Source organism: Rutilus rutilus, assembly GCF_951802725.1.
Source record: "Rutilus rutilus genome assembly, chromosome: 19".
NCBI lineage: Eukaryota > Metazoa > Chordata > Actinopteri > Cypriniformes > Leuciscidae > Rutilus > Rutilus rutilus.
Genome location: NC_140232.1, coordinates 31,956,824 through 32,017,771, shown reverse-complemented (window position 1 = coordinate 32,017,771; position 60,948 = coordinate 31,956,824). Strand labels below are relative to the sequence as shown.

The 60,948-nt window shown below is 36.5% G+C and overlaps 1 long non-coding RNA gene across 1 annotated transcript; it reads left to right on the top strand.

Moving 5' to 3' along the window:
• The first annotated feature begins 9,603 nt into the window (after positions 1 to 9,603).
• LOC311278108 lies at positions 9,604 to 42,704 on the top strand. Its single transcript, XR_014625386.1, has 4 exons — positions 9,604 to 9,670; positions 11,982 to 12,058; positions 27,566 to 27,687; positions 42,533 to 42,704. It is a non-coding gene; the product is annotated as an uncharacterized lncRNA (long non-coding RNA).
• The last annotated feature ends 18,244 nt before the right edge of the window (positions 42,705 to 60,948 follow it).

The following is a 60,948-nucleotide window of genomic DNA, read 5'->3' as shown; positions in this document are numbered from 1 at the left end:
TTTCATGATCTCCGTGAACTGGAGCGCATCTAAAAAAATAACTGAAACAAAATAAAGCTTGAAATGTCCAATTTTAAACGAACAAATTTGAATCGAAAGCAAATACTGTCTGATAATCCGCATGAACGGTGGATTTCTATCTAAAGGCGCACCCGCTTTACAGCGGAGATGGAGATATGTTTGCAGCCGACTGATTAGAAAATACTAGTTTATTAATAAAAACAATTAAAATGCCTCGTTATTTTTTCAGACACATTTATTATCATTAGCCTAGGCTATAAACCACCTATAGCCTAAATCAGCTCTCTGTATGTTTCCAGAGATGGCTCTTCTCATTCAGCCCTGCGGGAAAATAATTTGGCCTTAGAAAACCAGTAAAATCTAAAAAGAAAATCCATATTAATTTGTGAATATTTTAAATGTTTAATAAAGGGGCAAAACGTCATAAACAAAAAGTCAAATAATAGTTTACAAACTATTTAAAAAAAAAGTTTACAGTCGTTTTTATTTTTCACCACAGGTGACTTATATATAAAAAATATAGCCTATTTTTCAATTCTATTCTTCTATTTAAAGGATCTACAGAAACAGTGTTTGCACGATCGAGTTGTCTGTTTTCTAGTTTACCAAAGTGCTGTAGCCTAGGCCTTTTAAAACTATAAAAAATTAAAAACACAATAACAACCCTAACAATAAGCTATAAAAATGCAATAGCCTATATCAAGTTTGTTTCTTCATATTTCTATCTTTGTGGGGGCATTTGGCCCTCAAAATGTGGGTTAAACAACACACACACACAATATCCAATATATAAATCACAGACGCAGACGTCACGTTATAAGACAGACGCAAGTGTCATGTTCATTGAGACGAGTGCATGTTGCACAGTCATATTAAAGAACCGATCGCATCCGCTGGCACACTGCACTGAGCTGTGTTGAGTGGAGTGTTAAATACGTGTTAAATACGTGTTAGAGAAAAAAAAATTTTTTTTACTTCACTGCCACACGTGAATGACGCGTGACGTCTGACTGGACGCTTCACTGCCACGCGTGATTTACGTGACGTCAGCGTGACGTCTGCGTGACGTCTGCGTCACGTCTGCGTCTTAAAATGAATGGAATAAATAGCAGAAAGAAAAAAAAAATAAGACGTTGAGTGAGACGTTCATTGAGACGAGTGCATGTAGCAAAGTCATAATAAAGAGCCGATCGGAACGCCATACGCTGCCAGTGCAAGCACAAAAGTAGTCCCGGCCCGCGCGTGTAGCCTGTCAGATACACCGCCGCCAATCAAATTACGGCGTTTCTTGTACTGTCGTTGTTTTGGCCGTTGGAATCGATCCAAATAGCAGCGCAAAGATCCAAATAGCAGTTCAAAGGAGCTTGCTAAATATTGGTGGGGACAAATTTGTCATCTCAAAATATTGATTGGGACTAGTACCTAGCGTCCCCCCCTAAACCTACGCCCATGAAACCAAGGACTCAAACCATATCTAAAGAGGTTGGAGTTAATTATTCTGACTTAGACCAGGGAGTAACCCCCTAGCAACGAGCCAGAGAACCCTAGCAACGCCCTAGCAACCATTCAAAACATTTTGCGGGTCTTTTGCACTCTTTTTTCCCCCTGAAAATGTGAAAATCTAGGTTCTTTCGTGTGTTAAATGTTCAAGTATTTCTTGAGCCGCTATCATTTTTCATCCTGCTGGCTTTTCCTTCATTGTCTCTTCCTTTACTCTTACTATGATGTCTAGCAGCCGCAGGGACTTTGAAATCTGTGGTACAGCTGTGCTTTAATTAGAAACCTCATCATTTATTAGTCAAAGAGAAGCACTGTGGAATTTTCTGACATTTGTTAAAGCCAGCCTAGATTGCTATCGATGTTTCTAGGTTTAATTATATATGCTGCTCTTTCTAGTTTCGATTAGCCTACTTTACCTATCTTGAAATAAACCCTTGAAAGACGTGCTATAGCATTGCAGGTGTCTCTCATTGCTCATCTTGCATTATTATAAAATGCCTTGCGGTGCGCAGCAAATGCATTAAAACACCCATTACCAATGTTTTATTTACAAGGCAAACAGTGGCATGCATTTAAGCCATTGTGAGGTCAGAGGTGCATTCTGGATAATGCTGAATGAGGTTGACATGTAGCTGCCATGGCCTGATGACTAATTCACATTACAGCACACAAGCCTGAGCCCGACCCAAACGGGTATCAATCCTGACCTTTAATTATTTCAATTAAGCCATGGTTTGTTAACCGACCCACCCTGCACCTATAGACTTTAGAGACAGAGGCCAGAAACATTTACTCTGTGCAAATGCACAAATGCAGAAGCCAGACATGCTGTGCTATTGTACTTAACATGCATGTTGGCATTACTTTAGAGTTAAAACCTCAGTAATGATATTTATATAAAAAGTTCCAACTTTATCCACATAAACACAATATACACATATTTGGGCGATATAAACTATATAACAAATCTCAACTGCTTGATTGCTTATATCATTACAAAATGTAAACTGGGGAAAATCATATTATCATATCTGCTAAATGCGACTATAAGGCATGAAGATATTATAAACATTAACATCATGATTTTCTGTAAAGCTGCTTTGAAAAATGTATTGTGAGAAACGCTATACAAATAAATTTGACTTGACTTGAATATCATTTTTGTTATTTTATCCTTTTTTATATATTTTTTAAATTCATGTGCAATCATTTTTTTAAATGATTTTATGATTTTACAAAACTGTTTTAATATGACCTTCACAATAATAATAATTATTATTATGTATTCATATATATTTTTAAGTTATTAACTATTGAGGCATCAAAGTGCACATAGTTTAAGAAAAAAATCCACTTGAGTTGCATTATGAATTGCAATTGCAATACGTTTCGTATAATACATATATGAGATCAACCTTGTGTAGAAAGGTTGGCCTTTCAGTTTTTAGTTATGATGGAGGTAATTTGCAGTAATATTACCCTTGATGGCTTAATGTATTGTATGACAGTCTTGAATGAATTAGAGAAGGTGCAAAGACATGTATGTGATATTATGGGATATATATTGTATGACTTGTAACCTGCAGACCAACCACTGTTGTACGTTGTGTATGGTTGACCTACAGACCTCCACGCCTCTGCAGATTAGCAGCATTTGGAGAACATGAGATTTTTGCCCCTCTGGGAAATAGGATTCATGTAGACACAGCAGACCTGAAAGCCTGTTGTTGTTTGATGAATGAGTTACCCAGCAAAATAACCACTCCAGCAGCTAAAATTAATGAGAAATATGTTCCACTACTAGCACAGAGTTGAGCTGGAGACAGGCTTCTTTAGCAGCATTAAACACGCTCGGCGCACAACTATAATATATGTAATATGAATCTCTCAGTGCCTTGTCTAAATGTGATATTGCATCATTGTGATGAGACTGCATTTAGTGACCAGAATAGATTAAATTAGTGCTTACAAACAAATGCTCAGCGGCGACACTTCTGGGTGCTTCAGGCTGTCTTAGATTAGGGCTTTATTCAAACTGAGCTCTAAATGACTGAAAAATGACTTGGGGAACATGGGTTGAAGATAAGAGTCAAGGTTTTGTTGGTTAGCCCCTGCTGGTAGATGCGGGAACTAGGGTTGTAACGGTATACCGGTATGGCGATTTATCACGATATTGGCAAGGAACTACATCATTGTGGGGGGGAAATCATTATAGGCCATTTAAAAGTAGTTGAATTAGTATGATTAACTTTTATTTTTTTGGAAGCAGCATATACCGTTCAAAAGTTTGGTGTCGGTGAGATTTTTAAAAATATTTTTATATTTTATTTATTTTTATATATATATATCAAAAAATACAATAAAAATAATTTTGGGAAATATTATTACCATTACTGTTTTCTATTTGAATATATGTATTAAAATATTATTTATTCCTGTGATCAAAGCTGAATTTTCAGCATCATTACTCCAGTCTTCAGTGTCACATGATTCTTCAGAAATCATTCTAATAATATGCTGATTTGCTGCTCAAACAACATTTCCTCTTATCATCAATGTTGGAAGAGGTTTTTTTTTTTAATGATAATTATTTTCAAGATTCTTTGATGAATAGAAAGTTCAAAAGAACAGCATTTATTTGAAATAGAACTGTTGCATAACATTATAACTGTCTTTACTGTAATTTTGATCAATTTAATGCATTATTGCTGAATAAAAGTATTAATTTCTTTAAAAAAAATCTCACTGACAACTACTTTTTTTAACGGTAGTGTATAAATCGCAGATATTTCATCATATAGTAAATATTTAGTCTTTTTTTGAAGAATCCTAAAATGCATGAAATAGTCTTTTGTTCCACACAAATTGTGAGAATCAAGAATTCATGAATGCATGAAAATATGTGCATGTTTTTTTTGGTTATTAGTGGTGGTGATGGTTGAAGGGGAGGCTATACTGATCAAATCGAATTTTGCATTTCACAAAATTCAACTTGTAGGCCTACTATAAACTTGTCAGTATAAACTTACACCATATTTCCTCTCTTTGAACAATAGGTTAACTTTGAAATGAACAAATATTATCACTTTACATAACGCTTAACAGATCATTAGACTGCAGTGCTGCTCAAGAGTCATTACTATAATTTGTCCTATTTATAGTTTGTTTGATGCCGAGTCTTTGTGGGGTTCTGTAGCAGACAAAAAAAAATCCATTTAAGTACACTAGCTTTTTCTCTGAGAAATATTTCATTACAGTAAAAAGACCATTGAAAAAAATGTGTGGCAAACCCCAGGCATGCAGAGAGCGAGATGACACACATCATAACAATTACGCCCAAGAGCAAAGAGAGGGGAAGCATCTTCTCTGTTAAAGCTTCAGCACAGAACTCACCGCTGGAGGGAAGATCTCTGCTCGGTCAGTAACACAGAGGCTATAAGGAGACACAAAAAGTAAATAATTGCAAGCTCAGGTAACCCCATTTATTCTGAAAGCAGGTGAAATAGGACGGTTGCCATGAGACAACATTATGGTTTGTTTCAGCTTGAGGTATCGCCATCCTTTATAAAAATGGTACAAGAACATGGCCATAGTCCCCATGTTAGTTTTTTATAACAGTCACCACATATTTAAAAAGCCATCAGGAATTAAAATCCTTGATTTTTGCATATTCTGAAGAAAATGTGATGCTAGGGTATTGTGGGTGGTTGCCAAGGTGTTGCTATGCGGACACTAAGGTATTTTGACTGGTCTTTAACATGTTGCTTTATAATTGGTGTGGTGTTTGGGGTGGTTGCTAGGTCGTTAGGTTGCTTACTGGTCCAATTCTAAAAAGTGTTTTCTAGGGTATTCTGAGTGGTTGCTAGGGTGTTGCTAAGGTGTTCTGAGTGGCCTTAAGCATGTTGCTATGTCATTGGTGTGTTGCTGTGGGTGATTGCTAGCAGATAAGTTTGCTTACTGGTCCATATTTTTTCAATAGCACTCACACTTTGTGGGTTCTAGGGTATTCTGAGTGGTTGCTAGGGTGTTGCTAAGGTGCTTTGAGTGGCCTTAAGCATCTTGCTATATCATGGTATGTTGTTCTGGGTGGTTGCTAGGAGATAAGTTTGCTTACTGGTCCAATTTTAAATAGCACTCACACTTTGTGGGGTCTAGGGTATTCTGAGTGGTTGCTAGGGTGTTGCTAAGGTGTTTTGAGGGGCCTTAAGCATGTTGGTATATCATTGGTATGGTGTTCTGGGTGGTTGCTATGAGATAAGTTTGCTTACTGGTCCAATTTTAAATAGTACTCAAACAATGTTGTTTCTAGGGTTTTCTGAGTGGTTGCTAGGCTGTTGCTAAGGTGTTTTGCGTGGCCTTAATCATGTTGCTATATCATTGGTGTGGTGTTTGGGGTGGTTGCTATAGGTCATTGGGTTGCTTACAGGTCCAATTTTAAATAGTACTTAAACTTTGTGGTTACTAGGGTATTCTGAGTGGTTGGTAGGGTGTTGCTACGCACTTGCTAAGTGGCCTTTAAGCGTGTTGCTATATCATTGGTAGAGGTTTTTTGGGTGGTTGCTATGTGATAAGTGTGCTTACTGGTCAAATATTACTCAAACTTTGTGATTTCTAGGCTATTATGAGTGATTTCTAACCTCATATTGGTTACTAGATATGACTTGGACAACTCCTTTAAAATTGCCATCTATGAGACTTTGTTGTTTTATCATCTTCCATGCAAAAATGAATATATTAACTAACTGTAAACAGCAGTAAGTAATAGTAAACAGCACTAAAAACATCAACAGCTTTACATTCAGAGTTCTGTAGCACTCATCGCCCAGCAGGAGACTTCAGATAATTATCACACTGCTTACGCCATGACCACAGATAATCCCGCTTTCTCCTGCATCTCCTCCATTTCTCTTTCCATGACGTCAAAGGGCCTGTAGGGAACTTTAAAATATGCGGCGCAGCTAAGCCTTAATTAGAAAACCTCATAATTTAATCGTCAAAGAGAAGTTATTGTGCCTGGTTTAACTTCTGTGCAGGGATGCTCTGTCTTGTTTGTTTTGCTAAAGCAGATCTTTTGGAATAGCTGCGAGCATCGAAGATTGGCTGGGTTCAACTGGACGGGCAAAATGTATAGAGCCCAACCTCTGCGCTCCTAACTCGCCGCTAAATGAGGGACTTGATCTTCTCAGACAAGGAAATGACCGCGGCTCAGCTGGCAGTTCTCAAAAACTGCTTAGAGAAGGCAACCGGGCACAAATCGTCCGAGAAATGTTTTCTGAATTTTAATGAGGTGGCATAGGCTATCTTGGCTCGGGGCTCATGCGAATCCCGTGTTCTCTATCTGTGCTTTGCAGTTGTGCGGTAGATGATGGTGCGCTGCGTTGGATTGTCAGACTCTTTAATGTTGAATCCTTATCCAGTTGACTGTGGGCCATCTCTGGGATTTGATTTCTTCGGGGGCTTTGATGCAGTTTTTATTGCTAGTATAGAATACCTCCCTCTAGCCTACAAAGAGCCATAGAGCTTCGTAATGAAGATGTTAGCGTCTGAAATTTGCATGGAAGCACGCCGAGATCAATGCAGCGTTGCCTGTAGCACATTGAAATTCAACTGCTGAGTTTGCCTGTGTTAAACTTCCTGGAAATATCTCTGAGGGATGGAGGTTTCCGCTTAAAACTAACAAACATCACACAACTGTCTAAACTCATTCATATACGCTTTTAGATATGTTTGGAATAACATTCTTACACACTACTCTTACTAATTTATGCATGTAGTGTTTAGGCTATATTGTGGACAGCATGAAAATGATCTGTAAGACCCGCATTAACATGTATGTGTGTATTTAAATATTTATAATACATTTATAAATGCATTTTATTTCAAAACCCTCTAGGACACCATACAAACTTAAGAACAATCATAAAAATACAAGACGGACAATACATAATAAGGATTAAAATTAATCAGCAAAAACCAATGAAAAAGTTTATATGGGTCATTGACGAATAAGGTTTTTAAAAGTGTAAAAAAATAGAATGGAGAGATAACTATATTTGAAACCATTTTTTAGTTTACCTAGGTGTTAACAATAAGATTTTGTGGTTTGTACAATCAATTAACACTGTTTTTTGTCATTTTTTACAAGATGGAAAAAATGTGTCACCAAAAAAGTCATTTGGTTTAACCACTGATTTGAAAGATAAAAACTGATTTGACATTGATGTTGAGATAGTATATAGTGTGAGAAATATGAAATAAAATTATCACTGATCTCATAAATGTAATCATTTATTGGACTACTCTAATTAAAGTAAGTAAAACATTGCACAGGGAAAGGAGAAAAGGGGAAATGTAAAAAAAAAGAGCCTTATCTGCTTTATATTTGTATTATTGTTGTTCCTTTGGTTATTAAAAACAATATTATTCCATTTAAATATTTACTATATATGTTTTACTGAATGACCTTTTGACACTTCAAAATCTTTAAAATACCTTTATATGTAGTAAAATATAATTAAAACCTTTTGGATTCAATAAAAGAGATAAAGTTGTACTACCTTACATACTTTGGATGTTATATATTTGTTTTTTAAATTATTTTTTTTATACCTTGCTTTTATATTTTTCGTTTTATAGTTGTTTTCCCCTAAAATTCCATCCATCCATCCATCCATCCATCCATCCATCCATCCATCCATCCATCCATCCATCCATCCATCCATCCATCCATCCATCCATCCATCCATCCATCCATCCATCCATCCATCCATACATCCATACATCCATACATCCATCCATACATCCATCCATACATCCATACATCCATCCATACAAAACTGCTGAAAAGCCGTAGAAAGTCCGCGCCAAATACTGGAAAAAGTATCTTTTTGCATTGGGACTCTTAATAAAGTATTTTTTTGTAAGATATCTTCAACTGTTATGTATTCGAGCTCCTCTCCTTGTTGAACTTAAAAATGTAGATGTCAATGTAACTACTAACTACTACAGGCTGCAACTTTTACTTGAAACTCCCATGTGTGTGAACTGTTGGGCATGTTGCATTTTTCCATTAAATTACTTAAGGATGAACTTGTGTTTTCAGAGCTGTGAGCATGTTGTAGGATATTATGCACTCTGCTCATAAACTCATTTTTGGGTAAATGGTTTACTCTTTAAAGGTCAGAATTGCTGCGTGTCATTGGGTTCTTTTGGAACTATTGAAGAATGTACTGAATGCAAGCAAACAACCTTTACAAACTTCATTAATATATTCTCCATCGGCCACAAGTTTTCAGGGAAGCATTGAAGGGGAACAAAATGACATTTTTTTTGTGACTAATTGTTATGACATGTCTCCCCAAAATGTCATAGTGTCATAGTTTTGTTTTTTGTACTTTTAATGGTGATTCTCATTACTTTAATCCAAAGATTATGCAACTAATTCTACCATGGTGTATACTTACTTTTCATGTATATAATATAAAATATATGTTGTAAATAAACTTAATTATTATTCAAATAATGTCACAATGCAAACACTCATAAAAGTCTAAAAATAGACTTAATTTTCTGTAAGCAAAAAACATTTCTTATTTCCCCCCTTATGAATTGGGTGTGAAATATGACTTAGACATGTTCTTGACAGGTTTTGTAAGTTTCATCCTCGTTCTAACCAATTAATTTCATTTTTTTGACTGGTGGGAGTCAAAATCAGTGAGCCACTTTGCTTAAAAATTCATCATTCTCCCTGAAGCATCCTCATGTCGTTCTCATTCAAGACTCGGACAGATTGGACAGACATTTCAATTGCTGTTGAAACTGTAACTCTCTCAGCGGGGAGTGTGTTCTTCTGTGGAGGAACGCGGGTCTTGGAGAAAAGGTCGACAAAAGGCAGTGTGTGTAAGAGAAACGACGCCTGCGGACTCTAAATGTCGCTTTGTGTGTGCTTCATTGTTCCATTGAGCAGCATTGTAATAAATCAATGTCGAATGTGGCCTCCTGAGCGCTCCATATTATGGAAGATGTCTGACATAGTGTGTGTGTGTGTGTGTGTGTGTGTGACTTACTGTACAGGGGAAAAAACTACAGGCTGGAGATTCAGGATGCTTCTGCGCTGGAATCTGCCAGGGTTTTGGACTACACAATGTAGGTAACACTAGCCTTTTGACAATATTCTGTATGTCTCAATATTTATGTACTCGGAAATCATGTTTTCTCATGTTCTGGTAGAGAAAATATATTCTCAGTAAGATTTATTGTTTATTTTTCTATTCTATTTCTAGAAAATATTCTACTTTTAGCTCAACTGTTTTCAACTTTTATGATAATCAGAAATGTTTCTTGAGCAGCAAGTCAGCATATCATAATGATTTCTGAAGGATCATGTGACACTGAAGACTGGAGTAATGATGCTGAAAATTCATTTTTGATCAGAAAAGTTATTTTTAATTTAAACAATATTTCACAATATGAATTTTTACTGTATTTTTGATCAAATAAATTTACCTTGGTGAGCATCAGAGCATAAGCACATCTTTCAAAAACATTATAAAATCTTACTGACCCCAAACTTTTGAATGATAGTGTATGTATAAAACAAACAATAATTCAGCACGTTTACATTTTGATGGAGGATGTCAACTTCCCAAAATAATTTATTGTCCCAATGTAATCATTTTCATTTATATGCACCCATATAACAATCCATAACAATATATTTTTTTAAATGCATAGAAATGCCTGCACAATATACAAAAATGCTGTAGACATGGTGACAGATAAACAGTTGAATCCAGAGTTCTGAATCAAATCAGTTTGAACTGATTCACAAAATGAGTTGATACATTCACATGTATTCAATGTGTTGACGTAATTTCCAGTGAAACAGGGCGGGGCATATCGAACAGCTCCTCCCCTTTTTTAAAACAGCCAATAGCGTTTAGTTTATATCACAGCTCAGCCAGAGCTGTTGAGCTCAGTAAAGCTGCAGTTTCTTCCTAATCTCTAACCATTTCTCCTCCTGATCTCCTCCATATTGCTTCTGTCCAGAATTCTAACGGGTCCGATACGTTTTCTTGTCTGCGCCGACTCGCGCACATGATCCGCTTTGTGTATCGTGTCTCTGGACCGGAGCTGCGGCGGTTAGCGTGACACTAACGTGACACCAGACTTCATTCGCCCCAGTGGAAAGCATATTTACACTGCCTGAATGTTCCCTGTCCCCCATATAGTGCACTATGCGCCATTCACGATGTGGAAAATAGTGAATGTGTGAACAAGATTTCTGCCACAGCTTCAGCGTCTATTTATAATGTAGGGGGCGGGGCTTCAGATTCTAGATAGCATTTGATTGGACAGAAAAAGCTGAAGTGCAGAGTGATGTCATCAAAATCGTCAATCCATATTGGTGGAAGGGGAGACTGTAAATTTTGAACGCTTATATCTTCTAAATGCAATTTCTTTTTGGAGCAGACTAGCTTATAGATAACATATTCATACTAAAAGCTTCATTGTTCATTTCATAGGGACTTCAACACCATTTTTGTTAAAGTAGGATTGCAAAACTAGTCAGATTGCAAGCGATATTCATGATGTTGCATCCTATCAAAGATATCATAATCAGCACAAATACATTGCGAAGCTGTTTTCTCTGTATGTTTGGCCCACAAACACAATCATTCTGGCATAATGTCTTTAGCTAAAGCTACAGGGGACTGTGAAAGCAGGTGAGCACTTTGTGGATCTGCTGTATTCACAACATGTTCTTTAGAAGAGAATAGGACACACGACAGCATTCTGTACAACAGTTCTGTTCTTTTCTGTGCCAAGAGGATTTTTCTCTCATTAGCACATCAATCCACATAATCTGCAGCTCTATACGGGTGCTAGTGCGCTGTCAGACTCGACAATACGAGGGAATCTCTGCTTTCCTAACATAGATTCCTATTTTGAAACAAATGGCAACAAGCTGAATGAGAAAGACGTTGCCATTTTAAGCCGCAACAACAGGCTTCAAACATGATCCATCCGTCAGCGCCACGCATTTGTTCACGTCTCTCTCCTGAACGCCTCTCAAACTTCTGTCAGCGTGCCGCAACTGTCAGTTACCTGTGGGGAAACGTAGAGACAAAGACGACGGGGACGAGTCAACTGGAATTCACCGGTCAATCAATCACGCGTGGGAGTTTGGGAACGGCAGAGTTGATCTGGAGCGACTCGTTTAAAAAACCATTAGTGTACAGTGGTGGGTTGTCTGTCAGATGGGAGTGTAATTGATGTGAATGAGCAGGTGATTAGTGCAATGCTCATATATCATCCCATCTGGCTCCCGTCGCAGCACCCCACCAGTCAGCACGCGGGACACTGGGACATCGAGATTGTGGACTGGGTCATTAAGGTCTGCTGAGATAAGAGGACACACACATATACACACCCTAATAGCACTTTGATTCTTTCCACAGCTGGAAACTGCAGATCTCGCTCGGAACTGGTCGGACTTATCAGAGGGCTGAATGATGACGTATCTAAAGGAGTTTGAGTAAGTAAAGTAATCTAATTTAGCAGACAGAAGTTATTTAAATATATAATCATAATACTGTATACACTACTGTTCAAAAGTTTTTGAAAGAAGTTTCTTTTTCTCACCAAGGCTGCATTTATTTGATCGGAAATACATTTAAACAGTAAAAAATGTCAATTTAATACTATTACATTTCCCATTTTTCAGCATCATTACTTCAGTCTTCTGTGTCACATCTTCAGAAATCATTATAATATGCTGATTTTCTGCTCAAGAAAAATTTCTGATCTTTATCAATGTTAAAAACAGTTGTGCTGCTTTTTTGTGTTAATAACTGTGATATTTTTGATCAGGATCCTTTGATGAATAGAAAGTTCAAAAGAAAAGTTTTTTACTTTAGTACAGTCTTTGTCACTTTAGATCAATTTAATGCATCCTTGCTGAATAAAAGTTTCAATTTCTTAAAAAAAAAGACTTACTGACCCTAAACTTTTGAATGGTAATGTATATGTATATATATTTTTTAATAAAAAACGTCTCGGTTACGTATGGTAACCCTCGTTCCCTGAGTAGGGAACGGAGACGTCTCGTCCCAATTCGTTGGAAACTCCTCCGACGAGACGTAGGAGTTCCCGAACGAGAGGGAACTTACTTTATTAGTTAAATTTCATATTCATGACTATGAAATTTACCAATAAGAAGCCTTTTTTTTTTTTTTTTTCTTAAAAGAGATTGATGAATATGATGAATTGGACCAATAAGCAATTCAAATATGTGAAGTTCTGCTCTGTTTTTCAGAGTTTTGTGAAATTAGGCCTTGTATGCAAATGCTCAGCACAGGCATTGTAGATGAGGGATTCTGTGATCAGATATTTTGGATATGTTCCCCAAAAATATCACATAGATTTCTTGTTTTGAGTCGTGTTCAGCTCCATTTGGTCAGCAAGTCCTTCTGAACAACATCCAGTGTTGACAAAATCATGTTTTTGAGTCATTGGTTTGATTTCCCTTCTAACAAAACACTGCATTACCAATTGGCTACTTGCAATTAACATCATTTTAATCATTTATGGTCTTCAGTCACATTTTTACACATTTGTAAATTGCACTCTTTTATTGAAGTGCCTTTGTTCTTTTTTTCTTATTGTTGAATGAGGAAACCTCATATTCTGTTCCTTCAGCTCTTTTACTCTTTTACTATCACCAATTTGATCACAGATTCCTAAAGGCATAGTTCACTCACCCTCATATCGTTCCAAACCCGTAATAATTTCGTCCATCTTCGGAAACACAAATTAAGATCTTTTTAACTCTTTCCCCGCCAGTGTTTTTGAAAAAAGTTGCCAGCCACCGCCAGCATTTTTTAAATCATTTTAACAAAAGTTTCATGGCCTCCAGAATATTTTGTTGTATGAATATCTGAATATGCAATATATCAAAAGAAAGAACAGACCCTCTGCTTTTAAACAACAACATCCAATCTTTTTTTTAATCAACACTTGAATATGGGTAAGTTTCATTAAAAAAAGCAACATTTTGAGCAAAAAACTGAGAAAATCGTGTTTTTGTCAATAAACGTATTCAGAACGATGATCAAAACACAGATGGAGTAGATCGAGTCCATCGACACCCCCAAAGCTTCACAGTCCTGTAGCTCGTCCTGGGTCGACATTTCATTCAGTAACATTAGACAGTTTTGATATATATGCTGTTTAATGTTGATGATCTCATTATTTTACATGTGTTTGCATATGATATCGCATGTTTCTGCTTCTTCTTCGACCTATGTTTTGATCAGGAGATCCCTACCATATAACAGTGAAAACACGGAAAGCCGGAAATTTCCATCAATGGTGGGAAAGTTGATAAAATCTGAGAGATTTCTGTTCCTCCATTGACACTTTCAAGCCCCAGAAAGATAAAAACATCCTAAAAGTAATCCATGTGACTCCAGTGGTTAAACCTCCAACGTCTCCTCTCGCATCAATACAACACGCATACGCCGTGATGCTCTCATTTCATTTCATTTTTTATGTATTTGCATGGGACAGTGCATATTAATGAACGTAGAGTAGAAGTTGACGTAAATACGCCGGATTTAGCACAATGCTAATTTCCATCCGTAGTCCCAGACATAGAAAACAACAAACAAAATAACATAAACAAAAAACATACCTAACAACTAATAGTCATATAAAGCTAAAAAAACATTAAAAGTACCCATATAAAATACTTATTATAATAATTATTCAAGGTGCGTAAATGCCTGTGCATAGAGGCATTGGGGTATATAAATCTACCCATCTGTCTACCTATCGAAATCTACCTTCTTACCTAATGTTCACATTTTTGATTATTATTCAGCCATCTTTTAAGCTGTTTCTTAAATGAAACAAAAGTGGGGCTACCTCTAATTTCCGTTGGCATTCTGTTCCAATTTGTGCAGCCTTTAATAGAGAGGACGTTTTGACGTTTTGTGCAAAAGTAGGCTTTCTAAATTGTAGTTCACAATCCCCCCCGAGTAATTGACCTAGTACTAGTCTCGCTATTTCTCTTTTTGATAAAATCCCCCAGGGTTGGTGGGGCCATTCATTGGTCTATATATAAGACAGCTACTTTTAAAAACTTTAAGATTTTCAAAACTTAGGAGGTGATACTTCTCTAGAATTGAACAAATGTGAAACGACTGTGGTTTCCTATCATGTAGAGTTGACCAAAGGGTTTTAGTGCAGTAACACCAGCAAATGACCAGACTGTGAAGCAGTATTCAAAGTGAGAAAAAATCATACAATGGAGATAGGATTTTTGCAGCCTCTGTTGTAATGAAAGATTTGTTTGTCATTTTTTAAATTAAATTTTATAGCATTGGTTACCTTTTTTATGTGTTTTGTGAAAGTGAGGTTCGAATCTAGTATAACCCCAAGGTACTTAAACTGGGCTACCAACTTCAATTCCTCAAAACACAGAAGATGTAATTCTTGTTGGTGTTTTTTCAGTGGGTGTCTTGCAGTCAAATAATATAGTATTTGGCTTCACAGGTTTTTTTTTTTTTTTTTTGTAAACATTGTAAGAAATTGTAGTCTGCCTCGACCCAGATTCCACTCCAAAATATATTTTAGAATGAGCTCATCCCCAAAATGGCTTAATTATCATAGAGATGAAGGAAGTCAAGTTATATCGGGTTGATCACATCCTGAGCAAATGGTCATCATCAATTGTAGAATGGGAATGGGTGCGGGACACAGAGAACCTTCTCAGACAATGGGATGTCACAACTTCATTAACATACAGACCACAGTTGTTGCAACAAGAGCAACTTCATTTACATTAAGAGTGGTAAAACTGTAACAGGATAAAAGGTTTGAGATTTGGATGTTCTGGGTTCATTCTGACGCCGGTGAACCCAAGGTGATTCATGTACCTTGCCACTGCTATGCTGTAATAAACTTCATTTTTGAGATCTTCGACGTCCACATACATTTTTCTTACAGCATCATAACAACGGTCTTTTTGGTATTAAGAGTGAGACTAATTTGATTTAACCAGTTTTGAACTTTGGTTAGTGCATTTGTAAGGTTTGTAGCTCTCGTGAACGTGTATTGGAGATTCACAGTTTGTAACCAAAGTGGAAAATTAGTTTTTTTTCCGCAAACAAAGCACTCGCGTCACTTCATGAAATTGAGGTTAAACCACTGGAGGCACATGGATTACTTTAATGATGTCTTTCTGGAGCTTGAAAGTGGTAGTTGCATAGGCTATCAATGGAGGGACAGAAAGCTCTCAGATTTCACTAAAAAGATCTTAATTTGTGTTTAAAAGATGAAAGAAAGTCTTACAGCTTTGGAACGACATGAGGGTGAGTAACAAATGACAGAATTTTCATTTTTGGGTGAACTAACCCTTTAAAGGGATACTCCACTTTTTTGGGAAATAGGCTCATTTTACAACTCCCCCAGAGTTAAACAGTTGAGTTTTACCTTTTTCGAATCCTTTCAGCCGATCTCCGGGTCTGGCGGTCCCACTTTTAGCATAGCTTAGCATAATGAATTGAACCGGACAAGACCATTAGCATCTCCCTCAAAAAAATGAACAAAGAGTTTCGATATTTTTCCTATTTAAAACTTGACTCTTCTGTAGTTACATTGTGTACTAAGATCGACGGAAAATGAAAAGTTGCGATTTTCTAGGCTGATATGGCTAGGAACTATACTCTCATTCCAGCGTAATAATCAAGAAACTTTGCTGCCGTACCATGGGTGAAGCAGGCGTAATGATATGACGCAGCGCATGCCACATGATAATAGGCTACTGAGCTGGGGACTATTATCAGGTGCTGCGTCATATCATTGCGCCTGCTTCACCCATGGTACTGGGTTAGTACTGGGCTAGTTCCTAGCCATATCAGCCTAGAAAATCGCAACTTTTCATTTTCCGTCGGTCTTAGTACACGATGTAACTACAGAAGAGTCAAGTTTTAAATAGGAAAAATATCAAAACTCTTTGTTCATTTTTTTGAGAGAGATGCTAATGGTCCTGTCCGATTCAATTCATTATGCTAAGCTATGCTAAAAGTGGGACCCCCAGACCCGGAGATCGGCTGAATGGATTCGAAAACGGTAAAACTCAACTGTTTAACTCTGGGGGAGTTGTAAAATGAGCCTATTTCCAAAAAAAGTGGAGTATCCCTTTAAGCCACCTCGGGTCACAGTTAGTGTTAATGTTCCTTTAGGCTATTTGCTTATGGTACAGTTTGTCTTAAATGTTGAAAAGGCAGATGCTCGCTCACCAGTCTATTGTCAGTGATTTGTTTGGTCGGCTTCTCAAATGCCATCGTTGTTTAGCCTGTTAGTTAATTCAGCATTATTTTGCCTCATTAGAGGTTGAGCACTGATGTTTGGTGTAATAGCACTGAAGCGTCTCTCTCCTCAGCACCAACATGAGTGTTTGCGAGTCGGATCATTTCTGCAGTGCAAGCACTCTCCTCCTCATTCGACAACACGAGCCACACGAAATATTATCTAGCCCTCTCTTGATTAATTAATAGCAGCAAGTATGAATAATAATTAAAATGCAATGTCCAAAGGGTCATTACAAACCCAAGGATGGGCTTTAATTTACTGTGCAAACAACGTGAATTGCAAATGGCCTCTGATATAACGAAGTGTATGCGTGGTGTATAAAGTTATGTTTACTAATTACAAGCTGGATGCTTTTAGGATTCATGTCTGCTGAGACTCGGATGACTTTTTAAAAAATATGTTTCTGGTTTTATTGCGAACAATTCAGTGCTCATTATTCTAAAGAAAAACGTTTGTCTTCATAATTATTTACAAGATTTCTAAATGTGCAGAAAAGGAAAGTTGTAGCCGAGGCGAAAAAGTAGTCGTGATAACTAATCTAATCACCTCGGCAACAACTTTTATTTTATGCGTCACTCAATTTCTGATGTGTAAAATCAAGTTCAAGAAGTAAAATGGCGTGTAAATGCGGTTTAATGTTGATTTTAAGCTGTAGGAGGAATGGTACGGTTTAGTTTTGTATTGATGAAGAAGAAAATAGTTTGAAATTGCCTGAAATGTCCGTTTTGTTCTGACCATTTTGTTCTACGTCATATGACTTTCAAACTAATAGGAACTTTCCGGGATGGTAAATGCATAATACAAATGCAATACATACAAATGGGTATTTTCATGTAGGATGGTCTGACTTTAATATTTCTCAAGGTCAGAAACACAATCCAGACTCTGTGTACTATATTATTTTTCCTCTCTAATTTATGAGCTAATTTCTACAGGGGCTGAATAATGAAATATTTCTGCATGTATTACCCTCTTCTGCTGAGGCTTCAAGTCAAAATGAAAATGTTCTGTAATTTCTTATTCAGCAGACTTGAGGGTATATATTTAGAGGGATTCAGTCTTGGCTAGCCGCTCTCATTAAACAGAAGTGAGACAACCACACACACACACAAACACACACACATACACACACACACACAATTACGATGAAATACAAGATAGTACATTGAGAACTGCCTTACATTTCATGTGGTGTGCTTAAATGTTGTTCATACATTCATCCATTTATCATTAATACATTTCTGTATATTCTTTTCTCTTACTAATGCTGTTTGCTAGATTAAAACATTACTATTGTTGTGCATACTTAGGTTAGTTCAAATCACTAACACAAAGTAATAAACTTTAGCATGTACTGTAACTGATGTGAATGAAACCTGCTGTTATTTTACTGTGAAACTCCCTGATTCCAGGCCTTCATTACAAATGAGGATTTTTAAAAATCATGTTATAGTTATCACGAAGAGCAATTTGTAGTGGATAAAACATTTTCCAGCTGAGTGTACTGAGTTTTAATGATATTTACCATTTAAAGGGGCTATAAGTAGAATTCACAAACCCTTGTAATTAGCGACACCGGTGGTCGACAGTTGAACTGCAGCCAGCAACTTTTTGCTCATGCTTGAACTCGTGCATAGAGACGGGCTGCGTCCAACATCACATACTCTGAGTACTTATGAGGCTATTGTTTGAATGAGTCCCTTTTCTTTGCATGACACATTGACATGACAGTACAGAATGGCTCTTTCGGCATTATCCCGAACATTGTATAAGCATTCATTTAAGGCGAGACACGGCAGGCAAAAACATTGTTTTTTTTTTTACTGGTCAATTTTGAGATTTTTGGATATTTGTCTTCAATAACATGTCTTCTTTCAGACTTGTGGTGAAAAAAAGTCTGAAATACACATTTAGGTCTTTATTTTAGACCTGTTCGCGTCTGTAGATTTCTCATAAATTCAACAAAAGTTGGCGTTCTTAATCAACACGCTGCTCCACGATCGCTGCCGGCAGCCTGTCATCACATGCACCGTTAGGAAGATCTCTCTCTCCTGTACAATCCTGTCGGATCCAAATATGGTCATTCCTTTTTATCAGCAACCAATCGTGAAAGTAAAAGGGCTGAATGCGCAATCTCATTGGCTGATGATAAATCTTTAAAGCCCGTTTTCTCAAAATGACTTTTCTCTCATACTCCAAGTCCGAAATCTCCACTTCAGTAGCACCGATATACACCAAACTTTCCAGTCTTGTACCTACTTATATTATGAACACACACTGTAAAAAATTTCTAACCTCCCTCACTCAAAATTTTCTAGTGACTGATAACATCTACATTTTTCAATTGGCCCAAGTGAAATTCTGTAAATTATTAAATTTACAGAATTTCGCTTGGGCCAATTGAAAAATGTAGATGTTATCAGTCACTAGAAAATTTTGAGTTAGGGAGGTTAGAAATTTTTTACAGTGCATTTACAGAGGGATTTGTAAATATATTATTCCTAGCCTGATTTATATAACATTTTATTCCAAAAAACATGGCGAAAATCATTTTTTAAAGGCTATTGACAGTATATTCTGATTTACAGGATAACAAAATTAGATATCCATAAATCCCTCTGTAATTTTTTTCCCATCTAATATGTGGACACAATGAAAAAATTAATTTTAACCTGGCTTTATCCAATACTCAGATTTTTTTTTTTTTTTTTTTTTTTTACTTTATTTAACCCTTATTTAACCAGGTTAGTCTCATTGAGATGAAGAATCTCTTTTTCAAGAGAGACCTGGCCAAGATAGCAGAACAAATTTTATCACACAATCACAAAACAAATACAGAAGAGGCAAAGACAACTCAAGTCCATTTCAATTCAATAAAAAGTGCCATTAATTAAAACAGTTGCACTTGTGGATGGACTCACGTTCTATAGTTTTAACATTACCTTTAAAATCATTTAAGGAAATTAGACACTGTAGTTTAAGTGTTTTCTGTAGGTCATTCCAAGTCGAAGGTGCAACAAACATGAAAGCCCTTTTGAACAACTGTCTGGGCTTGAGGTACATTCACTGAAATAGTTTTCTGGGACCGTAAACCCTAAGTACTCTGTGTAAAAGAAAGAAATTCGGATATGCAACGTGGGAGCCTGCCTATAATGCCCTTATATATAAAGATGTAAAGGTGAGTAAGCCGGCGATTTGACAGAGAGGGCAAATTCACTGTGGAGTAAAGCGTACAGTGATGAGTGAGGGGTCTGCAATTTGAAATAAACCTTAAAGCTCCATGAAACACAGCATCCAAACACCGATGATAGTGGAAACCCTGGACTTTACAGATTTTCAGCTCCTGGATGAAAGAAAAAAGGGGAAAATCCTACAGACTTAAGGAGAGACCAGGATCACAGAGACCTGACAGTACAGGATTCTTTTCATTTGAACCTGTTAATAACCACATAGACAGGGTTACTATCGTTAACTAAAACAAAACAAAAAAAGAAAAAAAAAATTCCATTACTTGAAATAAAATAAAATATTTTAAAAATATTTCTGCTATTTGTCAAGGCAACATTTCTCATTTTCATTTTGTTTACGTTAAAAAGTACTAATAAAAACTAAAACTTAATAAAACTATATAAACATATTAAAAAACGAATAAAAATTACAACAAAACAAAATTACTAAAACTATAACTAAAATTAAAGTGAAACCAAAGTATTAATATATATATATATATATATATATATATATATATATATATATATATATATATATATATATATATATATATATATATATATATTTTTTTTTTTTAAACTACAATAGTATACCAATGATATTACAACACTGCCTATAAACCATTCAATTACTAAAAAATGCTGGGTTGTTTTAACCCAATGTTGGGTCAAATATGGACTAACCCAACGTTGGGTTAAAAAAAATGCAGTTTAAAAATGGACAAATTGCATTTTGGACAAAATCAAAAATGGACAAAAATGCAATTAAAAAATGGACAAATTGCATTTTGGACAAAATCAAAAATGGACAAAAATGCAATTAAAAAATGGACAAATTGCATTTTGGACAAAATCAAAAATGGACAAAAATGCAATTAAAAAATGGACAAATTGCATTGGTTACATTAAAAATGTAACCCAACGGCTGGGTTTGTCCATTTTTAAATTGCATTTTTAACCCAACGTTGGGTTAGTCCATATTTGACCCAACATTGGGTTAAAACAACCCAGCATTTTTTAGAGTGTATACTTAAGTATTACAGTATTTCACAATTGAAACTGAACACTTTTACTCGATTACTAAAACCTAATTTCTTTTAGGACTTCAAAGTGCAAATTGGCTGTCATGACTTAAGCCTCTCCTCGTATTAAAAAGCACATTTTTGTTTCTCTCACTGCGCTAACAAGGTAGAGACAAACCTTAAGCGCGAACACGATCAGCGATCAGTATATAAACAACGATCAGACCAGCTCTGGCTTCAGGATCTTGCTCTCGGTTGTACATCTGGTGTGTCCTAAAGCTTTACATATAGTCAGGACATCATGACACACCAGCTGCTTTACATCCAAACGACTTCAATGAGAAAACCTCCTCCATCTTTTGCCATGATCAGTCAGTTAGAACCTTTTTTAAAAACACTTTATACTTTTAGAACATTGATTGTGGCTTTTTAAATTTATTTGAACTCAAGTACGTTTTTGGCTGGATACTTTTAATTAAGTAAAATGTTGACAGAGCCTTGGCACCATAATAGCAGCCAGTTTTGCACTGGCAAAAACAATCACATTTTTTCTCAGAAAATGTAAAAATCATTAAGAATTTCCTTCTGTTGTTTCCTTTCTGTTCTCTCTCTCTCTCTCTCACACACACACACACACACACACACACACACACACACACACACACACGTGTAAGCATCCAAGCATGATCAGCACACAACGTCTAACTCTCTATTTTCCCTTCATTGTATGACTTTGAGAACTAAATAGCATCGCTTGCTGCGGGTCCCTGAACGCGTCTCTGTTTATTTCCAGCCTCCTACCCTGTTATTACTCTCCCAATTTGGCATCGGCAATCCACGGAGCTAAAAGGCCTTGTGCGATGGACTTTATTCCCTGAGTCATTAAACAACACTATGTCTCGGCAGAATTTGGATTGATTGTAAAATTGCGCCAGAAGCCTGTCTTGAGCTCGGCTTTCTCTCGGCGGGAGATGTTTCCAGAGCGCAGGCCTTTTTGTGCCCGACATCGTCTGATCTGACATAATGGATTCCGTGTTTCGTTTTGTGACAGATATGTTGTACAGCACAACACTGCAGTCATTTCTTCTCCTTTTACCATTTTTTGAGGCAGAGAACGGACATAAAACATTCCATGCACTTTAAATGTAATTGCTGTTCGCATTGCTGTTTTCTTGACATTATTTCATCATCATGCAATACAACAATCAAGAAAGTAAAAGACAAAAAGATCTCGCAGGGAGAAGGAGAGGTGGTTTGAGAAAAACATACGCTGCTCTTAAGTTTTCGTCAATGCGGAGCCCTGAAACAGAGAGCTCAGCTTAAAGGGTTTTCGTTCATGTGAATCATCAATCAGATTCAGTGTTACATTAGACAACGGTCTTAAAGTAGCTTCGATCTGCTCAGGAATAATGTTGAAGCTGGATATTTATAGTTTTTGTTTGATGGGATTCACCCTATTTTGAGATCTAGTATATGCTAACGTTTCAAAAGGTCACTTACTGATTCATAATAAGTTGTCAGAGCTTTTCAAGCACAGTGAATAATTAATCTTCTGTATTTGTATCTTGTTTTCCAGTATCAAGAAACATTTACTTTATAAGAGCAAACGACAAGATATTAAGCCTCGATTTCTGAAAAATGTATACATATTTAGTGAGTTTTTTTGCTTAAAACAAGAAGAATCATCTGCCAGTGCACGGGGTCAGAAAATAAACTTGTTTTCCCTTTGAATTAAGTTTATTTTTCTTACTCCAAATGGCAGATTTAAAAAAAAAGCATAAATCCACTTTAATTCAATACATTTCTCAGAAGACAAGACTTAATATATTTTAGTCATTTTGCTTCTCGATTTAAAAATGTTTTTACTGCAAAAAATGTTTCTTACTTGAAACAATTCTTACTTGAGAAGCAAAGTTACTTCAGATATTAAATCTTGTTCACTGTTGTTTAAAACAAGAAAAAAAATATCTGTAAATGATGTCAGAAAAAGAAATCTGTTTTTTCTTTTGAATTAAGTTGTATTTTTCTGAAACCACTGGCAGATGTTTTTTCTTCTTCTTGTTGTAAGAGTAAACTTTTAAGTAAACAAGACTTTGGTCTAAAAGGAACTTTGCTTCTAAAGTAAATGTATCTTGACTTAGTATTTTTAGATATTTTTTTCTTCTTCAGTGTGGTGAAAACAAAGACCCACAGCATGTTATTTTTTTTTTCCCTTACAATATTTGATAGGAAGAAGCAATGGTTTTTAATGTGTGATGAGAGATCCAGGCTCTTATTTCCTGCTTGGGAGGAAGTCGTGCGTGATTTAGATATCATTAAATAAACCTCTGTTGGTTTAAGCACACGAGCGAGCGGGACCCACACCGGGACCCACCGGCCGTCCCACGTGCCTCATTGTGCCTTTGAATTTGCAAGCTGTGGGATTATTAATGCAAACAGCAGCTCTCTGCAGTGTACAAATCACGGTGTACAAACACTCGCGCTGCTCTATGGGTATTAATTATGCCTCTGTGATGAACTACTGGTACAGAGGGACCGAAACAGAATAATCAGTGTCTGCGGAGGCTCTCGGCTTAAACTCTAACCTTCTGGATGGTTATCATCTTCTCAAGAAAAAGAAATGTAGAATTCTGGGTTTTAAACAGTAGCATGCTTCACTGCATTGCAATGTCTACCTTAGCGATTAGAATTAAACGTGTTTGTTTTGCATTGCATAAAAATCGACTTTTGGCAGTCCGGTAGATAAAGAGTCAAGGTCAAGATGAGTGCATTGCATATTCCCTGCTGTATTGTTGTATGTTGCTCATTCTGGCAAATGCAGGTCATCCTTGTGGTCAACATACAGAAAATTTGCATACTTCACAGAGTATAAGCTACACATTACATTGAAATAGTATTAATGTTTGTATGCTTTGATGCAATATGTTTTTTTGTTTTTTTGAATCAAATATACACAGAATACTATACAGTATGGCCAAAAGTAATGTCCGGAGGGGATATAGTTTTTTTTTTGTGACCCTACAAATTCGATAAAACGATCAAAATATGAGGAATATATTTTATATTTTTTAAGTATTTTAAATATGAAGAAAAAAAACCCCACTAAACTTGGTTAGCATATTTCTCTGACAAAATTATTTGGCAAAAAAGGCTAAAGATTTAATTTTTTCTATGCAAAAAAAAAAAAAAAAAAATGCATTGAAAAACTAAAAGTTTTTTTTATGAAACTTGTTTTTGCATGTTCATAACTTCTTTGTACTTTGTAAAATGAAATGATCAATAAGTTATGACAACATTTATTTTTTACATTGCTTTAACTCATCAAAATAAGTTACGCAGTTTTCAACAACTTTATAAGTTATACAAGATTCAACAAAAATGTTAAAGTAATTTTTAATGTTAAAGTTGAAATGACTTAAACGTCAAAGTTGATTGTACTTAAAAATTGAAGGAAGCAAAAATTCCAAGCACAACTATGCAAAATGCGTACAAAATATTTAACACATTTTTAAATAAAGGGTGAAAGTTTTCATTTCAGTTTGAGTTATTACTTCAAGTTAAATGAAAGTGAGAAATGTTGGCAACTAGCTGAAATATATATTTTTAATATTTTATTTTATTTCAGGTAAAGTTTATTTTAAGTAATGAAAATGTTCTTTTTTTTATGGTTTTAGTTAAGCCCTGGAATGGATGACACAATGGATATCCCACAATGCAATGCAATGCACTTGACTTGACTTTCCATTCCTAATAGCTTTTTTTTTTTTTTACACAATGTTACATTAAAAATTATAATGCATTTTGTTTTTTATATTTAAGTTGATAACTAGATTGCACTCGTCATATGAGGTCAATAGTGCACCATGCATACTGTTTATTGCACAATGTATATTTCACATATTTTAACAGTAGTGTGCCATTTCCAAGGTTAAGTTGAGCCCTTTGCATTCTGGGATACAGTATCTCACGGCACATCTGCGTGTGTATGCAGGGCGAGTCCTCGTGTCCCAGAGCTGGATTCTCTCAGCCGGTGGTTTATTCTCCACAGGTCGTTTCTGCATCGTGATTTGTATAGTTTCATCTCTTATTATTCAAGCCTCTCCTCCTGCACCACAGAGGTTTTAGATATTCATTAGTCTTCATTAGGCCAAAACACAAAGAGCACAAAGAATTAACAAATCTCCCCAATGCACCGCGGCACGTCCGTGTTTTTTTTGTTATTGGAGAAAGAAGGGATAAAGTGAGAGAAAGACAGACAGAATGTCAGACCCAGCATTCAGAGATTGAATATAGGGGGAATGGATGTGTCACGGACGCACACGTGATTGGACTGTAATATTTACGTGATTTATCTTATTTAACATAGAACCAGGTCTTCAAAATCTAAAAGAAAGTCTTTTAAATCACACAGATTATTTGGATGAACTCGGTAAATATGCATACTCAATGACTCTGAATCTGGAGTACTAATTACAAAAACATATGTTCAAATGCATTCATCACATTCTGCATCAGCGGTTGGAAAGTTACTGTGCAAAAACTTTTATTTCCGTGTAAACGCATCCGACAGAAGTTTCCGTCATGCATCCGTCCCTTAATGAGGACAAGCATAAGGTGTAGAATATCGACACTGAGATCTGGCATCTGTATAAATTCATCTGCAGATAAGACACATCTGTCAACATTCAGCACATTTGTAAAGCTTCGCTTGGAATGTAGTTGGTATGACTGGCAGCCGTACACAAACTACTGAGGTAGAACTCGTGTCTGCAATGAATTTGAAAAACATGGTAATATATTTCTATTTTCATAACAGCACCAACATTATGCGGTAAAGCCCCTGTTGACACTGACATTGACTCTGATAGCCATGCACCCGGAGTCATTAGTTTTCAATGACAGCAGGTGATTTCTAAGTGAGTTTGTTTTGTGCATTGAGAATCTTGTTCATGATGTGATGCATTATGCACAAGTGCAGTTGATACAAACTACACAGAGTCGTACATCACTGACACTGTTTATTTGGGATGGCAATATATTGACCTTGATAATGTAGCAGCAGAATTATGACTGTCAAGCACTTAATCACATGCATTACAAAACAAAACCATGTCAAACTAACCACGCTGCATTTTCATCTGCTATTGGTTGGACAAACATGTATTCCTGCTCGGTGCATTTTATATTGTCAATGAAATTTAAGAATTATTTTATACTTGTTTATACACCACCGATCAGTTTGGGGTCTGTAAGATTAGTTTATATTTTTGAAAGAAGTCTCTTATGCTCACCAAGACTGCCTTCATTTGATCAAAAATAAACTGTAGTATTATTCCGTGTTGGAGAAAGTTGCTTTTAAAAGTAATTAGTTACAATATTGTGTTACTTTTTCTCATCTGCACTGTAAAAAGTGATTTAAGTGTACTTAAAAAAAAGTGAGGAAACCCGAAAAAATTAAGTTATGTGAACTTGACAGTTCCACGTAACTTAATTTTTTCAATTACGCATGAAATGTAAAAGTAATGCGTTACTTTACTAGTTACTTGAAAAAAGTAATCTGATTACTCACGTTACTTGTAATGCATTACCCCCAACGCTGCTTGTAATTCACAGTTGCAAACTATAGTATATGAAGTCATACATTACTGACACTTTATATGGGATGGCATATTTACCTTTATAATGTAGCAGCAAAATGCTAATTATGACTGTCAATAGCAATTAATCACATGCAATGCAAAATAAAACATTATAAAAAAAAAAACAGGATTGCTTCCTGAGCAGTTGCTTGGTGCAAAAACATTTCTTTTAGTGCCTTGCATGTGAAAAATTACTTTTTTCTCTCTTTGTTTTGTAATATTAATTGAATGTTTTTCCGTGCCTCCGTTTCTCAAGATAAATGAGCCGTTTCTGTGCTCCTGAAATGAAAGTTAGCCGCATACTGACAGGTTGCTAAAAGGCAACGTTTAAGTTTAACAAGAGGTAGTTAATTAGTCCACTGCAACAGACCAACTAAAGGCCGGCACGCTGATTATAAAGTGATTATCCTTGATGTATACAGAAAAACTGTACTTATATACTTTCTGGAATTTTTACAAAAAAAATACACCATTGCACATCGCTAGTCTGTAGAAAAACAGATGAATTGCTGTCGTGACCTTTGCAAGAGCTCAAAGATGAAAGTCCTTCGTCTACCGCGATTGGAAATTAGTGGACTTGCTCATGAGCTCTAAAATGCTCTTTAACCGCTCGTGTTAAATTTGGTCACACTGGCAGTAAAGAATACAAGTGAATCTGTTTCTTAATTTATGTCAATTTGGCGGTCTTCCAGTCTCAGCGGACGATTGCATTTGTCTGGGCCGAACTGATTTATGACAATTACAACCTGCCTGTTGAGTGTCTGTTCTTTTAAAGGTTTACACCGGCTGAAGTGTGTGTCCACCACCTCATTGGGACGCTCAGCTCGTGCCAGAAGGATGCAGTTAGATGGAGCACTCGGACTGCGCTGAGATCTGTGGAGTGTCTTCATGCTCAAGGTAGGATCTCACAGTAATAGTCCTCCATCATCGAGGCTTTGAGCTGAAATCTGAAAGATAGAAAGATGTTTTCTCATTTCCCGTCTTGACTAAAGGGTCTTTCTGAAGGGCAAAGAATGCTTCTGTCATAATAGACCCGCTGACATCATGTCATTGATGTCAATGGGTCACGAGACATGTGATAACACAGAGATCAAACCTGGCTCAGGGCGTCTTGACATATTTTAATGTTTTGAGACTTCAGGTAACGTTTTATACAGTACTTTGGCCTTTTCCTTTATTTAATAAAATATTTATAATGCATGAGGCTTATGGACTACTTTTGTTATGCTTTTTGTCATGCACTTTTACCATGTCCAGCATCTTGGATGATTTAACTATATATATATATGTATATGTTTCTTGAGCAGCAAATCATCATATTAGAATGATTTCTGAAGGATCATGTGACACTGAAGACTGGAGTAATGATGCTGAAAATTCAGCTTTGATCACAGGAATAAATGACATTCTAAAACATATTATAATAGAAAACAGTTTATATGATAAAAATAGTTCACTATTTTACTGTTTGTACTGTATTTTGGATCAAATAAATGCAGCCTTGGTGAGAAGAGACTTCTTTCAAAAACATTTAAAACAATGTGCAGACCCCAAACTTTTGAACAGTATAAGAATAACTACATTTAATTTAAAATGATAAAAAATACTAGAATTATAAACTGTTCTGGTTAGGAATACGTGTTTGTCCAACCAATAGCAGATGGAGATGCAATTCTTTGTGCCACTGAAGTTACACATTTGACCTTTAAAATGAACAAGATTCTATCACAAAATTCTATTAGAATCAACGTAAGATAAATTTCCCATTTGCTTCATATAAAAATCTTTATGGAGCCACTTTTGGAAAGAAATGCACAGTTTATACTGTTCAAATACATATCTCTTTATCATTCGGATGTGTTCTGAAGCACTGTTATTGTCTAGCTTTCTAATTATATTGAGAAAAGGAGGTTATTTTCTAGAAGTGCACAAAAAAGCGAACAAAACCCCTTTTATTTAGTTGATGGGGACAGTGAGCGCATCAAACCGTCTCAGCGTGGAGGACAGCTCTGGGAGCGAGCGCACCGCTGCGGGGGAGAGCCGTGTCCCAGAAATCTCTTCCCTCTCAAACTCCTGCGGATCTCTAGGGGCCGTGGGAATCACTCTCAATCCTGCCTGCTGTGTGTGAGGTGGCGAGGTCTTTAGCAGCCCTTTCCCTCGGTGGGACAAACTCTATAAGCAATGATGGGGAAGGACAGACGTCGGACTGTGCTTGTAAAGGGCGACCCTTAGGGGCTGTTTACACCTGGCCACTTCATGAGTTTTCTCAGATCGGATAGCTAGTTATCGGATAGCGTGTTATAGGCTATGTAATGTTATAGCCAGATATGACGACGCTACTGGAACACGCGTCACCGCAGATGAGAAGCTGAGCATCTATTCATTAAGCCAACGTGCAAACTATCGCAAAGTAAAGAAACGAAATGATCTTACCAGGGCTGTTGCCGCTCTCTCTAATTGCGGTCTTTGATTTTGATGATCAATAAAATGCAGCTCATATCTGTTGCTTTCGGTGACGTGCACTCCATTAAATCTGCATATAGTGCGAGAGTTGAAGATCGGATTTAAATTCGTTTCGCAAAAACACATTTATGTGACCAGGTGTAAATGAAATCGTTTTGATAAATCAGAAAGCCATCCGATCTTAGAAAACGCATGAAGTGGCCAGGTGTAAACAGCCCCTTAGAGACATGAGCTCTCTTTAGGTGCGGCACAGCTAGTTCTGTCTATACAACATTCTCTATATGGCTCTTTGGAGATCTGAAAACATCTTGACGTTACATTATAGGTCAGTCAGGGGTGCATATCCCTAAAGCATCGCTGGTGAAGTTCCATTGTTACCAGCATAGTTCAATGAATCTGTGTTTTCCGAAACCATAGTTCCAACGAACATTCATGAACAGCATCGCAAAGTTGTGTGGTTGGAACTACATCTCTCGACCCGTGGTTAGAAACGGTTTCTTGCTAGAATGACACATGGTCTTACTCTTAAATACTGTAGGTCTTTCTCTTGGCACAATGAGCAAGCAACATGCAGTACATTCTATGGGCCCTATTTTAACGATCTGAAACGCAAGTATCAAACCTGAAACGCAAGTAACTTTGTGGGCGGGTCTCGCAAATCTAAAATGGGTTGGTCTGAAGTAGCTTCATTATTCATAGGTGTGGTTTGGTGTAATGTGAAATAAACCAATCAGAGGTCAAACCTCACATTCCCTTTAAGAGCAGGCGCGCTTGTTCCATGGCGGATTGCTATTATAACGGCGGATTTGCCAGGCGCACGCCAGGAGCGTTCACAGCCGAGGAGACCGACGTTCTCGTCAGGGCCGTAAAACACAGAGAAGTGACATTGTTAAACAGGCGTATTATAATTAGTAAATGTGTAAGCTAGATTTATGCCTATTTTTTCACATCTTCATGGACACAACAATGATTTCCCTTGTGTGGTAATATTTTTCCTTGTAATTATGTATGGTTTGCAAAAATGTCAACTGCTGCGTCTGTGTAGATGAGAGAAGCAAAGTGTATGCGCGTTGTGCACACTCTACATTATGGCCAAGCATGCGCCCTTAAAATAGCATCTGAATAACGCGCCACTGACTTTAGACTAGGTTTCTCCTGGTCAGTGGCGGAATTGTTTTCTGAAACTGCAAAATAGCACCAGGGAACGTTTGCGCCGGAACACGCCTCCTCTTTTTGCTGATCCGCCCCCGGGAGCGCAAGTTCATTCCCTAATTTACCGACGTGCGTCTGTGGAGGGAAAAGTCCGCTGTGCATCGGGTGCAAAATAGGAATGATACATGCGTCGGTGTACAAAGTCAATTGCTCGGTGAAAGATAGGGCCCTATATCTTTTATTCCAAATATACGCAAATTCTCCTATTCTACCACTGCATCTGAAATCGCATACTGTATACCCAAATAACAGGGAACATTCCCGTAACTTTCGCTAACATTCTTTAAAAGTTATGTGAATTTTAGGTAAAAAAAAGTTCTTAAAATAATGTTTATGAAACGTTCTTATAATGTTGTTAATAGTTAACATTCTCGTAATGTTGAGAGAAAACGTTCTTAGAATAACATTCTCAGAACATCCTTATAATGTTATTTTTATATGCTGAATGTTTTTATAATGCTATCATAAAACGTTGTGAGTACGACGTTCATGGAACATCCTTACAATGTTATTTTTACTTAATGAACATTCTCATGACACTCATGACGTTTTTATGATTTTTTTTAATAGTTGCTGAATGTTTTTGGAATGTTTGCATAAAACGTTGTTACGTCGTTGTACGGGAAACGTACCCTATAGTTCAGCATTTTAGCTCTCGGTTTAACCAGTGCGATTCTGTACCTTCCCAAATTACTAATGTACATCGCTCATCTAGTCAAGCTGCTGTTTCCTTATGATATTTAAAATTGATAAATATATTAACCATATTAAATTTTTCACAAATTATATATTTTATTTGATTATTAGATGATGCATTTATCTAGCACAGAAATATTTAGTATTTACATTTTAAATATTTAAATAAGAATTTAAATATTGAAATGAGACACCATTAAACTTTGAGCAATTCATTTTCACAAAATGCAACTTAAAAGTCAATTTAAAAAAAGCAAACATCTGGACTTTTACAACTTGAATGAAGGAGTTGAAGACAAAATATTTGACTAATTAAAATAAGACCTAAAATGTGGCACCGATTTTTTTTTAACCAGTTTATTGACATAAACCAGCCTGTTACCTATTGTAAGTTAGATGCATTTTTAAACAGACTAATGCAAAACATTGATGCTCTGAACAGATACTAAAAAAGACTGATTTCAGAGAGAAATCCTCAAGAAAGCAGAACATTTGCCATCGCCGCCAGCAAACATGATCTTGTTTCATAGCAGCGGTATGTTGACAAGTAAATGTTTATGAATACAGGTTTTTCCATGATAGATGGTTCCCTTCTGCATTTTTTCCTTTGGTAAGGTGTCACCTGCGTATGACTAAAGGGTTCATCAAAGTTATATAAACTGACAGAGATAGATGATACCCCTCAGAACACTAACGGAGGTGCTTTGGCATAATCCATCAAAATTAAGTTTGCACTTCCCTTCTTAAATGGACCAAAGAGGTCTCGTGCATTCTGCCTTTTTTTGTCACCCAATTTGGAGAACGCAGAAGACTCCCTCTCATGCTTTAGAGCATGCATTTAACAATTTACCTGAATAAACCCATCAAAACAGTCACCCGATTTGCATTTAGCGTCTACACGCTTGAGTAAATCCTTACCTTATTCCTTAAACGTTCTTACAAATACATTTATGTTGAAATGAAGTGGTGCTTCGGGCAGCAGACTGCACAAGGGAGGGGAAGAGACACAAATCTGCATTTCATTTCTGAACGACCTCCAAAAAAAGCGCAAGCCGCCATCGGCCTGAAGGGAAAGAGAAGCCAGAGGAGGATATGATTGTGTTACAGAAAACAAGATTTATATGCTTTTTCTTCCTAATAAACCTTATGAGAACTATTTATCGATCATTAATCTCTTAATCTCTCTCTCAAATAACTACATTAGTCTGCTATCGGTTGCTCAAGCCACTAGCTCTAAAATTACATTTTGAAATTAGCAACGGAGGCGTTGGATTAGATGCGTAAGAAATTCTTCCTATACACAAGAGCGTTTTAAGGACAGCAACTTGACAACTTGACAACTTGTCGTGTCTTGAGGTGTGGTAACTGTAGTATCAGCCGAATAATTTCCTTACAGTATTTTTAAGGTAGCTTAGAGTTAACCAGTTTTACTGTAGCATTACTAGCATTTTTTTTATGGTGAGAAATGGTCAAGTTCATATTGAGATATCTGACTATTGATTGAAAACTTGGGTATCTTGTCAAATCTGAGCACATTGTTGAGTTGTTTTTTTTTATTTCAGTTTTAATGTCATTGCTTTTTTCAATTTAATCTCATTGCTGTCTGTGAGAAAACAGCTGAGATATCAAGATGTCGACCTGTGGTTTTTCTTTCCCATTGGCAGGGAATGGAGAACATGTAGAGTGAAGAAGTGTGTGAGTGTGAGGAATGAGTAAAGCTGATTAAAAATCCTCCTCAGATTTTTAATCAGAAGGTGTGTTGTGGCAGATGGCCTTTGCTTTGACTGTATCCTGGCCTCCCACACACTAACACAGGCATTATTCTTACCCATCAGCCCACTCAAACTCCAAGACACTGAACGCTGACCGTCAACACACTCCTGATGGCTGAATGAGAGCTTCAGAAAGCACATAAACCAACAAAGGGATAACCCCCCCCCCCCCCCCCCAACAAAAAACCCAAACAATAAAAAATCTTTTATTTAATTTTTTTTCTGTGCTCATGTTGCCAAGAAGCCAACCACAATAAAAAAAATCTCAATTTGATCTCGAGTATTTCTCATTACATTCTTCCAAGACCAACTGATCTGAGCTGCTATAGGCTACAATCATTTTACTTTATTTTACTGTCAACTATTGATTCATTTACATCTGTATTTATTTCTCTCAAGTACTTTATTTGATTTATTTTATTAATTTTTTTTGAAAAAAAAAAAAAATCCTTTTGAGCATAGAAGTGACAATTCACAATCCAGACTTGAGTGGTTGTAATTCAGAAGACTATTACTGAGGTGAATGCGCTTTTTTTTTTTTTTTTTTTTTATAAAAGTTTAAGTTGACTGTAAAACAAATTTACTGTACTAAACATTTTTTTATACAAAATTTTTTTTACTATAAAATTGCTATAAAATTAAAGCCATATGTCTAACCAAGTTGTGTTTCAAATTTGAAGTTGATATGACGAAAATTGAGTTTTTGTTTGGCTATACCAAAAATAGCCACCAGGTGAGACCCACACTCCATTGGATTTTTTTAATGCGTTCTGTCACAAATTAATAAATGCGTCATTATATTACTTCTATCACAAAACAGTCATCAGAAATGGAACCTTGAGTTTCAGACCTTTCCGACGATGGGTTTTTCAAGATTAGACATTTTTTGATTATAAAATAAAAACAATGCATTTTGTAAACATGACACCGTCCACTAGGGGGAGGAGCCTGCTAAAAGGTTTTAAACTACCGTTTCATTGGTAATGTAATGTCCGACTTCAAAACGGTTTTAACAGGATGAATTTTGAGTTTCTGCGATTTCGACTGATACCGAATTTATGATGATTACGGAAATATGTGATAAGGAAAACAGGCAATAAATAAACTGATACATTTTGTAAAGAATTTTGTTGAATATAAAAATTAGTTTGAAATACAATATATATTTGTATTATATTTGCTTTTTATTTTCTATAAAAAAAAATAAAAAAAAAATAAAAAAAACTTACTGACCCCAATCTTTGTATACAGGCTTGGCATGGTATTTGCGTCTATAGCACACCGGCACATGCTAGCAGCAGTAGATCGATCCATAATAGCCACTTTTCAAGGCTAAGACGTTTATCTGTGTGAAGAGACATAATGAACACTTGATCTTACTGAGGCACGTAACGTCTACGACCTGTCCCACTTGAGCCACACAAGCCAAAACGCAAATTGATGCAGTTCACAAACAACACAGAAACCAGCAAATGTTGTTAGCAATTCCCTCACTGACAAAAAATTCAAAAGAGATCATCAAAGGCAAACGTCTTCTGAGATACAAATCAGCAAAGCGTCTCTCTATACTGACAGCTGACGAGCATCATAATGAATGAACTGCATCGAGTCGGCTTCAGAACACCGTGGGTCTTTTGTGATTGCTCGTGTAATCTGAAAGGTTTGTGAATCTTGTTGGTTGTTGATGTGGAGTGGTTTAATTTAGTCTTTTTTTTTTTTTTTTACTCATTAATGTTATTCAGGTTCAATAAATCTGCATTTAGATCATCAAAACCTCTTATGAGACTCCAATTGAGTGGCAGTCCAGGGGCCTTATTAATAAAACGTGCAAATTTGATCTTAGAGTGTGTGCGTATACGCTAAAATCCATGCCAACGTTCAGATTTATAAAAACCGGTCTTTGATGTGGAAAAGTGCAGGTTCTAAATAGACGACTGCACTTTCCTTGAGGCAGAGAGTCAGAGCACTACAGCTGCAGGTATTTGGAAATCAAAGCAGCAATAATACTAACAAAACCCTGTTAGATACATTAAAGTTCAATTATTTAGTCTAATCTAGTTCCACACGTGTAAATTATTTCAGCCAATCTATAGGCTTTGAAAATGGCCTGTAATGTAATGCATTTGTGTGTGTGTGTGTGGCGTATGTTCGTTTTTTGTGCATATACGTTCGTTTTCTCTGAATCACACGTGCGCACATTTGAGAAATGATATTAGATCAAATGTAGGACGGTCTCTACGCAACCTTTTATAAATGAGACCCCAGGAGAGGTTGCTGAATCTCTTCAAAAAAGCATGGGCTTTTATGTGTTCTTTAAAAAAAGAAAAAGATTAGAAAATAATGAATAGAGCCTAAAACAATGTGCAAAGTAATTTACAGGATATCACACCTTTTATGAATAAAAACAGGCATGCATATAGCAATGAAACCAATTTAACTGTAAACAAATTATATCTGCATCGCTAAGTTCAATCCAACCAGAAATAGAATAATAATTAAAAAAAAGATTGTTAAACTCACAACAAATCCAACGATTTTTCACTTTGTATTTGACAGTGAGATAAGAAAGCACCATATTACTGGTGTACCATTAGTATACAATTTTGATATTTTGCTCTGCTAGTGTCCATAGAATGCCCAAACGATGTTATATCAGCAGAAATATTAATGATGCTACTGTCATCACAAAGCACACAAAACACAGTGTATAGCATAAAAAGAAACAATAATGAACATGTCTAGCAACCCGTGCCATGGTAACAACACACACACAGCATGCAATATCTCATCATTCTGAACCTCTGCCTATGAAAACACCCCAAAACATTTGGCATGTGGACCCAAACTTGCTCAGAGCTCAATTGTCTGCAATGCGTTATTGGTGGCACTACAATATTGTATTCTATTTCTTACTAGCAGGACACCCCGGGCGAGTTTAACAGAGCTCCTCCCCCAGGGGGAGCCTCAGAGGTTAGATATAAAAATAAAAAGGTATTGTGGCAGGATCCCGACAGAGACGAGAAGCTGTTCAGTTTGAATGGAAGTCAATGGAGGAGATGTGTGGAAACAGCTTGTCATGATCATATATTGATGTACTGTTCACTAATCAGCATGTTTGCTACAGTTTAACATTTATTTTGGAGTGAGCTACATCATTTTATATTTTTATAGTACCAAAAAAAAAAAAAAAAAAATCACAATTTTGCAACACTATACATTTAATTATATGTGTTCTGTAAGCAAAGATTGACTGCTATATAACTTTGAACAAAAAATTCAAAAAGGAAAAAATATATATATTTGCCTCCCCGTATCATAATCAAACACAGATAATCTCTCTAGAGCATAATGAAACAGTAGAGTCAAAATATTGTGAAATCTCAATTATTGGATCAAAACAAGTGAAAGACTGACTTACAAGGTTGTAGATAAATCTAATGAAAGGAGGATGGAGTTCTGGAGGATGGAATATCTACAATATGGAGACAATCTTTCTATTGTTCACAGACTGAACATGGTGTGATTTGTTACAACTACTGGGTTGGTGATTGGAAAGATTATAACGTGTTGTTAATTATCAAGACTAAAATAAAGATGTCAGGGAAAGATCCTCTTATAGAAGCATCATTATCTGATAAAAGATGTGATAACACCTACTGCAGTCTTTTATGTGCTTGATCAATATTGATATCAGCCTCATGAACCACTGCCCACATTACTTTTTCCTGCATGAGGTTCACTTTTTTTTTTGCACCAAAGCACACAATTTAACCATTTTCTAACCAAGATTTATTCTGTACACTATTTTCTTAGTTTAGTGCTGTTCTGAGCAAGCATCATTTGTATGGATGGCCATATGCATATGGAAATTATATGCAGATAAAGGTCATGCATAAGAAAAAAAAAGTGTGGAAAGTTGGGGGAAACTTCTTGGGGGAGGAGCTTTATGCACAATCCAGTGTTGTACAGTTAACTAGAAATAAAACTAATCAAAATAATTTTCAGTAACTGAAATAAAGCTGCAATAAAAATATAATATAACTATTAGATGAAAAACCTAAACAAAATAGCTTCCAAAAACAAAAGACACATACAAATTAATTTACTCAAATAAACAAGTACTAAAATTACTAAAACCGAATTAAAAATAGCTAAATCACATAAAACAAAAGCACATAAAATTACTTAAAAAAAAAAAAAAAAAAAAAAAAAAATATATATATATATATATATATATATATATATATATATATATATATATATATATATATATATATATATATACAGACCCTTTCCAAAAAATGAGAATATCATGGAAAAGTTTATTTATTTCCATAATTCCATTCAAAACGTTAAACTTCCATAGATTATAGATTCAGGGCCCACAACTTAAACGATTTCAAGTATTTAGTTGTTTATTTGTACATAATTTGGGCTTCCAGCTCATAAAACCCACGAAAACAGGATTTAAACAAATTTGAATATTACATGAAATCACACAGTAATTACACAGTAATACCATGGTCATTGAAGCAGGTTTTGGTTCTTTTGGCAGTGTGGGCAGGTGCAAATCCTGCTGGAAAATGAAGTCAGCATCTCCATAAAGCTTGTCTGCTGAAGGAAGCATGAAGTGCTCTGAAAATGTCCTGGTAGACGGCTGCGTTGACTCTTGATTTAATAAAGCACAGTGGACCAAAGTCCTCTTTTCTGAGGAGAGCAAATTTTGCATCTCATTTGGAAACCAAGGTCCCAGAGTCTGGAGGAAGAATGGAGAGGCACACAATCCAAGATGCTTGAAGTCCAGTGTGAAGTTTCCACAGTCTGTGTTGGTTTGGGGAGCCATGTCATCGGCTGGTGTTGGTCCACTGTGCTGTCCACTCAACGCAGCCGTCTACCAGGACATGTTCAGAGCACTTCATGCTTCCTTCAGCAGACAAGCTTTATGGAGATGCTGACTTCATTTTCCAGCAGGATTTGCACCTGCACACACTGCCAAAAGAACCAAAACCTGCTTCAATGACCATGGTATCACTGTGTAATTAATTACTGTGTGATTTCATGTAATATTCTAATTTTTTTAAATCCTGTTTTCGTGGGTTTTATGAGCTGGAAGCCCAAATTATGTACAAATAAACAACTAAATACTTGAAATCGTTTAAGCTGTGGGCCCTGAATCTATAAGCTATGGAAGTTTAACGTTTTGAATGGAATTATGGAAATAAATAAACTTTTCCATTATATTCTAATTTTTTGGAAAGGGTCTGTATATAATAATAATAGATACTACTGTATAAATACTAAGGGTACATTTACATGACAATCATGTACTAAAAATGTGAAAAGTTTTTCCCTTTGTGTTTTTGAAAAGTTTTGCGTACAAACGTTCACAGGGATCAGGGAAACCGTCTAAAACGCTGTATTATTCATGCCAGGCCAATAGTTGGCAATGTCACTTTGTAAAGAAACACGACACACCTATACGTAGACTGAACACGTAATACGCATGCGCGTGACGTCACCGTTTTCACAAAGTTGTGTTTTTGTACTTACACGGAGACGATACCGGCATCACTTTTTGAATCCGCCGCTGTTGTTGTGTAAATGAACGGCGAAACACATTAAAAGTTTTCAGTTTTTAAAATAAAATAACACCGTCTTTATGCAGGATCTGGCAAGACATTTATTTTTTATTTTTTATATATATATGCAAAGTTTTATATGTAAACCTCCAGCCATTTAGAAATAATACTATTTAACCTCCTTCCAACTGAATTGGATGGATTTCTATTAGAAAGGCGGGCTGTCATTTATAAATCCAGTGTGTGTGTGTGTGTGTGTGTGTTCCCATGCTCACATGTGGCCCTCTCTTCACCTCCTCATGGACTCTCAGGATAAATCTCCCGCACCTGCTGGCTTGTTCTCAGTAATGTGTGGTTATTCTCTGGTGTCGTGTCTCGTGTAATTCCTCCTGCAGTCTCTTCACCCCTGGGATCTGGATTACCACCGTCACCATTTTGCTGGAGAAACATTAGATTAATTGTAAAGCTCCAAAAAGTGGGACAGCTGCATATTTCATGTGCTGCCACGATGGCATGAAGAATATCTCACTCTTCTCTTTCGGTCTGATTTCCTCTCTCTCTCTTTTCTTTATGCTCCCTAGAGCTGCAGGCGTTTCTGAGGGAGGGAAAGGGAGAAGGAAAAGGTTAGTGTGAAGGAGAGGAAAAGGCTGGAATGGTTTGATAAAATGATAGCGCTCTCCTCGCTGTATAATCTCAGTGAATGGGTGCCGATCAAGTGTGGCACAGCACCTGCGGATGGTTCCTCACTATTGCCCGTCCTACCTCTTTACTCTTTATCATTTCTGACTTGTGCAATCTATACATCTATGTCAGACTCAAGTGTGTGTGTGTGTGAGTGTGACACTTCTGATCAGGGTGTTTGTGTGCAGTGCTGGGAAAGGTACTTTGAAATCATAATACATAAAAAAAGATGAATGTTGGCTTTACTTAAAATCCAACTAGTGTCTTGTGTTTCTACCGAGCTGTGTAAACTAGTTCCTAAAACCCACAATTAAGTTGTATGGACTAAAAAACTGTAATAAATGAGACAAAGGTTCTTAAGGTAAAAACGGTGTGGAATTTGTTAGTTGTGTATTGTATACCCTACTGTAAAATCCAGCATTGCAGGTCACTAGCACATGGTTTGCTGGTACACCAGCTCAATTTTGCTTGAGAACAGCATGACTATACTGGTCCACCAGCATAAACCATCATAAACCAGCCTGAACCAACATGGAATTTATGGTGGTTTATGCTGGATTTTTTTCAACATGCAGGATACATTTTCATTTTGCATGATTTTATGTTAATCTATCAAAAGATCAGCATGCATCCATGGGCAATTTCAGGTGCTAAAAAAGCTGTACCCGAACTGCTCGTCCGAGTGGAAAAATGATGTACAGTACTGTTGCCAGATATTGATTACAGAAAATCACCAAAATACAGTTGATGCCAAACTAACTCAATCAAATGAACAAAAAGTAAATGTATATTTCCATATTTTTCTCAAACAAAATAATTTGTGAAAATCCATGGAAAACATATTCTCCCAAATTTTTGGCAATCAATAGACAGACAGACAGACAGACAGATAGATAGACAGATAGACAGACAGATAGATAGATAGATAGATGGATCTAGATGGATAGATAGATAGATGGATTGATCTAGATAGATAGATAGATAGATAGATAGATAGATAGATAGATGGATTGATCTAAATGGATAGATAGATAGATAGATAGATAGATAGATAGATAGATAGATAGATAGATAGATAGATAGATAGATAGATAGATAGATAGATAGATAGATAGATAGATAGATGGATGGATGGATGGATGGACGGACGGATTGATAGATAGATAGATCTAGACAGACAGACAGACAGACAGACAGATAGATTGATCTAGATGGATAGATTGATAGATGGATTGATCTAGATAGATAGATAGATAGATAGATAGATGGATTGATCTAAATGGATAGATAGATAGATAGATAGATAGATGGATTGATCTAGATAGATAGATAGATAGATAGATAGATGGATTGATCTAAATGGATAGATAGATAGATAGATAGATAGATAGATAGATAGATAGATAGATAGATAGATAGATAGATAGATAGATAGATAGATAGATAGATAGATAGATTTTGGGGACAAATTTGTACCTAGATAGAACAAAACCTGACAAAATCTCCAAAAACATCCCTTTAGAGACGTCCTCATGTGTAAATCTGGTGTAAAAATCCCATATAAATGTTTTCTAAAAATGTACAAATGCAGAAAGTTGTGTGTGATGGGCAGGTTTAGGGGTCGGGTTAGTGTGAGGGGAGTGTATTTGTACAGTGTAAAAACCATTACGTCTATGGAATATCCCCATTTAGATAGCCAAGTAAACGTGTGTGTGCGCGCGCGTGTGTGTTTGTGTGTGTGTCATCACTGATCCTCAGCAGCTGCGTGTGTCTTGCGCGTCGTCCCGCAGCAGGTGTGAGATTACGGCGAGCTCTTCTTCTATCGCTGAACAGATGTGAGGGGTATTAGACGTGTGTTTGTCCATGCACACATGCACACACACACACACACACACACCTCAGCGCGCTGTAGAAGATCTTCCACTGACCCTGGATCAGAATCCCCAGCGTCTGCTCCCTGTGCAGAACACGCATCACGTCACCTTTGACCCTCCGCTGTGAGGGCCGATATGAGAGGATCACAGCTGGGGTTCACGCTCACTCCATCGGGGCTTCATCGCTGGCTCCATCACTGGCTCTATAGTGCAGGTCGTGGTGTATTCGGCGTATGGAGAACATTTATTGAAAGACCACATTATCTGCACATCATTTGAAAAATGTGAGACATATACAGTGAGGCAAGAAAAAAAGATAGAATTTAAAAGTTTAGGGTCAGTGAGAGATACTGAAATGTTTTTGAAGGAGGTCTCTTCTGCCCATCAGGGCTGCATTTATTGATCAAAAATACAATCAAAAATGTAATATTGTGAATTATATATATTTTTTAAACATTTTCTTTCTGTTTTCTGTTTAAATATATTGTAAAATATAATTTGTCCCCCCGTGTGATCAAAGCTGAATTTTCAGCATCATTACTCCAGTCTTCAGTGTCACATGATCCTTCAGAAATCATTCTAATATGATGATTTGATGATCAAGAAACATTTCTCATTATAATCAATGTTGAAATCAGTTGTGCTGCTTCAGATTTTAATCGTGAGACATTTTTGACATTTTCAGGCTTATTTGATGAATATAAAGTTAAAAAAATCAGCATTTATGTGAAATAGAAATCTTCTGTGATGTTATTCATGTCTTTACTGTCAAGTTTGATCAATATAATGCATTCTTTCTGAATAAAAGTATTAATTTCTTCCAAAAAACAAACAAACAACGCCCATATTAAAAGCATCCCAAAACAGACTTTCCGAAATACTAACAGAAATGAAAGACTTTGCCTTTAGATTAACTTTATATTTTCTTACCTGGCTGATACTTCTAGCTCTGACGTCTTCATCCAATACGTTGGAAATCATCACATCTGTTTTTTTCAAACGCAAAATCAAACCCTTTACATTAGTTTAGTGTTTTGGTGGTAAAAGAAATATATGTGTTTAACAAAACATATTTGGGTACATTTTTTTTTGAGTTCTATTATATGGCCTTATTCATCGGAGGTATACGATGCCGAATCAAATTTGGTACGAAGCGGTATCAAACATTTACAAAGCTTTACAAAGAAATATCTGCCTTAAAATGTGTGGACTGACGTCAAAAGATGATGTGTTTCAGAGCGCTGATGTGTGTCATGAGGGAAACTCTCACTTACTAGTGGAAACAGAGCCCTATTGTTCAACTTCTGTAAAAAAAAAAGAAAGAAAGAAGAGGTGATATAAAGTTAATGTTATACTGCATGTCTCAACAGCGGGGAATGAAAGTGTGTGAGCTGTCAGTGCAGCATGAAGAAAATGGTTCGCCAGTGATGTTTTTTTCTTTTTCTTTTTCTTGGTTTATTTACAGACGGAATGACTGAGGAATCACTATTACAGACGACAAAAGACCATTCATCTCTGTTTCAAAAGGCCATTGTCTTATATTCACATCTAGATTCTCAAACATTCAAATTTAAAACAACGTGATGTTGACCAATGTGCTGTACAGTCACACAATAAAATTACAGAATAAAATGGGTTTTTTTTTCAGACAAAACAATGACTAACAAACATCTGTAAAGAGCCTCTTACCAATTAACCTACTGAACCAAACGCTTATTCTAGCAAATGCAATTTCAGATTTCGTTTAAAATAACCTAAAGAGGGAGCCAGTCTCAGGTATAACAGCTTTTGGTGTTTATATAATTACATACTTTTTATGGAAGATGCTCTTTTTTTTTACTTTTTTTTTTGATGCAATAGAACATTTTTGGTTATTAAATTAAATAATAAATTAAATTAAATTGAAAATTAAATTAAATTTTCTTAATTAAATTAAATTAAATTAAAATACTTAATTTACTAAAATTAAAATAAAGCTAAAAATGCATAAAAATTACAAAAGCACAATACAATTTTTTTTTTTTTTATATAAAAGCTGATTAAACATTGAATGAATTCTATAATGTTAAATAATACTAAAATAACACTAATAATTATTGCACTTCAATGGCTTTGTTTTGTCCATAGTATAAAAAAAAAATATAATTAGGCCGGTTATGTGTTGCATACATCAGACACCGATCATGCACTTTTTAGTCACTGCAAGACCGTTAGCATGCAAAAGCACAGTACAACACATGGTTAGCATGATAAATACCTTTCCGAGAAATTACATCTGTAAATTCATCCTTGCTGCTAAAAAAAAAATCACTAGTCAACCTCACTAATCCACTTTGTTAGATGATTTATCAACCATTCGGACCTATTGCTAACTATCATGTGCATATTGCATGCATAAAATACAGTTCAGTTGATAAAAACTGTACGACAAGCATAATGGTACCTTTCATTACTAATGTAATGCAGACTGAAAATGCACAGGCCCAACGCTAGAGTTAACATAAACTGTAATGTTGTTTCCTGGTGCTTCCCATCACTTGCTATTTGCATCAGTAGTCTCCAGGGAGAAATAATGAGTGCGCTAACTAAGTGTTCTTTACTTATGACTACCTTTATTTTAAATATGGCCTCTCTGGTTTTGGCCCTATGCTGCAGTGCTGCTATAGTTGCCATATATCTTCTGCGGGCTGCCCACTGTAATGGATAGCATCACCTTAAGTTACACTCGCCATTCGCCTCAAATATATGTCCCTGTCTTCCTACAGCCAGCTCTGTAAAATTATTAAGTAGATTTAAAAAAACACTTCCATAACATACGGGCCAAACATATGAAGGGCGAGAAATTGCATCGAATAATACAAATAAAGGACATTGGTCTTTGTCCAGGAGAATAGTGCTTAAGTTAATGCCTTTTTGTATGCTGGGATGGGCTCAAATCCAACAACAGCAGCAGGTACAATGAAATTGGACATCTTTTACAGATGGAGAGCGGAAGCAAACAGCAGTTTTCTGGGCTCACGGATACATTAAGAGACTGGAGCGCACCGGGTTTGGCTACGCTCTCCGAGAGCCGAGACAGATGTGGCGTTCTGTGACGGCACCAGCATGCAGTCTCAATATCCCAAATCACTAAACAACTTAAACATGCCAACAACATGGACTTCGGGAAGAGGACAGGCTGCACATTGATGATGTTTAGAGCGACTAAAAATGAATCTCGACGGTATGTGCATAATACAGTTTTTCTCAGTCGCTTTGGTGCATTTCTCACATCACTATTTGCATTTGCACAACAGTTAGTTCAACCTCCACAACATTTAGTCATTTGTGCACATCATAGTAGCAGTTTCTCATTCCTTCCAACAAACTGCAAATGCTTTTGGACATGCATCAATTGCTTTCATACAAATCTCTGCTGTTTTATAACATTATCATTTGCTTATGTCATGTCAGTCAAAATTAACTATACTTGTGAATGCTGAATAGTCATTCCATATAAAACTAATAGTCCTCATTTCATTGCTTGAGTCATTACATACAAAAATGTTGAACTAGTTGTCAAAATCTGTCAAGCAAATTTTACACATTTTTTTAAATCTTTTTTTTTTCCTGAAAATGTCTCCTAAATTGAACAATTTGCAATTGAGCAATAGATGATATTCGCTGTGATGTAGATGAAATTATGTGGCCAGACTGGATGTGCATGAATGATTACAGTACTATGTATGTTGTATGTTCAGTTCCAGTATGTACTGCAGAATTGTGTACAGTTGTGCACAGCTCTACCCAAAGGGAGTTTATGTTTGTTGTAAATAAGGGTGTATTTTTTCTTTGGCACAATGCTGTGAACAGATTAGAATTGCAAAGAGCATATGCAGTAAAAATGTGAAACATACATATTCAGTGTCTTGTACTCAGTTACCTCACTAAATACAGTAATGTATAACTTTACTGTATTTTTCAAATCGCTGTGCAAATAGTATGTAGTGCTGTCTTGAGCATGTTCAGGTAGTGTCACCAAGATCTGACTTTTTTGCATTGGAAAATATTTACAAAGTAAACTGTCATAATGAAAACGTGACAAAGCCATTTGACTATCTTGTTCATAAACAATGGTGTCAGGACTTTTCATCTTGATGACACTGATGCTTTCATTAACATGAATGCTTGCTTTTGAGGAATGATCTATCCATTTTGAGCAAGTGACACGCTTTTGCAGGTTATCAACTAGGTTTTGCAGTTTGTACTAATTGTTTTGAGAACTGCATTAACTGTTCTGCAAATGTAAATAGTGATGTGAGAAATGCACCAAAGCGACTGAGAAAAACTGTAATATCTGCAGCCCTTTCTAACAAAAGCATTGTTTGTGTTTGCTAACAGAGCTATTAAAAGGAAATGACATGATTGTCATCATTTACTCCTCCTCATGTGGTTTTGATGTCGTATTGCTTTCTTTCACACAAGAGGAGATCTTCAGAAGAATGTAAGACCTTCTGTTTACAACACATGCAAAACTGGATGGGGATAGATAGATAGATAGATAGATAGATAGATAGATAGATAGATAGATAGATAGATAGATAGATAGATAGATAGATAGATAGATAGATAGATAGATAGATAGATAGATAGATAGATAGATAGATAGATAGATAGATGGATTGATCTAGATGGATAGACAGACAGACAGATAAATCGATAGATAAATCGATAGATAGATAGATAGATAGATGGATAGATAGATAGACATATAGATGGATGGATGGACGGACGGACGGACGGACGGATGGATGGATAGATAGATATACATATAGATGGATGCATGGATGGATGGATGGATGGATGGATAGATGGATAGATAGATAGATAGATAGATAGATAGATAGATAGATAGATAGATAGATAGATAGATGAATAGATGGATAGATTTACAGAGAGACAGAGAGGTGATGGATAGAATGTTTAAATGTTGGCTTGACATTTTTATAGGTCTTACAAGACACTGTGGAAGAACACTTAATATCCCAGAATGCATTAGCTGTGTTACTCGATACCTGGCCCTTCCTGCCATTCCAATTCAACTTCATCTGTCCAGTTTACAATCAAATTCTGATTTATGAATGAAAAGGGAGCCAATTCTTGAACTCTGCACAACCCTGCTTGGCATTAAAATCACTGTGCACTTTCATTGTGTGGAAAAGAGAGAGAGGAAGAAAGAAAGAAAACAATACAGGTTTGGAACAATGAGTAAATGACAGTATGTTACTGCTCAACCACTCCAACCAAACCAGTTTAATCTAACCTTCACCACACTATCCCTTGGGCCTCATCTATAAAACGTGTGTACACACAGATTTGGTCCCAGAGTCTGCGTACACTAAAATCCACGCTTGCGTTCATATTTATAAAAATAGTGTTTGACTTGGAAAAGTGCTTAGCGTCACGTCAGGGTCTAAGCAGACGTGTGCACTTTTCCTTGTGACAGAGAGTCGGAGATCTGCAGGGATTTGGAAATATGCTCGGGATTCCCAAAGAAAGGTTTTGGACATTGACTGGTGCTCTGTTGTGTGTTAATGACATTAACAGGAGGCGTTCACAAGGCGGAGGTTTGAAACCATTCAGCTGTGCACAATCTCAAGATCATTTGTCATTTATAAATTTCACATCTGGAAAAGAGGCGTACGCACGTTCGTTCTCTGAATCACACGTTTGAGGAACGGTCTGGTTTGAGCTGAAATGTTCTACCCGAGGCCTCTTGTGTAAGCGAGGAGCGGGGCTGTGGATCTGTCTGGCTCAGGGACCTCCATCAGTCGGAGAGGTTGGTGTTTCGCAGCTGTTGGTCTGGAGGAGAGACGCCTCCAGGTTTGTACTCCACTCATTTGTTCGGCACCACTGGCTTAATAATTACACCTGGGAAGGGCAGGTAATGGGTCGTATCCACGCAATTACGGCTCCCCGCCAAAACACTCATTTTTCTTTGTCACGTCGGGCCGCCTTAATTGGAGTCACCGGGGCCGTGTTGGGTGGCGACTGGGGGTCTTTAGCTGACTATCCTATTGAAGCCTTTGACAGAGGTCACGTCAGGGTCGGGTCTCTGGTACTGTTCTCACGACTGTAGGCCGCCGGTGCGCTCCAGTTCAGCGAAGGTGGCTGGAAACAATACAGTAACATGAGGGCAAAACTACAATGCATCAACGTTATTGTGGTTACAGTCAAATGGGGTCATATGCGCCTCCGTTTCATTAGCGAATCTAGCACTGCAGGGCATTTTCAGCTCCCAGAGAGTGTCTTTTTGATTCATTGCATGGTTTGATGTTTGTCGCTGTCACAAATGAAGAAATTTCACATATTTCTTTCGTAAAACAGGGGTGAAATATTAAAGCTATAGGAGCATGATTAGTGTTGGGGAAGCTACTTTTAAGCTTACGAGCTTATAGTCCCCATGTGGTGAAAATCAAGCTTTTAATGTTGTTTCTATGTCTGTGTTTTTTGTTTTATGATATAAATTAAAGGATAAAAGGGCACAGACAGCATCCATTTGAACTTTTAGTCCAATAATGTTTTATTTCTGTAGATAATGTATAGGTGCCTATAGATGTATACATACAAATATGCAGTTAGAAAAGTATTGATGGATTGTCATGTTCTTTTCATTTCTTAAAAATACTGTCTTAAAGGAAACAAAAAAATACTTAATTAACTAAATAACTTTTAATAACTTTAAACAGTAAATACACTACTGATCTCAAGGATGCGTAATATTACAGATGTTACATGCTGTTAAACCAGCGATTATTCTCCCTAACACTGCGACTTTCATTCACAGGACTTGTTTATTAAATTGGAGATATCCGTCATGTAAAGAATGGAAATATTTTGGCTGGTGTGCTAACCGTGCTACATGAACCGTGCACACTTTCTCAAAATAAATGGAGCCGTGGTAATGTTCAACATTGTATTTACAAGGCAATTGGCAGGACTTCATATTTTCCCCATAAAGACTGGTCCCGCCTGACTAATTCGCTCAGAAAAAAAAGGTACAAAAGCTGTCACTGGGACAGTACCCTTCAAAAGGGTTCTAATATGTACCATTTAGGTACTAATATGTACACGTTTGGTACCAATATGTACACGTTTGGTACCAATATGTACCTTTGAGGGACTTAAATGCACTCTTTAGGTACAAAAGTGACAGTGACGCCACAGTGACAGCTTTTGTACCTTTTTTTCTGAGAGTGTTACGCAGACACAACACAAGAGCCTCATTGAGCAGGACTCTTCCCGATCCATGACCTGAGGTGAGGTTTGCTCTTTTTCTGGGGAGCAGGTGAGCTCTTTTGTCCATCACCGAAGATGAAACGAAGCAGACGAGATTGTTTTCAGACTTGATCTGGCCATGTCTGTCTGCCGTCGTGGTTTAAACATAACAGGAGTATTATTGATTTTTGCCAGCAGGAAATCACTTTGTTGAGGATGTGTGGTTTATGGAAACCATAACACAACATGGTGTCTATCTCCGAGGCAGTTTGTGAAGTGGCATACTGAGATCACTCATATGCGCTTTGAAGGGGTTATATCATATATTTTTTACTATTTATTTATGGTTTCCCCTTAGGTCCACTTGTACTATTAGCACCAAAACAGGTTATTAATACACTTTTCATCTCTAAGGGGTCATATTTTTTTTTACCTTGCCCTAAAAGTGTTCCTGAGTACTATTAAAACCAAAATAAGACCAACATAATAATTTATTGAAGCTGACCTGCAAAAACGTCCAGTTTTACGTCAGAAAATCTAATTTATGAAGCCATGCCGTTCCAAACCTGTATGGTGTTGCTTTTTAGTAGAATACAACATAAGGTGAAGTGAATAGAAAAATCAATGCTGAGGTTAAATGAATAAATACAATTGAAAAGGTGTAACATTTAATCCATCAGATTAGAACATGTTTTATATAAAAATTATAATTTGTTTAATTCTATTTATTTATTTTTTGATAAAAAGATGTCTAAAACACTAATGACACTTATTACACTAATTAATACTCGTTAAAATTAAAGGGGCAGTCCCTATTTTTTTAATTCATTGCTTATTGAGAAAGTATATTAATAAAATATTAGAAAAATATTGATTGATTGTGAAATATTGTTACATTTTAAAGTAAGTGTTTTCTATTTTAATATATTTTAAAGTGTAATTTATTCCTGTGATCAAAGCTGAATTTTTATCATCATAACTTCAGTCTTCAGTGTCACATGATCCTTCAGAAATCATTCTAATATGATGATTTTCTGCTCAAGAAACATTTATTATTATTATTATCATCAATGCTGAAAACACTGAATGCTGAAAAAAATGGAAACAGTGATAATTTACTTCAGGATTATTTGAAGAAATGCATACGATAACTTCCTCAAAAGTTCAACAATTTTCTGCAGGACACAAAATGAGATGCATCTTTATGCAGCTGTTTTCTACAGTGTGACAACATCTGCACTGAAAAAAAATTATTCATTGAATTTGATTTAAAAAAAATGTATCGTAAGTGGTTGCACACAATTGATTTGACAACAAGTTCACCTTAATGCATTTGTTTAAATGTAGCTCAAATCAATTGTGTGCAACCACTTACGATAAAAAAATTGATTAAATTCAACGAATCATTTAAGCTCCAAAAAGGACAAAAAACACCAAAAACAATCTGGAATCTCATTGCATCATTGTTACATCAATAATCTACACATTTCTAGATGCATCAGAATGATAAATACAATCAGTTTAACTTAGCATGACCGTTAAATGAAGAAAGATGGTATGTTAAACACTTCAGGGCAAACACTCTTTTCTCAGCTAAAGTCACCTTTCCTGTCGCGGCTCACGGAGAGGCATCCAGTAACATGATGCCAGGTATTAAGCAGTTTTAATCTCTTTTAATCTCCCTCGTGTTCAGACCAGCCCTTCAACTTCCAAGTTTAAACTTTTATGATTTGTGATTTGCATTTACGATACCACTTTTCTCCTTACTGTTCTCCACCATCATAAAAAACACTCACCTTCTTCATTAAGACAAGGAGGAAGAGCTGCCTACCTCTTAAGTGCTGTAAAGAGAGTCATCTCTGAACCCGTCTGACCCCACAATGCACTGCTGCATCGCCACCGTCTGGTTTGTCAGCACCGGTATCCACATCTGTTTGGCACATGAATAAAACACTGTTCAAAATATATCCTCCAATTACAGCCATCTCTCTTGTGGACCTTTAGTCACTCCATGTGCTTTCATCGATCCAGTTGCTATCGGCTTGCTACTATCCGATAAGTAAAAATGCATGAATGCCTTTAAATGTTAAAAAAAAGTCTGAGAAAATGTTGCTAGGAAACTGGGGATGCTGCTGTATATTACAACTCCGGATTGTGTTTCTCCTTATAAACCTCATTTAAAGGTCACGACCTGCATCGGGTCTGTGACCTTTGCTTTAAATGTTCATTTCTGTGCAGAACTATAAATCAATTTAGGACTCGCACGTAAGTAAAATCGGTAACGCTTTAGTTTAGGATCCAATAGTTGCTTATTATCATTCAAATTAATAATGCCTTGTTCTGCATGACCATATTCTACATGCCTTAATCCTCCCCAATACCTAAACTTAACAACTACCTTACTAACTATTAACAAGCAGTAATTAGGAGTTTACTGAGGAAAAAGTCGTAGTTAATAGTTAGTTAATAGTGAGAATTGGACCCTAAAATTTGTTTTAAAAAAGGTGGTCTACATACGCAAATAAAAATTCTTAATATGTGTTGAATTATTATGTGTTGAATTTAACAACTTTTGAAAATTATTAAAATAGCATATTTTAGAGAAGATTGTGAGCTCTGGTGCAAGATTATTATTGAGCCTGAATAATACTATTCGGCCAGTTATGAATAGTAATTTGCATAGGCGGGGCATTTCCCAAACATGCTCGAAGTGATTGACCAATCACAACACACTGATCCAACCGACCAATCAGAGCACATTGAGCTTTTCGGAACGAGGGGCTTCATAGAGACAGGAACTAAACAGAGCGTTACTGACAGACTGAAGAGAGGAGCTGTAACAAAGGAGAATATTGTGAAAAATAATGTGTTTTTTGAACATTCAGTCATGGAAACCTGTTCTAGTAGAGCTCAAAAACAAAATCAAGACTTTGTAAAAGAGCATAATGTGGCCTCCTTAAGTTGTTGGATCGTGACATCTAAAAATAACCATGCTCATATATATTTATAAAATATGCTAAAAATCATCAATCTTACAAAAAAGTACTATATCAAAGTGCTATATATATCTTTTTGTTAAGGAAAAGCTCAACATAATAAATGAGCAATTCGGGAAAATAAATAAATAAAACGACTGAAATAAGACATTAAGAAAATGTAGGTTAAATGTCCACGGTTCAATGATTATCGAGGATCATCTGCGTAATGAATGCTTAAGGCTGTCAGCTGGTGTTTCTTAATCAGTGATCTGATTAAACACTGCTTTTTCTGGTTGTATATAAATCACATAGAAGATTTTATTCTAACAATCATCAAACTTGTTCTATATTTCGCCCTGCCAGGTTATGACATTAATAAAACATTGAAAAAAGTCTCTTGATACTGTGCAGTGTTTTGTCAGCGAATGACAGAATTACATCTGCACTTCTGAAGTGGTCCAGATAGTTTCAGAGTCAAGAAGAAGACAGAGAGATTAAAAGTTAAACAACACTCATACAAAATATCCACAGTGAGTTTTGTTTGATCAGTGATTGATAGCCTGTCTGATGGTTGGAAGTCATATTTGCTGAAGATCAACTATTTTCTTTTCATTTTGTGAGAGGAAGAGGGAACGAAAGGGTCTCAATCTTTCACCTTTTCAATATTTCACAAGTGACAAACAAGACGTGACTTCCATTCAGACCTTGGCCACCTCCCCAGAAAACATAGCTTCTTTAGAAATGCTGATTCAACCTTTTCACAGCTTACTTATTTTCCTCCGGTGATGCAGCATCAAGACAAAGCAAAAACAGCTCTGGGAACTGAAAATAAATGTGTGGTTAAACACTTTCTTCCTTAATTTGTTTCTTTCTCCGATCAATGGCAGATGGGGAGTGTTCAGGAAACCTGTTTGGAAACATTGATTACACACTTGATTATCTTGCACTGTGATATTAATTGCATGATAATTAAAAGGAAGGGGAATTTTCAGAGAGGCTAGCAATAGCAAGCTAGCTTTGAAAGCAAAAGATCCCACCCTCCCTTCAGAGCGTCTCCTTCAAAACACATGAACGCGGACAGCAAGAAACAAACAAAAGCGTCACAAGAGACGGCGTTAAACTACATCATGTCTCAAAGCACATAACATTACAATAATAATGAACATAACTTAAAGAGCACTGACCTGTACCACCTGACTGCTGCAGATTTATTTCGGCGTTGATAGTGTTGGCATAGAAACGCATGAATTCAAGTCACGAACTGCTCGGAGTATAACGTCACAGGTTTCCATCTCTTCCAAATTATGGTAGTTATGACATGACCTAGCATAACCTGGTTGTTTTAGTTCAGGAGGAACTGTAAAAGGCGGCTGCTGTTTCGTTTGCGGCGCTCGGTGACTGACCTCTGTCTAACTCTGATGACGTGATGTGTACATGAGCAGGTGCACAGAGATATGAAAATACATACGCTGAAAGGGCTGGTAGGACATCGTATCATTGCATTCGGACCGAATGCACTAACTGGAAAGTAAAGCATGATCAATCACATTTACTGTGAGCGGGGCTTGAGAAGAATAGCATTCAGTTCGTTTACAGCAGGAAAATTCTATTAAATAATACCTAAATAGATCAAAATATTTATTAACGATTGTATGTGTGTGTATATATACACACATAATGGTCTATAATGGACAAAACACAGTCCTAATGGTCTAAAAATTTGCTCTATTTACCTTATGCAACATTTTTTTTTTTTTTTTAAGCTGAAATGTTATCAGGACAAGTTTCCATGAGATCCACCCTCATATAGCAGAAAGAATTATTTTTCTTGATCTGAATAACAGGCCGAATAACTCATTCATACAGTTCCCATTAATCAGCTCATTTGTTTGGTCTGCCATGGCCTTGATATTTCAAGCTTCCCTGAGTCTGTCGCTGGACGGTAATTAGGGTAAATGAAATCAAGAGAGCCATGGAAATACTTTATGCCAAACTAATCGAGCAAACAAATAGACTTCTAAATCTACACACGCTAACTACTAAAACCCCTCACGCACCACACACACACACAAAGACGAGGCTGTGCTGTGCAAACGCTTCCCTCCTGTGCAGTTTTCCAGCTGAGATTTATGCATGCTGCTCACAGGTCAGATTTGAATACTGTCTGAAGAGAAGAAGGTGGCTTTGGCACATAAGAGACCTTTGAAGCTTTTGATGGGCAAAAAGTCATTTTCATAGTTGTTAGAGCCGGCCAATGAGCTCGAATAACAATATACATTAGATGCTTGGTCAGCGGAATAGAGCGGGGCTTCGCGGCACAGAAAAGGCCTTAGTCCATGGATATGTGTGGATGTATAATTTACCCGGCTGCATTATCTCCGAATAAGAATGTGGAGCCAATGCATATCCCAGAATTCTAGGGAATGAGTAATTTGCAAATATATCTGCTTCCATCCTGCTCTGACACACCATGAATAAGACTGTTTTAAGCCGAACTAATGAGTCATTCCACTTATATCCGGATATAGCGCTTAATTGGCACGCCGTATTCCACAGGAAAAGTATTCATGGTTTCATGCATTAATAACCAGACTATTAGTTTAGATTTACATATATGAACAGCCTGAAGGAGTGAAATACAACAAACTAGTATAAATCCCTGATTAAATGGGAGGGCAAAGTTACACTTTTTGGGAGCTTCTGCATAGTTTTTCTCAATAAGAAACCAACCCAATGAAACCAATAACCAATAAACCGCTGATTAAGTCTCCTGAGGTATAAAGCAACCTTTATCCTGAAAGAAAAGGCTTTTCTTATCTCTCCGCTATCCACAGAATATCAAACAACAAACCATGCTACTCTGTTGAGATACTTAAACACACACACAAAAAAAGTATGTAAGCAGGTAAGCTTTAATAAGCCCACTTAACATTCCCACAAGAACTAGTAAATGTGTGGATAGTAAAGTAAACTGAGGATTTGACTGATGAAGTGAAAATAAGTTACATTAATAGCCAAATAACAAAGAAATGTTACAAATAAAACAGTAAAAAGCTGCAAAAAACCAGCAGCATATGCCATAAGCCTTGCTTTGAAAGATTTATAGCTTGAAATATTCCACAAGGACGATGTTATGACGCAATTTCTCCATGACGTACAAAATATATGACGTAAAATGGCGTACAATTTTAATTTGCATACATAAATGATTTTTATTAAATATTTATTATTATTGTTATTACTATTAATTTCATTCATGATTTTTTTTCTGTAGAAAATGTACAATTATTATTATTATTAACAATAATATTTATTTTCCATTAAATTTAATTTTTATTATTCAATAGAAAATACAAATTTTATATATATTTATATACATGTATGAAACATAGTAGCTGATTATATTTTCCCTGGAAAAGAAAAGGTTCTTTTTTTTTTTTTTTAAGAAAAGAAAGAGAAAATCCAAACAAGAGACACACTTTAATAAGACCACTCAATTATACCAGAATTATTATTATTATTATTATTAATATTACAAATAAAATTATTATTACATAAATAAATTATAATTAATTAATTAATACATTTCAGACTGTAGAAAAAAAATACTATTATTATTATTATTATTATTATTATTATTTGTTGGCTGGTAATCTGTTAAGTAAGCTGTATTAGACAACAGTATTTTCAGACGTGCAATTTCTGTTCTTTTTGGTTGTCTGTTTCTTTTCAGTACAGAGAAGAGCATGAATATACATGAAACCGAAATATGGTGTTCTGACACTACGGAAAACAATTTAGAGATTTAACTTCAAAAGCACATCATTTGCTGACAGCTTTGTATTCTTGAATAGTAATAAGTTGTTTAATACTATCATTCGTGCATTTTGAATGAAACATGCAGGATCGCCCGCGAGTAGATAATGACATTTAATCTACACTGAACTAAATTATAACCGCACCACTTTGGCACCTTTGGCAGCCTAAGGCACACCTGTGCAATAATCATGCTGTCTAATCAGCATCTTGATATGCCACACCTGTGAGGTGGATGGATTATCTCGGCAAAGGAGAAGTGCTCACTAACACAGATTTAGACAGATTTGTGAACAATATTTGTGAGAAATAGGACTTTTGTGTACATAGAACATAGAGTTCAGCTAGTTTTGCGTTTAAAATTTTGTTCAGTGTATATTCCATTAAACATCATCTTCACATTATTTCCGAATAAGACATTATTCTTGAATTCTTCTCATCCAGCAGCAGTAAATCCCGTCTCAAGTGATTATTAGAGGAGCGGAGCGGGTCTTTTCTGTCCCAACGACCCGCTTTGCCGATTTCTCATTTCCCATTACAAGAGCCCTTCCCGATTCTAATTGTGACACTGTGGTATTTGAACACCCGTGTTTGCATGGTGAGCCTGATAAGGGCCAAGGGTAAATAAATGAAAAAGAAGTGACAACAGCAATCTATCTGCCCTTTCTCCTTCAGCATTCATTGGACGATAACTCTTCCCGCTGTGTGCGTTTTCCTCGCCTGTCTTCAGCTGCAGTGAGCTGGAAATGCGAGGTGCCAGGGCCCTTGATAAGCATCCCGCCACAATCATGACCGGTCTGATCAGTGCGAAAACGGAACCACTTCACACGCTTTGCGTCCATCTGATGGGTGTTCTGTGTGGACCCTCAGGTGCTGTGACAGGTGCCGCTCGCTCCTCTGCTGTCTTACAGCATTAACTTCTGAAGTCAGACACATTTCAGATCATTAGTATACCAAACTACGCCCTAGCAAAAAAGCTTGCAATAGAATGTTACTGGATGTTAGGATTTCAACAAGCAGCAGCCATCTTTACGGTAGCTCTATATATTTCTTTGGAATCGCTGTTGAAGAGTAATTAGCTGTTGAAGTGGATTTACTTCTTGTAGAGTTAACAACAGTTCTCATGAGCATTGTAATGTTTGAAGCGGATGTCATAAAAAATGTCTGTAGACCAGGAATATTTTTTAAACGAGCGGTTCATTCATAAATCTGTAAGATCTTACCTTCATGCTGTGGAAATACAAACTTGAACCTGAAGCCAGAAATTACAAAAAAGAAAGAAAAACTAATTCAAAGTATTACAAAACTTATTTTATTTCAGCTAGTTGCCAGAGCAACATTTCAGATTTTCATTTAGTTTAATTTGATATACACTAAAATAACTTTAAACTAAAACAAAAATTCATAAAAACTATATAAAAAAAACAAAAAAAAAAACAGTAACTAATAAAAATGACAAAACACAGCAAAATTAGCCTACCAAAACTTTAACTAATATTAAAATAAAAACAGAAAACTAATTCAAAATATACAACTATATATAATAGTATGCCACTAAAACATCACTGCTAGGGAGATGCACACAGTTAATGATAAACATTCAGCACATTCAACACAAATATAATGCACCAAGTTTCTCACATTTCTTGAGAATAAAACCCGTTCAGCAGATTTGTGCAGTGACAGGTGTGTAAAACAGAGTAAATGATCCTCTCTGTGTTTAATCACACATGTGGGAATGAACCCATTCTGTTACCAGAGATTTACGAGAGAGCTGCAGTAAATAGTGAACACAACAGGAGCGAGTCTTAGACCCTGATCTCTGCAGGACATGTCCGAGTCAGCAAACTCCTCGCGCTGCTTGCCACTTCAATATGCTTTAATAAGACCACTGATATTAGTTCTTAACTGGTGGTTTGCAAACCATCTGCAACGTTGAGACGCCATCTTTATTTTTTAGCTCAACTGTCGTGGAATGGAACGCACAGGATTGTGGGATATCAAAGGGAGTGTAGTACCTGTAGTAGGATATGATTTCGGTCGCAGCAAATGTTTTAAATGTTCTAAAATGTATTAATGAAATAAAACTTATTCATTCACTATTTACTACAATTGATTTATTTACTATATTATTTATATTCATAATTATTATTAAATAAGAAATCAAAATGACAAAATATAAATATTAAATAAATATTATGTATTTAATAAATATTAAATAAAACCACAAAATACGAAATACAAATATGGTTAATATAATATAATAATACATTTCCTTCATGCTATTTGGTCTGATTTATTACAGTATTATTTTACATATTTATTATTATATTAACCATAATATTTATATTTCTTTCATTTTAATTTTATTTGTAGTATTAATTATTATTAAATGAGAATAGTACATAGCAAAATATAGCAGAAATAGTCGTATTGTTTTTCAAATAAAAAAATCTAATTAAAATACATTACATTTATGTTTTTTTATTTTTTGCATTGTGTTGTGTTGTGTCGCCACGTCCAGCTTTTTATCTGTTGTTTTATCTATAGTGCAGTTTGCAGTAGAAGTGAATGCACGTCTGTGTTTGTCCTCACTTCTGCATCCTGTTGTAATTCTTCGATATGCCGTGCCAGGCGACACTCCCCCGTTTTTTTTTTTTTTTTTTGTAATGTCAGGGAAATTTGTAGCCATGGCAAGGAGACTTGTTTAATAAATCAAAAGTTTGTGGCACGCCTGCTGCCTCTGCCGTGCTGCTCAGCACATAAACAACATGTCGCAGCATCTGAATTTTGTCACTTACAGATGAGACAACAGCTCAGTGTTGGACGAAGGCCTGTCCTGGACGACTCTTGCAGAGACAACCTTTTCCCAACTTTCCTCTGCATGTTGCCTTTTCTGCAGGGATGAGAAATGAATTCCAGATTCACTGAATGTAATGCATTTTTTATCTGATAAGAAAACATGTGCATAAACTATGACGGAAGCACATTTACTGAATAAATTCCAGTTCACAACTGGTGTTAAGATGCGTTTTGGTCGATCGGATCACAAGTAGACGAGGGAGACACCTGGTGTTTTAATCCGTCTCTTTTGTCCACTTTCAACCGCTTCTGTCCTGATTTCTTCGACGGGAATGTAAATGAATGTGTTTTTTTCCGATCTTTTTTCGATCCAATGGACAATTCATATATGAATGCGCCCGGAGACAACGGAAAAACACACAAGAGCATCAGCTTTAGTTTCTGCTCTGACAGCCATGACAAGACCAGCCGAACGCTGTGAGTGTGTGTTAGAAATCAGGAATGTTGAGAGAACATTGTGCTTGGTACGTATTTCGTCTTCAAACCAAACTTGGGTCTCCAGCCGACAAAGTTTAAATCCCGTCTGTCTAGCGCTCTTCCCATAATGTTCACTCATCAGGTCAGTAGGCGGAGAGTAGACGTCTTTTGTGACACATTCGTCCACATGAGCGTTTACGCTACGAAAGCAATCGAATGTGTTTTCGACTACCTCTGGAAGTGGTGGAAAGTGGATCAGCTCAAAACGTTTTAGACCCCATTCACACCTGAATTGGGCGTCGTCCACTTGTAATCCGATCGACCAAAACGCATCTTAATAGCAGATATAAAAAGGGCCAAAAAAATCATGTGACTTTGCGCGATGGGACAGCGGACTGAACTTTTATTGCACAGCATCTGAAATTCAGACTGAGGTAACACATGTATCGGCTTTGGCAAAAAAAAAAGAAAAAAAAAAAAGTTCATTTCATAGTTTGTGAGTCGAAATGACCTGTTCACGTGAATGTCATTCCAGGCCAAATCTCAATTCACAATCCCTATTTTCAGTAATCCAAACAATCCCAGTGCTCACTATGGATCCAAACACACTTGCTCTGTTCTCCCGCCTCTAAATGCCTGATTAATTAATGTTCCTTGTTTCATCAACGCAATAAAACAAAATTAATTCCTCATCATTAATGTAATAAAAACAGGCGAGAACAAGCGTACAGCTAATCAGCGACTGAATCTAGCAGTGGTCTACTGGGGGAAATTAATTCCTGTTTATATTTGTCCTACAGTAAAAGTGGCCTGGACTTAATCTCAGCAATGCTCACAAACACGCAGATGTGGAGATAACACAAGAGTTCTCGTGAAAAGAGGAGACAATGAGGAATCAGAATCGAATGTTTGCAGATGTCCTGGGAGCACAAGTGGATGCATTTATCATGCGTGCAATATTTGCAAGACTCAGTGCTACTGGGTGTTCATTTTTTGAATATTAGAAATAGAAAAAAAAAAAAAGGAAATCAAAAACTCAGCTTTTCTTTTGCCGCGGTCGTCATGGCAACGACACAGTACACACAAAATCAATTTCGATTCGTGGAAATGTAGCCAGCTGAACAAGTGCTTTTGACATTGAGCAGAAAAAGCTGATGACAGAGTGTATTGTACTTGCTTTCACAAAGACTGATCCAGACAGCCGTAGCTCCCGTCATACTTACGAACCACTATAGCTCTCAAGGTCTCTGTATTTTCCGTGGGATGTCAAGTGGAAGAAACAAAACAAGAACAAAAAGAAAACACTTATTGTATTGTTTAGGCTTGCTAAATAATTCAGTGTTGCGTTCAGTGCTCGTGAGACAGACTCAGAACAGGACAAGAAGAGCAGACTGGGGGGAAATGCAAGAATGCTGGGTTTGCTTTTGTCGTTAATGACTTTCATACTACACTTTTCTTTATGGGTGTGTGGAAAGAGCATACTAGCACTTTCACTACTGTATTCCTTCAGTATGTACACTGTGAACCAGTATAAAGTAGTGTATTATAAGAGTACAGTAGTAGTTCAAACTATTTTCTACACTCATGACCCAAACTCAATGTGGTGGGTCACATAAGCAGTATGCAAGCATTTCATTCTGAACGAAGTTCATGTCTTCCACATTTAACCTGAAAGGACAGTCTTTGTGGACGTCTAAGGTGCTTTGAATTCTCTCTCACCCACCTTGATGCCAGATGCGTAGTGAAGCTCTGTCAGTCTGCATCACCGGCCCGACACAATGACACTGTGTGTGTGTGTGTGCGCGCGAGGCCAACTGTCAGCAGGCGACACAAATATCAGCATGGCCAGAGAAGCCAGCGTGTCCTCTACAACCTCTGAGTCTGCATGCCACTACGGCACCATGTGGGACAGACCCCAAGGAACGTGGAGGATGCATATGGCAACAGGCTGGGACAAATCGCCTGGAGGAGTTTGAGTCTTATCCGAGTTGGTGCCATGACCTGGTGCAGCTGGGACCAGTCCAGTCGACACACACACACACACACACACAAGTCAAGTCACCTCTATTTATATAGAGCGTTTACAATACAAAGCAGCTTTACAGCGATAACAGGAAAATAATGCAACAGAGTTTGTTTCGGCAGATCTAGAAGAAAATAATGTCTTATTAAGACCTTCAAGTTCAGTGATGGTTCATTTCGAACAGTGTATGATTATTATTCAGGCAGCATTACAGGTCAGAAGTCAGATTGGATCAGAACATTCAGAATAGTTTTCCAGATGGATGGACGGACACACACACACATGCACGCACACGCGCACACACGCACACACATTCTTGTACATCTATCTTTATGAGGACTTTCATTGACACAATGCAATCTCTATCCGCTTACCCTAACCTTACCCATCACAACTAAGTGCCTAACCTGAACCCTGACCCTAAACCGACCCTTAACCTCATTATAACCATATCCCTAAAACCAAGTCTTGACCCTCAAACAGGCCTTTAAAGGCTCTCAGAAAGAGAGGACCGGCCAAAATGTCCTC